Source organism: Lactuca virosa, chromosome 1 (assembly GCF_052849685.1).
Source record: "Lactuca virosa cultivar CGN04683 chromosome 1, Lactuca_virosa_CGN04683_v6, whole genome shotgun sequence".
NCBI classification, from domain to species: domain Eukaryota; kingdom Viridiplantae; phylum Streptophyta; class Magnoliopsida; order Asterales; family Asteraceae; genus Lactuca; species Lactuca virosa.
The window spans coordinates 15,766,853-15,838,941 of record NC_136426.1 but is presented as its reverse complement, the minus strand read 5'-3'; the positions used below and the strand labels follow the sequence as shown (position 1 = coordinate 15,838,941).

The 72,089-nt window shown below is 37.0% G+C and overlaps 2 protein-coding genes across 2 annotated transcripts; one reads left to right on the top strand and one right to left on the bottom strand.

Annotated features, from left to right (window-relative positions):
- Window positions 1-44,211: 44,211 nt before the first annotated feature.
- On the bottom strand, window positions 44,212-45,135 carry LOC145111621 (uncharacterized). Its single transcript, XM_079047888.1, has 3 exons — window positions 44,838-45,135; window positions 44,567-44,705; window positions 44,212-44,479 (listed from the first exon to the last, which is right to left on the bottom strand). The coding sequence occupies exons 1-3, from the start codon at window positions 45,133-45,135 to the stop codon at window positions 44,212-44,214; spliced, it is 705 nt and encodes a 234-aa protein (XP_078904014.1).
- Window positions 45,136-53,907: 8,772 nt separating this feature from the next.
- LOC145133356 (glycolipid transfer protein 3-like) lies at window positions 53,908-60,232 on the top strand. The gene is made up of 6 exons (XM_079068304.1): window positions 53,908-54,144; window positions 54,291-54,346; window positions 55,703-55,833; window positions 55,930-56,065; window positions 59,673-59,816; window positions 59,907-60,232. The coding sequence occupies exons 1-6, from the start codon at window positions 53,934-53,936 to the stop codon at window positions 59,940-59,942; spliced, it is 714 nt and encodes a 237-aa protein (XP_078924430.1). The 5' UTR covers window positions 53,908-53,933; the 3' UTR covers window positions 59,943-60,232.
- Window positions 60,233-72,089: the final 11,857 nt, after the last annotated feature.

Here is a 72,089-nt window from a genome sequence, read left to right as displayed (position 1 = left end):
TAAGTCCATATGATTGTTCCTGGATGGCCTATCAATAGCCCAATCACCAAAGCCTAATAGAAAGACCCAACTCAAAGCCCAAGTAAAATTAGGGTTTTCACATAAAATGACGATTAGGGTTACGTGTTTCTTACTTAACCCATTAAGGACTTAATCTCTTAAGTCCATCAATCTATTGGGTCAATCATGTAGTGTGGTCAGCTTATATCATAATCCCAATCTGGTCATCCAAAATGCGGGTCCTGACAATCCATAACCCATATATCCAAAATTAAGGTTTTCTAAACCCTAATTAGGGTTTCCAACCCAGTTACTACCCAATAGGCCCAAAAGCTAAGTCTTTAGATCTATTAGGGTTTCATTAGGCCCACTAGGGTTTCATAAGTTGGGCACCACCCACTACCACCTCGGGTAGTGGTGGTCAACGGCGGTTCACGACGGCGGCCACCACCTCACGGTGGTGGTTATGGTTCTAGTCTATTTTTGTCCAAGCATCCCAAATGAAATCTAATACACACAAAGTACACCGTCACCCAACACGGCGGATGGTGGCGGTAGCCACCACTTCACGGTGGTGGTTATGAGTTTTATTTTTATTATTCCGACATCGATTACAACTTACAATGCAAAATCCCTAATAACACACACACACACTAAGATAAACACACACACACAGCCACCCTTGTGGTGGCCGGCAGTGGTACATGTCGGTAGCTACCACCTCACGGTGGTGGTGGTGGTTGTTCTCGGTTTTCCGTCCAAAAAAACCACACACACAACACACACTACAGCAGAAAACACACCCACACACTTGCTTTGCCCGGAACAGGAACACATCCACCCTCTTGGTCGCGTTTGGCGACGACGGCAGCAACACTATCGGCAATGGCGGCAGTATCGGCGGTTTTTGCGATTATAGCGACCACCTCACGGTGGTGGCGCCGGTTTCTCTTGATTCCCAATCGAGCAAACACACGTACACACTCGTAAACACGATCTGAAGACTGAAACATTTCCAACTCAGCCACTACGGGTGGCAGTCGACGACCGGAAACCCAGAAACGGCGACCAAAGGCCACCGATGATCCCAGTCGACGTACACGACGTCAAACCACAGAAGAACGAAGAAGAAGATGTAGGTGGTGGCGATGGTCCTACCGAGAGCTCCCTTTTCGCTCACGACCCGCACAGTGACGAACGCAGCTGGCTTCCTCGGTCTCGACGGTTCTCCGGTGCACACGACATCTCCGGCAGTAAAACTGTTGTGGCGGTGTTTCATCGGCGAGGTAGCCTCTTAGCAGTCTGGTGTGATCGAAACAATGAACGAAAGATGGTGGCGGAGGAAGGATGGGGGTATAAGGCGGCGACAACCGGAGGTGAAGGTGGCGGCTGGTGAGTCCGGGTGTGGTGACGGCTGAACATGCTCCTTAGGGTTAGGGTTCCCAGAAGGGTTATATACCCGACGCCTTTCCAAACTTATTTCCATAATGACAACTATGGTCCCTCCATCCAGAAATAATTTCGAAACAACTCCCATATTTACGCATTACACCCCTGCTCCTATAATTCCTTTCATTTTAAGTCCAATAGTTACCTAACAGCCCCTCCTTTACAAATTATTTTCAATGAAGTCCATATGTTACCATTCAACCCCTTATCCTCCGAAATCTCTTCAAATTAAGTCCTAATAATTTGCCAAGTAGTCCCCGCCTTTATAATTGTTTACGAAACCAATTCGAAACTTACACTTTTAACCCCCCACTTCTAACGAGGCCAACACCTTGCTATATAATTATTGGTTTTAGGGCTGCTATTCATTTATTTATTTATTTATTTAATAAACGGGGTGTTACAACTCTCCCCCACTTAAATTAGATTTTGTCCTCGAAATCATTCCTTACAATTCTTTACATGCCCTACAACTTGATCGACATGGCCACAATCCCGAGCATAACTCGAGACTTCCCAAGGCAATCTAAATCATCCCTCGCAGGGTTCTAAAACCCAAGAATGAACGAATTCCTTGCAACAAGATCACACTACTCAATCTAAAATTCAAAGTCTCGATATGGTCTGACTCCCTGACAGACCGCCCATATAGAATCATTATAGCTGGATCCCGCTGTGGGTGACTTAGCATTACTCACTACTCAACAATCTGTTACTCTAACCATACATGAAATCCTAAAATACCACTTCTGCTTGAGACCCGAAACTGTCTGAAGCATTGATCTGCCTGAAACACTGAACTGTCCGAAACAGTACGCAGCCACATGGCTGCTTCCCAAAATCCACCAGAACCTCTTTGGTTCCAGCTTATCTGAAATGCTGAAGCCCTGCCTGGTTTCTGAGCCAAGAGCAATCACACAGTTGCCCCACGCGACTTTCGAACGAAATCCTTGTCTATCAATAGTTGCCACTAGTTATCTTGCTGCGGCTCTAACGATTTTCTGATCTAACTGATCGGGTCCATACGTCGGATCCTGACATCACCCAAACCTAATGCTAAAAGTGAATGCTACATGACCAAGGGTAGCCTTAAATCACACACGACCTTAAACGGTCCTTCACTTTCTTGATCCCATGACTGCAGTGATGTTCCCACGGTCTCATCACTGGCTCAAACAAGTCTAATTCATCTGGGGAAATCCGTAAACCAATATGTGGATTTGTCACGCCCTCACTGCTGCATCCGAACTGATGGGTACTATAGTTCCCTCCGTGATCCAACACAATCCCATGCTATCTACTAACCTAGTGAATGCTATGGCTACACCCGCAGACTTACAACACTCTAGCACTATCTTCCAACCTTGTGAATGCTACGGCTACACCCGCAGACTTACAACACTTCTAGCACTATCTGCTAACATTGTGAATGCTACGGCTACACCCACACACTTACAACACTTCTAGCATTATGTGCTAACCTTGTGAATGCTAGGGCTACACCCGCAGACTTACAAGACTTCCAACACTACTTGCTAACCTTGTGAATGCTAAAACTACACCCGCAGACTTACAACACTTCCAACACTACCTGCTAACCTTGTGAATGCTACGGCTACACCCGCATACTTACAACACTTCCCACACTATCTGGCTGCTAGTGAATGATACGGCTATCCCGCAGTCTTACAACACTTTCCACGCTGTTTCAATCGCAGATTACTAATCCGAGCACATCCAACGTCGAGCATACACATGACCTAATATCCCAAACCGCACTCATGTCCTGACTGGAATCTCCAACCAGATTCCATAAGGCCTGCAATAAAACATTACGAGAACACGATCTCATTATTGGAAAGATTTTCGAACTTCCAACTCACACTATCCTCAATCCATTCAGCCGCTTGGGCTGTCTTCCTTCCTGACAAGGATGCGAAACTTATCCCAGTTTCAAACTGCTCCTGCTTCTGAATCCCTGGACGATTCTCCCCCACTTTGATTCAACTAACATCTTACAACACACAATACTGGAAGGATTCTAAATCTTTCTTACCATCCCATGATCAATCTGCTAGAAACCACGCTTACCATTGCTAGTGTTTCAATACTAGCCCATCCAAAAGGTCACACAACTTCTAAGAACCCGATGAATACTTCCCGAATTCACAATTAGGGAAATGACCTTCCGCTACCCACTAATAATTCTCGGTATGCAATTGGCATATGATATCTCTTGAAAATATAATTCAAACACAAACAAAGGATAACCCAGAGTTACACTTACTCAAACCCTTGGAACGAAAGGCTCCACCGTGCAGTTTCCCGCAAGTGCTACACCGAATCTGGCCCTGCTGGCCTCTCTAAAGTTGATCCTAAATCTTGGGTCTCCTCCCGAGACTCTTCAATATAAGCAACTGATCTGATTCCCTCTTACCAATGTGCTCCAAGTCCGTATCCCGTTCTCGGGCTCTAGAAGTCATATCTGTTGGGTTTTGAGCATTCTAACACGCCTATGGTGTACATGCAACCCTATAAACCTTGGATCTATGTTTTCTCTATTCTACATGCAAATATTAAATATTCCAAGGTTTCATCCTAACTAGCATATTATGAAGCACCTATACTACAAAGTTCTAGTTAGATGACATACCTTTTGATGTAGCTTGATGTCTTCAAGCTTTAAGAGCTTAGCCCCAATAGTGTGGAAGCCTCAAGTGGAATCACAAATCACCAAAACACCTTGGAAAGCCTTTAGAGAATATGGATACTTGGCTCACACTATGAAATCGGTTATTGCCCTCTTTAGTGTATCCACACTAGCCATTAGCATAATTTCATGAACCATAAGACCCTTTATATAGTGTGGAGGATTAGGGTTAAACCTTAATACCCATGACCTTTCATTTCCTAGGATCCATGGGTTAAAGCTCCATGGACTATCCATGAAGACTTAGCCCAACCTAAATGAACTTGGCCCACTACACATATATATATATATCTAAGAGTCCATATTTAATTAGTTCCTTTTGATCACTTAATTAATTATAAATTAATTCTTGATCAATACTAATTAAATAATATGATTATATATTAATATATTAGAACTTATAATATATTAATATAAATCATAAATATACTATTCTCAAAAGACTATCCATATAAATTGTGTCGGTGAAGTGCAACCCAAATGGACCATGCCGGGTCGGGTCAAGTACATACCAAATATAGTTATGGACTTAGACATTAATCCAACAGTCTCCCACTTGGATAAGTCTAAAACTATTATTGAGTATGACTTCAAAAACCAACTGGCAATTGTAGCTCTTAAAGCCGCTGTCGAACTCTGATCTTGTCAATGAACTCTGACCTTTGTCAATGACTTGTCCATTAGATAAGGGATCATATATTCCTCCATTCTAGATATCATATGGACTGAGACATGGATTATAATCATTCTCTCTGTCCATTTGTTGTTTCCCGATTTTTGATTTATGATGACTGACTGATTGAACAAATCAAATCAGTCCTGGCTTGGCCAAGCACTCATATGTGTCGTCGCTAAATCATCAAGGGGCCCACAGATATCGCTTTTATCCCGAAGGTAAAAGGAATGGATAAACTTCGACTCATATGGCTTGTTCTACTACTTGTTGAATCATACACAAAGGCACGTTTTATAACATGGAGTTACCAATGCGTTTTCGTGCAATCAATGTATAACCAACTCATAGTAACAACTCATATCTCTAGGTTTGAAGAATATAAGATATTATCGTCTCATGATCACTCGTGATAAAATCCATGAAGTGATTCAAATGAGCGCGGGTTGAATCCAATACTCAGAACTTATGAGCACTCATGAGTGTTGTAGCACCACTTTGTCCACCAACTTGGACCTCTACAAACCAACCCATGACAGTCTTGATTCATATCTACTTCCAACATATGACCGACTGTGGATGGTTTGAATAACTTAATCATTCAGGAAGAGTGACTTAGTTATTCTGGAAGTCAAAACATGCAAAGTGAAACACAAGAATAAATGAAACAAATATGGTATCAAACCCTATGAATATAAATAAACACTTTTATTTATCACCATACTGATTACTCATTATTCATTGTTTCGGTTTTATCAACTTTATACTTGAATTAAAAACACTAGTTGTCCCATGCTCCAAGCATGTACACTATGTTTTTCTTAAACAATAGCTTTGCCATACACCAAGTATGCACTCTATGTTTGTCTATGATCCTTACTTTGTGAAATAAACCAATTGAACATAATTTCAATGATTCTAATTTCACACTCCCAAATCCTTATCGAAAAATGTGAGAATTTCAAATTCCTATCATTTATCGAAATCTGTTTAGATTTTAAACTTATATGCACTGACCCTCCTGTAATGAATATGTACAAAGTCACAAAGACTTGTCAACAGTCATTATAAGGTATTCCAATGGAGATCAACTCCATGGAAACTAAGTCTCATATTCAAAGTACATTGCTTTGGACATCCTTCTTGCATTAAGTTTTCTAATCTTACACAGATAACTTCCACCTATGGAGACAACTCCATATTCTCATTTTGACTATCACTTCTGAATAAGAGATGCCTCTTTTTCAGAATATGTCAATATGGTCCTTCTAAAATTAGCACTATACTTCCAACTGTCCCTGAGCAACCAATCTTTGGTAAACCTCAGATTGTCCTCGACAGTTGCTTAATCATTTTAGTCATATCCAATTCTAGACCTTTTCCCTTCTTAATGCCTCTGGGCATTTGGAAAAATTTAGAAATGACCAATATTATAGCACATGCAATCGATCCTGTACCCAAAGAAAATGGTACACGATTCATGATGTCTCACATAAAGACATGATTCTAGACCAGTCTTTTGCTACAATATTTTTATTTGCCATGTTTTCAAAATTTGACTATGAAGAGGGATGCCGTAATCATAATCGAATTTTGAGAACGCAATATATAGAATTTCCTTAAGTTGAACCAATCCAACATGAAATTCATATATATATTCTTGACTAATGATGATTAAGGTCTCAATCTAAGCCTTTAGAACTGAAATGAAGTATATCCTCTCCCTTAATTATAGCAAAACAACTTTTTCAATCCCTGCAGCCTCACGAATTGAAACTTTTGTTTTCTATAATTAACATTGCTAACTTGCAACACTAACAATAATTATCATGCTCCCACTAACATGATGATTATTAGCATAACACTTATGCTCCCACTAGCTTTGACATGTACTCAGAAATCAGCTGGACTTCTAGAAATCAATACTTTATTGACTTTCTTACCAAAGTTCAGATTTCTGATACGAGATGCTTTGATAAAACTTTATCAAAATCATACACCTTTCCTTAGATAGCATGCATGTGTGTCTAAACAATTTCAGAACTATGAAAAGGGATGCCGTAATCATAGTCTCAATTGTTTAGACCTTTTGCCATCTGCTTCAAATCTACTTGGTGGAAGTGTTTCCTCACCATCATTTTCATGAATCGGAGAGAAACCTTATGACCCTTAGATTTTATGGTGTATGTGTTCTTATCCATGTGAATCGTCAAAACCATAGTCACAAGACAAGGATAATGACAAATCCAAACTCATATGGACTGAACTTATGCAATCTTAACTTCTTGCCACCTGGCAGTACAGGGTCTGCCATTGCTTCCAAGTTGTTATGCAACCAATTGAGAACTTTCAGAACTCCTATGCAAAGCCAACTTTAACTGGAATGGGCACAGAATATGTCAACACGATAGGTTATAAACCTCAAGTCGTGTGCTAGTGAAGAACCTCAGGTTTTATTCTTGATTAGTTTTTGAAATTCTTTTTAGGATCTTTAAGACTCCCACTATCCTCTTGACATATAAGACTATCTTGCCAAATATTCAAGAGATAGTGCAGATTCTTTATCAAGACAAACACTTCACACAATTGGCCTTAGTTGGTCTTTGTTTTATCCAAAACATCACAACTTACCAATTTCAAATGTACAAGAGTAGGACACTTTTACTCTTACATTTGACAAGTGTTTTAAACCTTTCTTTAAGATATGTCACTCAAGTTACAATCTTGGAGTATGACTCTAAGAATTGTTTTGAAACGAAGTATGACTCATCTTCCTGATCTAACCATTTCAACAATTCATGACTCCTCTTTTTAGTCATAATAATGCACTAAGATGACCTTTACAGGACTAATTGTGATATGATTTCTAAATCATTAAGATGATCACAAACATGATACTAAAGTACTCTCCCATCTTTTCAGATTTGAGAAACTTTTATCTTTCTGCCTAATTTGATTCTTCCCATTCGTTCTGCCATACATTGAGACTTTTCCAATGTTTCAGAATTATACTTAAACTTGTAAGTATAACTATATTTACTAGACTTTAGTAAATCAAATAGTCTTAACGAGCTTTGTGGTGGACATGACCAGTGCACAAGAATGTGTACTCGATCCCTTTAGTCCTTCACTTGACTCACACATCCATGTGAACAAGTAATTAGTCTTGATTTTCCAATGCTTGAAAGTTCTCATTCATCATACTATTCAACTTGCATGATTCCAAGTTTCGGTCCAATTGAAACTTGGGTGATGAGGAATTTTCCTGATTTGGTAAATTTAGACACTACCACAAATGAAAGAATCAAATCCATTTTCCAATATTGCTGTCAGTGGAATCATATAAGCAACAATTTTCCACAAATACCATTGTAAGGATACTTCAAATAAATAAAATTAAAAATTTTTTTTTTATTTTAAAACTTTGCGGAAAAACTTATCCTTACAATCCACATGGAAAATTGTTGTTATCTATTCCTTAGCAATATATCATAACTTGTTAAGCAACTACTCAAAATTCTGATGCGATCGAAATCCACCTTCGCGATCAGAATCAGCATATACTTCCTTTAAGATTTCTCTCTATTCTTTGATTCTTAAAACATCAACATGTGACCCAGTCACATCATGTAATGAGGATCTCAGAATAGAACTTAACAGAGTTAGATAATGGGCTCTACCTGATGTAGAGTCAAACTTATTGACTTTAACATCCTTAGGTAAATTTGGCAGCTTTGCAATCAACGCCCCTTCCTTTGGCAAAATAAACATATGGACCCTTTGGTAATGGGACTATCTCAGACTTAGCCTTTCTCTTTACCATTTGGTCAACCGGGTTGACTATGGTCAATCCCTTTCCATTGGGAAGAGAATGCTTTTTCTGGATTTCCAGTGTCACCATTGTCACTGTCCATAAAGTTTTTGGGAAGTTGATCTTCTAATCAAATTTGCTTTACTATCGTTCCAAATCATTGCTGATTCAGCAGCACCAAGCAAATAGATATGATCATTAAGGTTCATGTCATAGTCTGTTTCATAGTAGTCCCAAAGGAACTCACTATGTGACTTAGAAAGTGATTGAACATCCAACTTTCTCAAGACTTTGACACCCAACTCTCCCGGCTTGTCAATATGTGACTTCATCTCTAAGATATGATCACACATAGACCTTGCTTGCCATTAGGGCTTGAGTGACCTTGAACTTGTGGGTTAGGGAGAATAATTGGAGGAGGTGGAGGAAGAGAAGTATGACTTCCATGAGCCAAACTCGGGAAGTCATATTCATTAGGAAAGCTTGGTTTGGGAAGATCATTGTTGTCTAAACCAGACATCAACAATGGGAGAAATTCACGTAAAGTTGATTTAAGTCCTTAATATAACACCCAATATGATATATTAAGGCTAGGACCCAACAAACTATTTTATAACTTGGAAGAGGGATGCCGTAATCCAAGCTATAAAATATTTGAAGGTAGGTGAATGACGATTCACCAATTTCCACCAAGATAAACGAAATGTATTATTAGGTTTTAATTGGTTTTAAAACTCCTAGATTCTTTTGAGATTCATTAAACTTTTCAATGGCATGTTTCAATCTCGAGTGTGCCCTTCAGGTTTTGTGACTGGGATGCCGAGGATCACAAAACAAGGTGTGAAGTAACCATGCAAATATACTTGGTACCCTTAATATTTACCCCTCAATCGATGTGTCGGTTAACCACACACGCTCCAACGATACTATGATAAACATTAAGTTACCCTTTGCCTACCTTGTTAAGTCCAGGTTAGTGTGCCGGTTAACCACACACGCTCCACTAACAGCTTAAACAAAGTGAAAAGTGTAATTTCATGGATTAGCACCTTATTCACATTTTCCTAAGTAACTAAGATTGGGAATTTATAAAAGGTTTAGTTACTTAGTATTTATCATTAATACTTTTAATGAAGGGAGAATTATAGTCCTTGTCCTACCTGTTTGGCTAACGACCCTCCACCAGTCAAGGAAGCGGTGGGTGAGAGTGGACACCCATTAAACTGCCATTTTATAGGCAGTAACCTTATACCCCCTTATAGACCGGCTTCGTGAATGAGGCCTACTAATGGTAAGACGACTTGCTCTTATTCATATAATATATTAAACTTTTAATATTATAATAGTATAAGGGTGTATTTTAGACATTTAAAATACTTGGTGGTTTAATCTATTAATTAAACTATACTCTTAATTTAATTAAATTTAAACCATGTCATTATGGAATTATTAATTCTCTTTTAATTAAACACTTTAATTATCTATTAATAAAGTCCATAAGAGTTAATTGAATTATTCAATAAAAACATCATAATTCCAATTATTAAATTCAAAATTAAAACCATTTAATTAATTGTTTAAGTTATGAACCCAAGAGTTTTAGAATTCAATTCTTTTTTTTATCATAAAAAAACTTTTTCCAAATTCCAAAACTTGAGGGCAAGTTTTGTAACTCTTGAAAACTTTTGGATTCCATAACTTATGGAGTTAAATACTTGTTTTATGATGAAACTTTTCATGTTCCATAACTTAAGAACAAGTTATGGAATTCTTTAAAACATTAAGACTAAGTTTTGTAACTCCATAAAAAACTTTGAATCAATTTTTTTTAAAACCTTTTCATATCCATAACTTATGGAGGTTTCAAAAAACTTTTTAGATCAAACTTTTAAAACTAATAAAATAATCATATCATTTTATCTTTTACTAAATTTGACCTAATTCAACTCATATAGCAATTGATTCAAATTTTACAAATAATTAGTTTTTCACAAAACAAGTAATTATCTTAAAATTTGACAAACGTCATGTTTTTTTCCTTTTTTTTCCAACTTTGAAAATAAAACATTTGCATCAATATAACAGAAAACAAGCCATGGCTCTGATACCACTGTTGGGTTTTGAGCATTCTAACACTCCTATGGTGTACATGCAACCCTATAAACCTTGGATCTATGTTTTCTCTATTATACATGCAAATATTAAATATTCCAAGGTTTCATCCTAACTAGCATATTATGAAGCACCTATACTACAAAGTTCTAGTTAGATGACATACCTTTTGATGTAGCTTGATGTCTTCAAGCTTTAAGAGCTTAGCCCCAATAGTGTGGAAGCCTCAAGTGGACTCACAAATCACCAAAACACCTTGGAAAGCCTTTAGAGAATATGGATACTTGGCTCACACTATGAAATCGGTTATTGCCCTCTTTAGTGTATCCACACTAGCCACTAGCATAATTTCATGAACCATAAGACCCTTTATATAGTGTGGAGGATTAGGGTTAAACCCTAATACCCATGACCTTTCATTTCCTAGGATCCATGGGTTAAAGCTCCATGGACTATCCATAAAGACTTAGCCCAACCTAAATGAACTTGGCCCACTACACATATATATATCTAAGAGTCCATATTTAATTAGTTCCTTTTGATCACTTAATTAATTATAAATTAATTCTTGATCAATACTAATTAAATAATATGATTATATATTAATATATTAGAACTTATAATATATTAATATAAATCATAAATATACTATTCTCAAAAGACTATCCATATAAATTGAGTCGGTGAAGTGCAACCCAAATGGACCATGCCGGGTCGGGTCAAGTACATACCAAATATAGTTATGGACTTAGACATTAATCCAACAATATCATTCAGGGTCTTGCACCCCGAGATACTAACGATCTTCCTGCTATCATTCTGCAGTATGTCATGGTACCTTACCTTATTCGTTTCCTCATCTACTGCATACTGCGGTACCAAATAAGCTCTCTCCCGGGACTTGGCAGTGATCTCTGCCACAGTCTCAGTAGTCTGGTGGAGATCTAATAACTCTTGCGCCGAATGCTTCGCCTCAATCGTCTGGGTAAACTCTGCCCAAAATCTGGTCGAAAAGTCATCCCATGACATAGGATCGACCGCATCATCACCCAACTCACTACCAACCTCTTCCCATCAATCACGTGCCCTGTCCTTCAGGAGACAGGAACCAAGTCGGTGCTTGTCCCCTTTCGAGACTACGGTTGGTACGAAAATATTGATGACATATGCCAATCACCTGCTGCTAGCAAGGGGGTCCCTAGCCTCATGATAATCTGGAGCTTCACAAGCTCTAAAATCCCGAATCATCAACGTACGCGTCCCTATCATGGCTGTTATCTCAGTGCAGAATGCACTCAGCCTCTCATCACAAATCTCTAAAATGCCTTCCTTGATCATACTGAAGATCACAGGAGTCTGGTCAATGATACTTCGCGTAATCTCAGATGGAATGAACTCCCTTCTCTGATCATCGAGCTGCCTGGATCCAGAGTCCGAGCATGGTCCCTCGCCGGCACCTGAACTGACATATGGTCTACCACGTAGCGTCGCCATACTAAGGTATACTATAACAATATCAGAATGCTCATCATAAATCGAGGGAGCATATACACTGCAAGTTCCCTGGTTTTATCTCAACCTTCGTTGATTCGAGTACGGATCCTCTGCTTTCAGTAGTAGATACTACCTTCCACATCTATCCGTACTTTCCTCAAGAACTGCCTCGACTCCACCAAGTCCCTTCTACTACTACTGATCTTATGATAAAGTCATCCTAAGCTTGCCCTAGGGAAATCACCAATCCACTCTCCGCTGTCAGCTACATAAGAAGTCCCTGCTATCTCCCACTAACTAGCTCGTGAATACTATTACATATCACTAAGACTAGATAATTCTTCAAATGAGAGATCCTACCCTACAACGGTTGGACTCAAACAAGAGTTGCGCAATAGAGCTAGACCTAAACTTATGAAATTATTTAGTCCTCACAATCTGTAATTTAACATATTCATTTACTAGTTAGTACAAGATTGCTAGAACTCCTAAAAGCACAAAGAAAGCAGCATTCGAGCATCAAGTAAACATAATCAAACATATCTCATTCAGGATATCACTGACTAATCTGCACTAGCATGCGGTTCATAAAGCCGAGATACATATAACAGGCACATAAGGCGTCCTTCCTAGATCCTTAGTCCTAACTAGCATGCAATTCTTATAAAGCTGATACACATATACTAGGCACATAAGGCATCCTTCCTAGATCCTTAGCCCTAATCTAGCATGCAGTTCTCATAAACATATCATAACATAAACTTGTATGGGTAATTTGGGAGTACTTACTTGAGCTCGGCTGATTTCATGCACCACACCCTTTTTTCTTTTCAAAGTTCTTTTCCCTTTTAAAAATGCTTTCCAAAATTATTTTTATAGAAATTATTTTATTTTGAAAATTTTTCATACTAAGTCCTCAGTCTGAGTCCAGACACACCAGAGAGTGTGCCCGAATCCCTCAAACCAAGGCTTTGATACCAACTTGAAACATCCCAAAAATACAGTTCAAAAATTTCGTTTTAAAATCATTTAAGAAAACCATAATTCATAAAAATCACCATAAAGATCATAAGTCATGTATCTCAAATCATCATAACAAAATACGGTATCAAAATCATGTGTCAAAATATCAGAGTGAAAACATCCCAAGCTAAAAAAAATGGCGTGTGCACTGCAATCATCCTGAGCTCCTCTTTTGAAAACCGAAGTACCTGAAACCAAAACTGAAAACTATAAGCACGAAGCTTAGTGAGTCTCCCCAAACTACCACATACCATACACATAATCACATAACTTGGGCCTTGCTTACTACATCCGGCTCCGCCCGGCATCGGGCCGGAATCCGGTATACATATAAACATATCAACAATGCACATAACATAAACATAACTTGGGCCTAGCCAACTACATCGTGCCCCGCCCAGCATCGGGCCCCGCCCAGAATCAGACCGCATCCGGCATCGGGCCCCACCCGACATCAGACCGAAGTCCGGTATACATATATCATATGAACAAACATAAAACATAAACACATATCATAAACACATAAACATTCCTTGGGCTTTCCCCGACATCGGACCGAAGTCCGAAACACATAACACATAACATATAAGCTAAACATTCCTCGCGCCTGCCCTGGCATCATACCATAGTCCGGAACACATAACAACACATGCAAGAATCACAAAGACATCAATCATACAAACATTCCTCAGGCTTGCCCCGACATCGGACCAAAGCCCGAAATCATATAATCTACATCGGGCTAACCCCGACATACACTATCATACATAAACGGGTCGGCCTTGGTGCCTTAGACCCGTTCCTACTGGAAGAGGACTCACCTCACACTGCTGAAATCCCGCGGACAAAACTCTAGCTGTTGGATGACTGATTCCTGAACTGTCAACATCAAAATAACACCCAATTAATAATTGGGTTGCACTACTTAACCATAAGTCCATGCTTGGGATAAAAGACCACTTTACCCCCATCTTAGCTTGATTGAAGCTCAAGGCCCAATCCAAAGGCCCAAATGTCAAACTATGAACCAAAGCCTAATATATGGCCCAATTTTCCAAATTGGCCCCAAACCCCTACTTAGTCTTACCCTAAGGCCCAACTATTTAGTCCAGTCCAACCATTTGGCATTCCAATGGTTCAAACTCTCATAATCCTCAAGGCCCAGTTATGGCCCAATTTTACAAATTGGGCCCAAACCCTCACATGGGCCTTACCCTAAAGCCCATCCATGTATTCTTAGTCCATATGATTGTTCTTGGATGGCCTATCAATAGCCCAATCACCAAAGCCCAATAGAAAGGCCCAACTCAACCCCCAAGTATTCACATAAAATGACGATTAGGGTTAAGTGTTTCTTAGTTAACCCATTAAGAACTTAATCCATTAAGTCCATCAATCTATTGGGTCAATCATGTAGTGTGGTCGACTTAACTCATAATCCCAATCCGGTCATCCAAAATGCGGGTTCCGACAATCCATAACCCATATATATATCCAAAATTAGGGTTTTCTAAACCCTAATTAGGGTTTCCAACCCAATCACGACCTAATAGGCCCAAAAGCTAAGTCTTTAGATCAATTAGGGTTTCATTAGGCCCACTAGGGTTTCATAAGTCGGGCACCACCCACTACCACCTCGGGTAGTGGTGGTCAATGGCGGCTCACGACGGCGGCCACCACCTCACGGTGGTGGTTATGCTTCCAGTCCATTTTTGTCCAAGCATCCCAACCGTAATCTAACGCACACAAAGCACACCGCCACCCAACACGGCGGCTGGAGGCGGCAGCCACCACCTCACAGTGGTGGTTATGAGTTTTCTTTTTATTATTCCGAAATCGATTACAACTTACAATGCAAAATCCCAAATAACACACACACACACACACTAAGATAAACACACACACACACAACCACCCTTGTGGTGGCCGACGGTGGTACATGGCGGCAGCCACCACCTCACGGTGGTGGTGGTGGCTGTTCTCGGTTTTCCGGCTAAACAAACTATACACACAACTCACACTACAGCAGAAAACACACCCACACACTTGCTTTGCCCGGAGCAGGAACACATCCACCTTCTTGGTGACGTTTGGCGACGGCGGAATCAACACTATCGGCAATGGCGGCAATATAAGCGGTTTTTGCGATGACAGCCACCACCTCACGGTGGTGGCGGCGGTTTCTCTTGATTCCGAGTCAAGCAAACAAACGTACACACTCGTAAACACGATCTGAAGAACGAAACATTTCCAACACAGCGACTACGTGTGGCAGGCGACGACCGGAAACCCAGAAACGGCGACCAAAGGCCACCGTAAATCCCAGTCGACGTACACGACGTCAAACCACAAAAGAACAAAGAAGAAGATGTAGGTGGGTGGCGATGGTCCTACCAAGAGCTCCCTTTTCGCTCACGACTCGTACAGTGACGAACGCAACTGGCTTCCTCGGTCTCGGCGGTTCTCCGGTGCACACGACGTCTCCGGCGGTAAAACTGTTGTGGCGGCGTTTCATCGGCGAGGTAGCCTCTTAGCAGTCTGGTCTGATCGAACAATGAACGAAAGATGGTGGCGGAGGAAGGATGGGGGTATAAGGTGGCGGCGACTGGAGGTGAAGGTGGCGGCTGGTGAGTCCGGGTGTGGTGACGGCTGAACATGCTCCTTAGGGTTAGGGTTCCCGGAAGGGTTATATACCCGAACCCTTTCCAAACTTATTTCCATAATGACAACTATGGTCCCTCCCTCCAAAAATAATTTCGAAACAGCTCCCATATTTACCCATTACACCCCTACTCCTATAATTCCTTTCATTTTAAGTCCAACAGTTACCTAACAGCCCTCCTCTACAAATTATTTTCAATGAAGTCCATATGTTACCATTCAGCCCCTTAGCCTCCGAAATCACTTCAAATCAAGTCCTAATAATTTTCCAAGTAGTCCCTGCCTTCATAATTATTTACGAAACCAATCCGAAACTTACACTTTTAACCCTCGACTTCTAAAATTGTGACAGTTAGCTCCTCGAGACCAACACCTTGCTATATAATTATTGGTTTTAGGGATACTATTCATTCATTAATTTATTAATTTATTTATTTAATAAACGAGGTGTTACAAGGGCCCACACACATCGGTGTGTATGAGATCCAACAATCCCTCACCTCTTTCAGAAGTGCCAGTGAAATGTGATTTAGTCATCTTTCGAAGCAAACAAGATTCGCACGTGTCATCCAACTTTAGGTCAAATGACTACAACACTCCATCCTTTTGGAGTTGGGCCATGCGCTTCTTGTTGACATGTCCAAGATGACAATGCCACAAGCATGCCTTGTCTAACCATTAGACGAATCAATATGCAACACATTATTTCCTAGGTTATCTACAACCATCACAGTTTCATATACACCATTACAAGGCAATGCTTCAAAATAAAATAAACCATTATAATAAGCATTAATAGAACCAATTTCATTATTAAATGAAAATCTAAAACCTTGTCTGTACAAACCATAGAAAAAAATAACATTCCTCGTCATTTCTGACGAGTAGCAACATTCATTCAAATCTAACCCTAACCCACTACTAAGCGCTAAAGAATAAACTCTGATCTTGGTGACAGGCGACGATTTCCTATTCCCCATTATCAGGTTCATCTTTTCATGCTCCACATCCCTACTTCTTCTTAGTCCCTGCAAATCAGAACAAATGTGAAAATCACATCCTGTATCAAGGACCCAAGAACTAGCATGTGATGAGTTTTTAGATAGAATAGTATAAATACCTACAAAGGTGGGCTTTATCTTCCCATCCTTGATGTCCTGCAAGTATTTTGCGCAGCTTCTCTTCCAATGCCCCTTGTCTTGGCAATAGAAGCACGTTGCTTCCTTCGGATCGGAAGAGGGAGGAGCAGAACCGGACTTTACTTTGGATCCACTAGTGGATCCTTCACGGGACTTTCCCTTCCAGCTCGAATTAGATGGAGTTTTCCTCTTCTTCCCCTTTCCTTGTCCATTGGACAGGATAGAAGTGGCAACAGTAGGAGTGGGAATGACATTTTTCCCTTTTATACCACTTTCAGCGGCTCTCAGCAGACCTTGAAATTTGCTCAAGGTGACTTCGTCCTTGATCAAATGATAAGTCATCTTGAACTGATCATAGCAGGGAGGCAAAGAGTGTAGGACTATGTCAATAGCCAACTCTTCATCAAAGTTCACGTTCAGCTTGAGCAGACGATCCACATACCTCTACATACATTGCAGGTGGGCCGTGATGGACTCTCCATCCTTCATCTTGGTCGTGATGAATTGAGTGACTATCTCGTACCTCTCTTGACGCGCTCTTTGATGGTACTTTTCCATCAATTCCTAGCACATCTCGTAAGGACAATAGTCTTCGTAGAACCGCTGCAGTTCGGGAGTCATAGTGGTAACCATGATGCACGATACCTTTATCGCATCTTTGACATGTGCCTTATGCTCAATGATTTCTTCGAGAGTTGACTTGGACTCATGAATCTCGTTCAGCTCATTATCGAGGACATACTCTTTGTCTTCGAATCGCAAGTCCATTCTAATGATGTGGATCCAATTATTGAAATTCGACCCATCGAATGACACCTTCGTGCATATGCTCAAGAGCGAGAATGAGTTAAAGGAGTTGTTGTTTAAGGAGCCGGAAACGTTGTTTGAAGAAGACATCTGCAAAATAAGAAGGACAAGTTTTATGAGATAGGAAATCCTCAATATAACACCCAAATGAAATATCAAGGCTAGGACCCAACACAATAATTCATAATTCGGAAGAGGGATGCCGTAATCCAATTGTAAATTATTTGAAGGTAGGTAAACGACGATTTACCAATTCCACCATGAAAAATGAAACTTAAATAAATTAGGTTTTATTAAATGGAATTCCTAGATCTTTTGAGATTCATTGAACTTTTCAACGGCATGTTTAATCTCGATTATGCCCTTCAAGTTTGTGACTGGGATACCGAGGATCACAAACAAGGTGTGAATAACTATGCAAATTAGCTTGGTACTCGTGTTGTCATTTACCACCTAATCAATGTGTTGGTTAACCACACACGCTCCATTGATCAAAGATAATTTACGAGCTACCCATTTCCACGCTTTGTTAGTCCAAGTTAGTGTGCCGGTTAACCACACACGCTCAACTAACGACTTGGCAAAGTGCAATGTGCAATTTCATGGATTAGCATCAAATTCACATTTTCCTAAAGTAACTAAGATTGAGAATTTATAAAAACATTTAATTACTTTATATTTATCATTATACTTATTAATGAGAGAATGAATGTCCTATCCTACCCGTTCAGCTAACGACCCTACACTAGTCAAGAGAGCGGTGGGTAAGAGTGGATACCCAATGGCGGTCATTTTATAGGCCGCTTCCTTAAACACCCATTGTACACTAGCTTCGTGAATGAGGCCTACTAACGGTAAGAATGACTCGTCTTATACATATATATAATTTAAACTTCTAATATTATAATAGTATAAAATACTAGGGTTTTAGAATTTAATATTTCAAAATTAACCTTTTAATTAAATTTTAAATTCCAAAACTTAGAGGGTGCAATTTGAAACTTTTCAAAATTACTCGATCAAATTTTAAATAATTAATTAATCATATAATCTTATAATTATCTTAAAATTTTAACCAAATCACTTATTTAGATGAGGATATCAATTACCTTTCCAGAAAATTTGATTTTAAACAGTTAAAACAATTTATGGTAATTATCCTAATCTAATTAAGGCCTGAAATCCAAAAAATCTGCTTACAAACGAGTCAACTCGTCGAGTCAGGGCATGGACGCGTCGAATTCCTCCTGGGACTCGTCGATTTCAGCAGGCAGATTGCAATTCTGCTTGATTTTTCGATTTGGACAGATCACAATTATATCAAATATAACAGAAAAACATCCTAGACTCTGATACCACTGATGGGTTTTGAGCATAACAACATTCCTATGTGTTCATGCAACCCTAATTGCTTTGGATCTAAGTTTTTCTCTAGTTATACATACACATAAATCTTCCAAAGCAATAACCCTAAACTAGCGTACAATTTTCGAAAATCAATATGAAACTAGGGTTTGATTGTCACCTTTCTTGTTATCTAGTAATAACAAGTAATCCACGGATGATCTTGACTCTTGAAAGCTTGAGTGCCCCAAAGTGTTGCACCTTTAATGGAGTCACAAACACCAATAGCAAAGGATGAGTGAGAGAGAGGGTGGAACACTATGATTTTCGGCAAGGGTTTCTCTTAGAATGTATAGAGCTGAAAATCACATGCCAAGGGGGTCTTTATATAGCTGAGGCTACTAGGGTTTTTAGGTGGAAACCCTAATTTCCTCCTTAGGCCCCAAGCAACCCATGAACCCCTTTCTAGAAGGTCTTGGACGATTTCTATAGGGCCTCCTATAGATTTCATCCAACCCTTTCAAAAGGAGTCCATCAGCCCAAAATTGCAACTATCATTGATTTACAATATCAGTCCCCGTACTTTTAATCAGTTCCTTTAATCCCAAAATTATTACCAAATTAATTTCTGATTAAATACTAATTAAATAATATGATTTCCAATTAATTTATTATTATTATTATAATATATTAATAAATCATTAAATAACCTCTTTCTCCTAAAGACATCATGTCAAGTTGCTATGGTGAAGGCAACCCAAAAGGACCACACTCCAATCAAATCAAGTACATACCAAATATATTTATGGGCTTAGACACCTAGTACAACAGTTATCTAATATTGTGATATGTTAGAACAGCATGCTAGAGATAGGCAATGGATCTTCAGGAATTGCATGATAGAATTTCATGATTATATGACGCCTGATAGCCTAGGACCTTTTCTTTTATGGAATTGACATCATTATTGTAGTTGCTTAGTGTATGCGTCATGGTTATATATAACTAAGATCTTATAGCCTGAGAATGTTTGGTTTGGCCTTATTTCTTGTTCTTGTTTGATGAAGGGCTTAGGGTAGGATCAAATATTCAAATGTCTATAGGGTTCAGTGTTATGTATGGCTAGCATACAGGAGTGCTGCAGGGTTTGTGGAAGTTTCATGGATGAGTTGTGTGGGGTCAGCCGGCCAGTTGTGAGATGTTTAGCCTTTCCTATAGGAAGTGAGGATTGAGTGTATGGCTATGCATATGAGTATTGTTAGGGCATTGTGATGATCCTTGAGACAAATACGGGTAGGTGTGGAAGGTAGTATGGGCCCGTACTACTGAAAGCACAAGACCCGTACGCCTAGCAAGGAAGTCACAACCTCTAGGGCTTCGTTGGTAGTTGGTTCCCCATTATGATATATGGATTATCTGATATCTTCCTGGTGTATTTTCAGTATGGTGACTACGAGACGAGTTGAGATAGGATCCAGGTCAGGATCAGGAGCTGGCAGTCAGGGTGGGTCAGCCTTGTCAGAGGACCACGTCATGGAGATCATCCGCGAGGAGGTGGTTGCTATTGGTTGGGGTTAGATTCGGAGATGTTCGGGTCTATCAAGACCGTGATAATGGAGTTCTTTGATGATCGCTATGCAGCCATTGCTGAGATGGTTGTTGTTGCAGCCTCCGCAGCCGTGGCGGCTGTGTGTGTTGGGTTAGGGCGGGTCTTTTAGTATTGGTACTTCGATAATATGAAGCCCCCGACTTTCAATGGAGTTCAGGACCCGATCATATCCATGAGGTGGCTACCTGATGTGGAGGGATGTTTCTTCACTTGCTTATGCCCTGCTGACCATAAGGTCAGGTGCGCTCTAAACCTTCTGAGCTCCAGAGCGAAGGATTGGTGGAGGCTCGCTACTAGTTCTTATTTTGTTGAGCAGAGAGCTGCTGTGTCATGGGAGCAGTTTTCTGATATGTTCCGCTCCCGATATGTTCTGCTGGTGGAGCGTGAGAGGTTAGCGCAGAAGTATCTGGATTTGAGACAGGGTTTTGAGACGATGACGAAGATCACCAAGATGTTCACAGAGAGAGCTATATTCTGCCCTGAGTTTGCTGCATCTGAGCCGGGCTCATATGACTCGTTACTTGAGCATGCTCAAGACGGAGATAAGGCAGTTTGTTTATACACAACGCTATGGTTTATTGTTAGAGATGCAGGAGGCCACCAGGCAGCATGAGATTGAGATTGATCTGCAGACGAGAGAGCATAGGCCAGCCCCAGCGCATTCGCAGCCTGCGCCAAAGCGGTTTAAGACCGCTGATGTCAGATCTGGGGACCGAAAGCGCCACACTTGCGGAAAGTGCGGCAAGGTGCACGAGGGTTCTTGTCGATCATCGTCCGGGTGCCACAATTGTGGCCGGAAGGGCCACATGGCGAGGGATTGCCACCAGCAGGCTCCAACACTCAGTTCTAGGATTGGTTTTCATTGCGACCAGGTTGGCCATGTGAAGGCTAACTGTCCATCGCTCGCTGCTAGGCCGACGCATGCTCGAATGCCGGCTACTTTGAGGATCACTGACGGGAGTCAGGGCAGGGCAGAGCCCCCGAGGGCTCGAGGTCACGCTTTCCAGCTTACTGTCGAGGAGGCTAGAGCAGTACCGAATGTTGTGACTGGTATGTTTCTATCCCTTATCTTATTGATTATGTTTGTTTTATGCTCATATATTTGTACCTTTGGTAGGTACATTTCTAGTGAACTCCTTGCCTGCTTTAGTGTTGTTTGACTTGGTGTCACAACTAGCATTTTAGCTAGGAAATTTTGTACTCTTGTAAACATTATCTACTTTAAACTCGTAAACCCTAATTCATGTTGTGCTTGAAATTTAACCCACTTTCATAAAACTTAACTTTTTGGGCCATCATGGGCCTAAAAATGGATTGGTTTACCTTAATGGGCCTTATTGGGCCATAACAAATCCAAATAACTTTAATAGACTCAAATCCATTCTTTTATGCACATTGGGCCGTGAACCACCTCTAAAAGCCCAATGGGCCGAAAACCTACTTAATGGGCTCATGGTTTCGAACAAAATCAAGCAATGGCCCAAGATAAACTACTTCCTTCCTCCTAAGTCCAAGAATTCGGCCCAACTACAAAAGAAAGGGGGAAGAGTTGACTTTTAAGGTTGCCACCTCACTATTACACCTCATACTTCCATGCATGGACCAACATGCATCTATAATGGTCACCTCAACTCTCTCTTCTTCTTCCTATTACTCTCGGCTGAGAATCAACACACACACAAAACATTTCAAACTCTCTTTAAATCTTCAAGAACATCTCCTTACCTTCCTCAAGAATCTCGAAAATTTAGAAGGGCTTCAAGAGAATCTTCACTTACATCACCAATTCTTGGTAAGTTGTTGTCATACATAAGTTTTTATTTCTATCTTTAAGCTAAGAACACTCCTTCATATGGCTTCATTTCGTGATCATGTCTTCTAGGACCATCAAAGCTTAAATACTTCCTCTAAGAAAGCATTCAAGCCAAAAACAACCTCATCTTCTCTATTTCTCTTCAAAACCGAACCCACAAACCTAAGGTGAGTTCATACCCCTCTATTTATGATTTTCATATGTTTTATGGGGGAGAATGCAAGTAAAATGTAAAGATCTATGTGTATTTGTATGATATGTGTGATTTCTTGTGTTTTGTGATATATATGTGCTAAAAATGAAAGATAAATCGAGATCTATAGTTCAAGAAGGAAAATATGTGGTCTAGTTCGTATTTCACTTAACATGTCAAGATAAACTAACATACAAGTTTTAAAATAACACACTACAACATAAAACTCATTATTGGTCTATTTTTGTCAAATAAACAAAAGTTTGGGAAAAAGTTGCTATTTACGGTTTTTACAAGGTTCAAAATGCCAAAAACAGTTAAAATGGAAATTTCTATGAACATTATGTTTTTCAAAGGACTAAAAATGAAATTTGTGGCTTATTGGGCTAAATTTTGGGATTTTCGGCCCATAGGCCCAAAGTTGCGAAAATTATGGATTTAAGGGGCTGAAATGGTAAATTTCTCAAAACAGTGGGTAGATAGGTAAATAAATCTATTTCTGGGATTTAAAATGATCATATTTGTTGAAAAGGATTGAAAATGCAAAGATTTTGGATTTTGGGTAAAAAGTGTAAAAATTGCGTAAAAGGTGGACTAAAATGCAAATCTTTTAACTAAAGGGTTGAAACTTTCTAAGAATTTAATTTTGGGCTTAAAACATTATTTAAATAAGTGTTTGGGTCAAAGATGTCAAGAAAAATGGTTAAAGGACCTAAAATGTCATTTTTTTATAAAAAGGGCAAAAGTTGCCAACTTCACAAAATAAGGGGCTGAATAGGTCAAACTAATGTTTTTGGTCAACTATGTTGATAATAATAATAATTTGGTCAAAATATGCAAAACTATATAACTTATGGGTTGTAAATAGAAAAATATAACTATTTTTACAAATCTATAAATCGTTATAAAACAAATTCGTGATTTATACGACACATCGATTAAACAACTCGTAACATTAATTCTATATAAAACAAGTAAACGTTCAAGTGGTTGGGCTTGAAAGATTCTAATCATGCTTAATGAGCCTTCGTGACTCATTAACATGGCTTTTGGGCCCAGCATAAATAATACATGTTATTGGGCCTCCCGTGACCCAATTACATGCTTAATGGACCCTCAATGGTTTATACATGCTATTGGGCCTCAGTGGCCCATTAGCATTACTAGTAAGGTCCAAATAAATTATATGCGAGATGGGCCAACGCGCTCTTCGTATACTCGACAGCCTTAAATAACACATGGAATTAGTAGGGCCTAGTAGTCCTCTTCTCCTCGTCTGTTAGGCTTACCTTCTATTCAAGTAAAATAAAATGAGATCATTAATCAAGGTTAATCTAATTCATGTGGATTGAGTGAGTAATAACGGCTGACACCTATAAGTGTCGGTCGTAGTCTGTAGTTGTAATCAAAGTCGCCTGGAGGGAGAGCGAGAGTTTGTGTATAGATCTATACGGGGGTGACTACCCCACACCTAAGATGTTCGCTACAGTTATACTCGGCCAGTCTAGGGTGACAAAGTCTTAAGATCAAATTTCGGTGTTCATTAGAATACCAAGACAGACGAACTAGTCATTATTATGCATGGTTATAACAACTCACGTAGAAATCCGACATCATTAATAAGGGGAAAGCATTAATCAAAGGAAATCATTAATCAAGGGAAATCATTAATCAAAGGAAAAATCATTAATCAAGGGAAATCATATTCATCCGATGTAACGATTCAATAAAGCAAAAACAATCATAACTTTTTTATTCGGAAGACATCGGGTTTTCCGGGAAATCAATCTTACTCACTTGTACTTTCAAACATTATAATGCAAAACTTCTCATTTACTCATGTTTTGAAATCATTCACGCATATACTTACAGGATCATCACAACATTTTCAAGAAAAGTTTTATTATAGAAAATATCGGATTTTCTGGGTTTTACCAATGACATAAACTAATTTTCATCAAACACACTTATGAACTCACCAACATTATATATGTTGACCGTTTTCAAAATAACTTGTATTCTCAGGTAATCGTTAGTCAAAGAAGCATCCGGTGTGTTGAAAGTTTCTTTTGTAGTTGCTAATCATCCAACACTTTATATTTTGAAATCATGTAATGTAAACCTTGTACTCGATGTAAACAATGCCAGTTGTACTATGTAATGGTTGGTGATGCATGTGTTATGTTTCATATATATTCATTGTGATGATATTTCAATTTAAGTCACGCGAGCCCTCAGACGTTTCCGCCGTCTGGTTCGGGGGTGTGACAGGTTGGTATCAGAGCTCTGTTTATAGTGAACTAGCATATCTAACTACACATTGATATGCAACTATAAACCCAAAGAGGGACTAAATAACTCTGAACAAAACAAATAAAATATACCAATAAACACTCTTATTTGTGTGACTTAGAAAAATGAACACAATAACAAATCGAATAAAACGATTGGGAGAACCTGACATCCCGGTTAAGCCAGGACTATTCACAGTTGTATTAGGGATGAATGTGGCCTGATCAACTACATTTCTTCGTAATACAACTATCACATGCCCTGGAACGATCGCGATGGTCAGTAAACCCAAGGCATACCCTATTGTTAAACAACAAGAATGCATTAACCCAATTTCATAACAACTAAAAATATTTTAGGATTAATAATAGCGTATATACTTCCTTACGTGTTCCCCCTCACAGTCACCATGGAAGAGGAGCATCAGGGCATCCGGTTTCATCAGGTCTTGGTGGCCCATGGGATGATTGAGGACGACATGGGGGAAGAGCACGGGAGAGCACACGACGTTGGACCCGACGAGTACACAGACACAAACTATGAGTTTGATGGGACCGATGACGATATGGAGGAAGAAGGAGGCACAGACGAAGCCTCCGTCACACCACCTACTGGCGAGACACCACACAACCACCCGCCCCACCAGGAAATCCCATAAGAGAGAATCGTTCTCCGGAGGCTGAGGCTGCCGCACTACGACAACAGTTATTCGCCATGGAAGCACGAGCGGTGCAGGCAGAACAGGAAAGAGATGAAGTCATTGGAGAAATGACTGAGATGGCCCACTTGTTGGTACAACACTTCGGCATATAATCTCACTACCACCCTTGGGCGCTTCCTAGTGTGTTAGGACCAGCTTTACCCTACTAGTGTTATGTTCTCTATGTTCACTATATTATGTACTATCGACTCCATGTTTAAGTGATTACACTACTCATAGAGTCGTTATGCTGCCGAACTTTGTACCTCTATGTATGCTCTTTCGAGCAAATTTTCATGTATCAAAGTACGTATATTATTAGTGAAAAATATTATGTGTTTTATGGTGATGTTGTGACCTGCTATGTGTTTTATACTATCATTGTTTGGTGTGAATTCATGGGAACAATTAGATACGAAAATCGATTCACGAAATTCTCAACTTAAAAACAATTCATACTCAACATCTTTCTGTTCTGTAACAGCAAGATGCCTCAGAGACCAAACCGCGAAAATAACCAACCACCGACACCACAGGAAGTCAACTCAGCCGCGTTTCAAGCCGCTGTATCTGCTGCAGCCATGACGCAAATCCACCAGGGGAACAATGGCGGAGGAAACGGACAGGGAGCTGGAAGTTCAAACAAATGAATAAATCAAGGACCTACCAGAACATGCTCTAACAAAGACTTCACCAACGCCAAGCCACGAACCTTTAATGGAACGGGAGGCGTCATAACCCTAAAGAGGTGGATTGAGAAAATCGAATCCGTCTTTGAAATTTGCGGGTGTCCAGATGGGTGCAAGGTCAAGTTCGCAGCATGTACCTTTGTTGATCAAGTTCTTTCATGGTGGAATGGTCACATTGAATCCATGACCCTTCCAGTGGCAAACGCGATGCCCTGGGAAGAACTGAAGGAAATGATGTTGGCAGAGTACTGCCCTAGAGGCGAGATCCAAAAGATGGAACAAGAATTGTGGAACTTGACAGTTCAGAGCTCCAACATCGAAGCATACATATACAGGTTTAGCGAGCTATCCCTTCTGTGTCCGGGTATGATCACCTCAGAAGGGAAAAAGATCGAGAGGTTCATCTGGGGATTGACTGCACCTATCCAAGGGAATGTCATTGCGGCAAACCCTGAGACGTTTGATAGCGCCAAAAGATTGGCCAAGAAACTGTATGATCATGGCAACAAGAAGAGTGTTAACATCGTGGAAGCGGATGTTAAGAAGGAAGAAGAGAAGAAGAAAGGAAAGAGTAACAAGAGAAGAGGTAAACAGAACTCAGAATCATCTAAGAAGCAACAGACAGTGACTGTTCACATAGCAACCCAAGCTACCCCAGCACCACATGCTCCAGCCTCATTCACGCCTAATACTCCGAAGCAGTACACAGGGAATCTTCCCAAGTGTAAGAAGTGTGACTACCATCACCTCGGGGAATGCAGAGAGATGATGTGCACAAGATGCAACCGGAAGGGCCATACAGCAAAATATTGTAAGGCCCAGTTTCCACAAAACCAGATGCACAACAACAACAACAACAACACCAAGGACGGAGCCAGTTATACCTGTTATGGGTGCGGTAAAACTGGAAATTTCAGACAAAATTGTCCTAATGCGAACACCCAGGCGACAGGAGCAGCAGGAAGAGTGCTGACTATGGGACAAGGAGAAGCGGTTCAGGATCCCGCTGTCGTCACCGATACATTTCTCCTTAACCACTCTTATGCATGCATCCTGTTTGATACCGGGGCAGAGCGAAGCTTTGTGAGTAACAAATTCAAACACTTGCTAAAACAACAACCCCAAAAGCTTAATGAAACCTTTACGGTGGAAATGGCTAATGGGAAAACATAATCAGCTGGGGAAATCTATGTAGGATGTACCCTAACTTTAAATCAGCATACCTTTCAAATAAACTTGATGCCTGTAACTATTAGGAGTTTTGATGTGATTATCGGCATGGACTGGTTGAGCCCCCATCATGCCGAAATTTTGTGTCGCAAGAAGGCCGTTCGCCTTCATCTCCCAAATCACGAAACCCTAATTATATACGGAGACAAACCCAGTACGAACCTTCGTCTTATCTCTTGCATTAAGGCACAAAAGTGTCTACAAAAGAAGGACTTGGCGTTTCTGGCACACATAGTGGATAAGTCCAAGGAAGAGGTCAATATTCGACACATCCCAGTGGCTTGCGACTTCCCGGACGTCTTTCCCGAAGATCTTCCGGGGATACCCCCAGAAAGACAAGTCGAGTTCCGAATTGACCTGGTACCGGGAGCTACGCCAATGGCCAAATCACCCTATAGGTTGGCTCCTGCGGAGATGCAAGAACTGTCAAGCCAACTCAGCGATCTCTTGAGTAAAGGATTCATCCGACCTAGCTTCTCACCCTGGGGAGCTCCGGTCCTTTTTGTTAAGAAGAAGGACGGATCCTTTAGGATGTGTATCGATTATAGAGAGCTGAATAAGCTCACTATCAAGAATCTCTACCCACTTCCACGAATCGACAACCTGTTCGACCAGCTCCAGGGAGCAAATTACTTCTCTAAGATAGATCTACATTCCGGCTACCACCAGCTCAAGGTCCGGGAAGAGGATATCCCCAAAACCGCTTTCCGAAGCCGCTATAGACATTATGAATTCGTTGTAATGCCCTTTGGTCTAACGAATGCCCATGCCGCATTCATGAACCTAATGAATCGAGTCTGCCGACCATTCCTCGACAACTTTGTCATCGTTTTCATCGATGATATTCTAGTCTATTCTCGAAGCGAAGAGGAGCATGGCCGACACCTCCGACAAATCTTGGAAACCCTACGAACTGAAAAGTTATACGCAAAACTCTCTAAATGCGAGTTCTGGCTCCGTAGCGTAAACTTTTTAGGTCATGTTGTCAGCCAAGAAGGGATACATGTGGACCCTTCTAAGATCAAAGCCATTGAAGGATGGGCAGTCCTAGTGACACCCACATAAATTCGTCAATTTTTAGGTCTCGCAGGCTATTACAGGAGATTCATTCAGAACTTCTCCAAAACAGCCAAGCCACTTACCATGCTTACACATAAGGGTGTACCATTTAAATGGATAGAAAAGCAGGAGGTTGCTTTCCGAACTCTGAAGCGAGCTCTCTGTAGTGCACCAGTATTATCACTACCAGAGGGAATAGAGGACTTCGTAGTTTACTGTGATGCTTCGAATCAGGGTTTAGGCTGTGTACTCATGCAGCGTGGTAAGGTGATAGCTTATGCATCCCGGCAACTAAAAACACATGAGGTGAATTATACCACCCATGATATCGAATGAGGAGCTGTGGTCTTCGCCTTGAAAATTTGGAGGCACTACCTTTATGGTACCAAGTGCACCATTTTCACCGACCACAAGAGTCTCCAGCACATTTTAAATCAAAAGGAGTTGAACATGAGGCAACGAAGATGGGTTGAGTTGCTAAACGATTATGAATGCGAAATCAAGTACCACCCAAGCAAGGCTAACGTGGTAGCTGATGCCTTGAGTCGAAAAGAATACTCCAATCGTCGTGTGAAGACTCTTTCAATAACCATCCAATCCCATCTGTCGTCACAAATCAAAGCAGCCCAGTTCGACGCCATGAAGACAGAAAACAGAACGAGCGAAGCGTTACGTGGGATGGAAAAGAACTTCGAAGTCAAGGAGGATGGAACATATTATTTCATGAACCGAATTTGGGTCCCTAAACTTGGAAGATTCAGAGGAGTAGTCATGAATGAAGCTCATAAGACACGATACTCCATCCATCTAGGGTCAGATAAAATGTACCTGGATGTCAAGAAATGTTATTGGTGGCCTAACATGAAGGCATAGATTGCCACTTACGTTAGCAAATGCCTCACTTGTGATAAAGTGAAGGTAGAGTATCAAAAGCCCTCGGGACTATTACAACAGCCGGTAATACCCGAGTGGAAATGGGAAAGGATTACTATGGACTTTGTGACCAAATTACCCAAGACAACATATGGACTGGATACCATATGGGTGATAGTCGACAGGTTGACAAAATCCGCTCATTTCCTGCCAATAAAGGAGACATACAAGATGGAGCGACTAACAAGGATCTACATCAAGGAAATTGTGAGACTCCACGGAGTACCAATATCTATCATCTCAGATCGAGATAGTAGATTCACTTCACGCTTTTGGCAATCGCTACAGAAGGCTATGGGGACACAACTCGACATGAGCACTGCTTACCACCCCCAGACGGATGGTCAAAGTGAGCGAACCATTCAAACGCTTGAGGATATGCTTCGAGCATGTGTGATAGACTTTGGAAGGTCGTGGGATACCCACTTACCTTTAATTGAGTTTTCATACAACAACAGTTATCACACAAGCATCAAAGTTGCTCCTTTCGAAGCATTATATGGTCGTAAATGTAGATCACCGTTGTGTTGGATAGAGGTAGGCGACACTCAGCTGGCAAGAGGGCAGACACCAAGCAATGCATTGACAGGACCAGAAATCATACGCGAAACGACAGAGAAGATAGTTCAAATCAAAGCTCGACTTCAAGCATCACACGACCGACAGAAGAGCTACGCCGATAAGCGGCGAAAGCCTTTGGAATTTCAAGTCAGGGATCGAGTGTTGTTAAAGGTCTCCCCCTGGAAAAGGGTGATCCGTTTTGGGAAACGGGGAAAACTAAACCCACGATACATTGGACCCTTCGAGATTCTTGCCCGAATCGGTCCGGTGGCCTATAGACTGCAACTACCTGCCGAACTCAGCAGTGTACACCCCGTGTTTCATGTTTCCAATTTGAAGAAGTGCTTATCCGACGAAACTCTCGTCATTCCGATAGTAGAAATCGAAATCAACGAGAATCACCTGTTCATCGAGGAACCAGTTGAAATCATGGACAGGGAGGTGAAGCGTACTAAGCAAAGTCGCATTCCAATAGTGAAGGTTCGGTGGAACGCAAAGCATGGACCGGAATTCACTTGGGAACGCAAAGACCAGATGAAGCAAAAGTACCCTCACTTATTCTCGCATTCTCAAATCTAGCTTCAAAAAGAATTTCGGGACGAAATTCCCTCTAACGGGGGGATGATGTCACAACTAGCATTTTAGCTAGGAAATTATGTACTCTTGTAAACATTATCTACTGTAAACTCGTAAACCCTAATTCATGTTGTGCTTCAAATTCAACCCACTTTCATAAAACTTAACTTTTTGGGCCATAATGGGCCTAAAAATGGATTGGTTTACCTTAATGGGCCTTATTGGGCCATAACAAATCCAAATAACTTTAATAGACTCAAATCCATTCTTTTATGCACATTGGGCCGTGAACCACCTCTAAAAGCCCAATGGGCCGAAAACCTACTTAATGGGCTCAAGGTTTCGAACAAAATCAAGCAATGGCCCAAGATAAACTACTTCCTTCCTCCTAAGTCCAAGAATTCGGCCCAAATACAAAAGAAATGGGGAAGAGTTGACTTTTAAGGTTGCCACCTCACTATTACACCTCATACTTCCATGCATGGACCAACATGCATCTATAATGGTCACCTCAACTCTCTCTCTTCTTCTTCCTATTACTCTCGGCCGAGAATCAACACACACACACACAAAACATTTCAAACTCTCTCTAAATCTTCAAGAACATCTCCTTACCTTCCTCAAGAATCTCGAAAATTTAGAAGGGCTTCAAGAGAATCTTCACTTACATCACCAATTCTTGGTAAGTTATTGTCATACATAGGTTTTTATTTCTATCTTTAAGCTAAGAACACTCCTTCATATGGCTTCATTTCGTGATCATGTCTTCTAGGACCATCAAAGCTTAAATACTTCCTCTAAGAAAGCATTCAAGCCAAAAACAACCTCATCTTCTCTATTTCTCTTCAAAACCGAACCCACAAACCTAAGGTGAGTTCATACCCCTCTATTTACGGTTTTCATATGTTTTATGGGGGGGAATGCATGTAAAATGTGAAGATCTATGTGTATTTGTATGATATGTGTGATTTCTTGTGTTTTGTGATATATATGTGCTAAAAATGAAAGATAATTCGAGATCTATAGTTCAAGAAGGAAAATATGTGGTCTAGTTTGTATTTCACTTAACATGTCAAGATAAACTAACATACAAGTTTTAAAATAACACACTACAACATCAAACTCATTATTGATCTACTTTTGTCAAATAAACAAAAGTTTGGGAAAAAGTTGCTATTTACGGTTTTTACAAGCTTCAAAATGCCAAAAACAGTTAAAATGGAAATTTCTATGAACATTATGTTTTTCAAAGGACTAAAACTGAAATTTGTGGCTTATTGGGCTAAATTTTGGGCTTTTCGGCCCATAGGCCCAAAGTTGCGAAAATTATGGATTTAAGGGGCTGAAATGGTAAATTTCTCAAAACAGTGGGTAGGTAGGTAAATAAATCTATTTCTGGGATTTAAAATGATCATATGTGTTGAAAAGGATTGAAAATGCAAAGATTTTGGATTTTGGGTAAAAAGTGTAAAAATTGCGAAAAATGTGGACTAAAATGCAAATCTTTTAACTAAAGGGTTGAAACTTTCTAAGAATTTATTTTTGGGCTTAAAACATTATTTAAATAAGTGTTTGGGTCAAAGATGTCAAGAAAAATGGTTAAAGGACCTAAAATGTCATTTTTTTTATAAAAAGGGCAAAAATTGCCAACTTTACAAAATAAGGGGCTGAATAGGTCAAACTAATGTTTTTGGTCAACTATGTTGATAATAATAATAATTTGGTCAAAATATGCAAAACTATATAACTTATGGGTTGTAAATAGAAAAATATAACTATTTTTACAAATTTATAAATCGTTATAAAACAAATTCGTGATTTATACGACACATCGATTAAACAACTCGTAACATTAATTCTATATAAAACAAGTAAACGTTCAAGTGGTTGGGCTTGAAAGATTCTAATCATGCTTAATGGGCCTTCGTGACTCAATAACATGGCTTTTGGGCCCAACATAAATAATACATGTTATTGGGCCTCCCGTGACCCAACCACATGCTTAATGGACCCTCAATGGTTTATACATGCTATTGGGCCTCAGTGGCCCATTAGCATTACTAGTAAGGTCCAAATAAATTATATGCGAGATGGGCCAACGCGCTCTTCGTATACTCGGCAGCCTTAAATAACATACGGAATTAGTAGGGCCTAGTAGTCCTCTTATCCTCGTCTGTTAGGCTTACCTTCTTTTCAAGTAAAATAAAATGAGATCATTAATCAAGGTTAATATAATTCATGTGGATTGAGTGAGTAATAACGGGTGACACCCATAAGTGTCGGTCGTAGTCTGTAGTTGTAATCAAAGTCTCCTGGAGGGAGAGCGAGAGTTTGTGTATAGATCTATACGGGGGTGACTCCCCCACACCTAAGATGTTCGCTACAGTTAGACTCGGCCAGTCTAGGGTTACAAAGTCTTAAGATCAAATTTCGGTGTTCATTAGAATACCAAGACAGACGAACTAGTCATTATTATGCATGGTTATAACGACTCACGTAGAAATCCGACATCATTAATCAGGGGAAATCATTAATCAAAGGAAATCATTAATCAAGGGAAATCATTAATCAAGGGAAATCATTAATCAAAGGAAAAATCATTAATCAAGGGAAATCATATTCATCCGATGTAACGATTCAATAAAGCAAAAACAATCATAACTTTTTTATTCGGAAGACATCAAGTTTTCCGGGGAAATCAATCTTACTCACTTGTACTTTCAAACATTATAATGCAAAACTTCTCATTTACTCATGTTTTGAAATCATTCACGCATATACTTACAGGATCATCACAACATTTTCAAGAAAAGTTTTATTACAGAAAATATCGGATTTTCTGGGTTTTACCAATGACATAAACTACTTTTCATCAAACACACTTATGAACTCACCAACATTATATATGTTGACCATTGTCAAAATAACTTGTATTCTCAGGTAATCGTTAGTCAAGGAAGCATCCGGTGTGTTGAAAGTTTCTTTTGTAGTTGCTAATCATCCAACACTTTATATTTTGAAATCATGTAATGTAAACCTTGTACTCGATGTAAACAATGCCAGTTGTAATATGTAATGGTTGGTGATACATGTGTTATGTTTCATATATATTCATTGTGATGATATTTTAATTTAAGTCACGCGAGCTATCGGACGTTTCCGCCGTCTGGTTTGGGGGTGTGACACTCGGGTGCGAGTCGGTCCTTTGTTTCTTGGTCTTTTAGTAGGGAGTTTGTTTTGCCCATAGGGGAGTTGGAGTGTCTGTTGTGAGTTTCTATCGCCAACGAACACGTGGTTTCTGCTTCTTCGTTTTATCAGGTTTGCCTTCTAGAGATCTCCGGGGTATCCTTTCCGATCGATTATATTCCTATTCCCATGGGGGATGTTTGCGTGATTGTGGGTTTGGATTCGCCATGATCGACTGCAAGGGTCAGCGTGTGGTAGTTCGAACCCGAAGTGGAGGAGAATTGGTTATTTATGGAGTGGGCACCAGGATGGGTTCAGGGTTTTTTTCGGCAGCCAGGGCTCGGATGTATATTCAGCATGGGTGTGCAGGTTATTTGGCTTATGTAGTGGATACGCGGGTTGGGGATCAGGTGTCGGTTGCTAATGTTCCAGTTGTCAGGGAGTTCGTTGATGTATTACCGGAGGAGTTACCCGGTGTGCCTCCTGAGAGGCAGGTCGAGTTCAGGATCGACCTTGTGCCAGGTGTGGCCCCTATTGCCAAGGCGTCGTACCAATTGGCACCGCCTGAGATGTAGGAGCTGTCGTCTCAGCTGCAGGAGCTTCTAGGCAAGCAGTTCATTCGTCCGAGCAGTTCTCCGTGGGGAGCACCGATTCTATTTGTCAAGAAGAAGGATGGTTCACACCGGATGTGCATCGATTATCGGGAGTTGAAGAAGTTAACGATGAAGAACCATTATCCCCTTCCGCGGATTGATGACCTCTTTGATCAGTTGCAGGGAGCATCTTGGTTCTCCATGATTGACCTGAGGTCTGGGTACCATCAGGTCGGGGTGAGGGAGAAGTACGTGGAGAAGACCGCGTTCCGAACTCGTTATGGGCATTATGAGTTCATGGTGATGCTATACGGGCTCACCAATGCTTCTGCGGTATTCATGGATTTGATGAATCGGGTATGCAGGATGATGCTCGATCGTTTGGTCATCATGTTTATTGATGATATCTTGGTGTATTCCAAGACCAGAGAGCAGCATCTGGAGCATCTTCATGAGATTCTAGAGGTTCTGAGGCGAGAACGACTTTATGCTAAGTTCTCGATATGTGAGTTTTGGTTGCGAGAGGTTCAGTTCCTTGGACATCTCGTTAACCAGGATGGGATTTTGGTCGATCCGGCCAAAATCAAGGCGGTGATGCAGTGGGAGGTTCCAAAATCTCCCTCGGATATCAGGAGTTTCTTGGGTTTGGCAGGGTACTACCAGAGATTTATCCTGGATTTCTCCAAGATTGCGATACCCCTCACTCGTCTAACGAGGAAGGGGGTGGATTTCCAGTGGGGCCCTATGCAGCAGTCAGCATTTGAGACCCTTCGGCAGAGACTTTGCGAGGCCCCAGTTTTGGCCCTCCCTGAGGGAGTCGAGGATTTTGTGGCTTTCTATGTTGCGTCCATCACCAAGTTGGGGTCAGTTCTCATGCAGAGAGGACGAGTGATAGCTTATGCTTCACGATAGCTGAAGCCGCATGAGACGAGATATCCCACACATGATCTTGAGTTAGGGGCGATGGTTTTTGCCCTCAAGATTTAGAGGCATTACCTTTATGGGGTCCGTTATACTATCTACACGGATCACAAGAATTTGAGGCATATTATGGATCATCCGAACCTAAACATGAGGCAGCCCAGGTGGCTGGACGTAGTCAAGGATTATGACTGCGAGATCCTTTACCATCCGGGTAAAGCGAATGTGGTGGCGGATGCCCTGAGCCCCAAGTCGGTTGGATCTTCTGTTGAGGCGTCATGTATGAGGATATCTATGGATTCTCCGCTTGTAGGGTTGATTAGGGAGGCTCGGGCCGAGGGGGTACGGGAAGAAAATTGGAAGATTGAGAGGATCAGGGGTGAGATCACCAGATTTGTTCCGGACAATCGTGGTTTGTTGACCCGTTGCGGTCGGGTATGGGTTCTTATGTCTGGTGGGGTCAGACAGATTGTGTTGGAGGAGGCTCATAAATCTCATTTTTCTATCCATCCGGGGGCCACCAAGATGTATCGGGATATGCAGTTGAGCTATTGGTGGCCTTTCGTGAAGAGAGAGATCGCTTGGTACGTTGAGAGGTGCTTGACCTGCAGGATGGTCAAGGCCAAGCATTAGAGGCCGCATGGCAAGTTGCAGCCTCTAGAGGTTCCCATATGGAAATGGGAGCAGATATCGATGGATTTCATCACCAATTTGCCGAAGACGGCAAAGGTTTTTCATGCTATTTGGGTCATCGTGGATCGATTGACCAAGAGTACCCATTTCCTGGCAATTCGAGAGAGTTCTTCGGCCGAGAAGTTGGCCGATGTGTATATTTGCAAGATCATTGCTCGCCATGGGGTTCTGGTCTTCATTGTTTCAGACCGTGATGTTCGGTTTACCTCCCGTTTTTGGAATAAGTTCCATGAGGAACTGGGTACGATGCTGCATTTCAGCACAACTTATTATCCGCAGACCGACGGCCAGAGTGAGCGGACCATTCAGACTCTCGAGGATATGTTGCGAGCATGCATTATTGATTTTGGTGGGATCTGGGACTCCTACCTACCTCTTGCATAGTTCTCCTACAACAACAATTTCCACTCCAGATTGGTGCTCCGCCATTTGAGCTTTTGTATGGGCGGAGATGTCGTACCCCAGTCTGTTGGGGCGATGTTGGTCATAGAGTAATGGGTCGTACCGAGGTGGTTCTTCAGCCTAAAGAGATGATTCAGCAGATTAGGAAGAGGTTGCAGACTGCTCAGATTCGGCAGAAACGTTATGCCGACCGGCGCCGATCTGAGTTGGAGTTTCTGGTCGGTGACATGGTGTTGCTGAAAGTCTCACCTTGGAAAGGTGTGATTCGCTTCCAAAAGAGGGGGAAATTGGGTCCCAGATATATTGGACCATTCCGGATTATTGCCATGGTTGGCAAGGTTGCATATAGATTAGACCTTCCCGAGAAGCTCAGTCAGATCCATATCACTTTCCATGTTTCGCAGCTGCGGAAGTACGTATTGGATGAGGATGCGGTTGTGTCACTAGATGACATTCAGGTTGATGAGTGCTTGAACTATGTTGAGAGGCCCGTAGCTATTTTGGAGAGAAAAATGAAGGTCTTGAGGAGCAAGGAAGTACCTCTGGTGAAGGTACATTGGCAGCATCGGAGGGGCTCCGAGTGGACCTGGGAGCCAGAGGCTGAGATGCAGGAGCATTACCCAGATTGGTTTACTGCAGAAGACTTCGAGGACGAAGTCTAGATCAATTGGGGGAGATTTGTAACATCCTGGGTTTTCAGGTATTTTCAAATCCTTCCTTTGATAATTATATATGTCATTTTGGTCCTTGAAATTGGTTGGAATTAGCCCTAAGAAGCCCTAGTGGCAAATTGGTAATTCTTGGGAGCTTGAGTTGTACGCTGGGCGTGCATGTGGGTACGCTATTCGTACTAGGGCGCTCCCTAGTACGCTGGGCGTACACATATGTACACAGGGCGTACGCGTGTCCGGGTGAAACCCTAATTTTTAGGGTTTATAGAGTATTTAAGCACCATTATGGGTCATTTTGACTCACTCTTTCAGCCTCCAAGTCCTTTAGCCGTTTTGAGAGAACCCTAACCCCCATAAGTAAGCATCTTGAGCTTATAGTGTGATTTTGTGTGCCAAAAGTAGAAGATAGTGCATCAAAGGAGTCAAGGAAGGAAGCAAGCTTGTAGATCTGGGATTATCATCTTCTTGGGAAGCTCCAGAAGGTATAAAGCTTCTACCTTTATGATTGGATTGTTTAGATCTTATTTTGGTTGATTTTTGGTATTCTTCTTGTCCCAAGATTCCCAATATTGTGCATGCTTTGTCTTGGACATGTTGGGCTGTCCTTTCAGACCCTAGAATGGGTCCTAAGGCATAAAATGAGGTCCCTTTAGCTAGTTTGGTCCCTTGTTCTTTGTAGGAGGTCTTAATGGATTAAGACCATGTATTAAGCCCTTTTTGGACGACCAAAGTCTTAAATTTTGAGACTTTATGGTTCTAGAGTACTTTTGAGTCATGGATCTGAAGTTTGAGTTTAGGTGCTTAATCCATTAAGCACTTATAAGGATTTTCAGACCTCGGAGGGTACGCCCTGCGTAAGTTGATGTATACCCCATGTAAGTTAATTTATGCCCCGCGTACTGAGTCAACCACCCCGATGGTGGTCAATGCGAGGCGGAGTACGCCCAACGTACAGAAAGGGTAACGCCCCGCGTACGCCTTCAGTTTGGACTTCGGACTTTGGGCTTCGAGTGTTGGGCGATATTTTGGGCCTGAATGCTTGGGCCCTCTTTGGACATCTGGGTATGAGTGTTTTGGGATGATTTGAGAATTGGACCTTAGGATAAGGCCCAATAAGGAGTTGGGCCTAATTTGGAAAATTGGGCCAAGTTTGGGCCTTGAAGTTATCTGGGCTTTTTGGATCAAGATTTGGACTTGGGCCTTGGCCCAATTAGGGAAAGGGTAAAATGGACAATTACCCTATGTTTGGGCCCTTAGTCATGAAGGGTATTCCAATTGTTAATTGGATGTTTGTTTCTGTGATAGTTCGGGATTTTCCGTGGGCTAGCAGTCGGAGGTTTTAGCACAGTTTAGCTTTGTGAGGTGAGTCTTCCTCACTGTACTTTCGGGTTGAAGGCACCAAGGCCGACCCATTGGTTTGATAACATGACATTGCTGATATGCATGCTAGCCTTGATATGCTAGTCATGTAGATCTGTAGGACTACATGTGAAATCACATGTTTATTTGTATATGATATTATATGTTATATGTCGACATATTGTGTGGGTGGGTTGAGGTAGTACTGCTTTGTGTTGTAGCCAATAAACCTTGGAGTATGCCATATATGAGCTAAGGGCCAGGGAGGGCATGCCAGACTCATAGTGAGGACTCATGAGCATTCTAGATACGAGCTGAGGGTCGGGCAGGGCATGTCAGAATCGTACTGAGGGCTTAGCGGTATTCAGTCTGTTGACTGATCAGGCCGGGGAGCAAGCCAGACATAAGCTGTGGGCCCGTGGGGCAAGCCAGACATATGATGTGGGCTCAGGGGTCATCCAGTCTGTAAAGATGTAGACCCATTACATGCTGTTATTATATTTGTGTTATTTGTTATGTATTGGTATTTTGGGGAAACTCACTAAGCTTTGGGCTTACAGTTTGTATCATGTTTCAGGTACCTCAGAGGATCGGGGGAAGGTGAAGGCGTGATCGTGCACCTCCTCATGTTTTTTTTTACGATTTTTGGGGTTTCTCTGATGTGAAACTTATTTTAAAAACAAATTGTAATCAATGATGGTTTTGTTGTTGTTTAAAAAGTTTAAAATTTTCAAGAATTTTATGAATGTTACAAAGGTGGCAAAGAAGCAATTGATGATATGCCAGGACTCATGAGACTTATCAGAAGGGGGAAAGGAGAAACCATTAGTGATGTATCTACTTATAGTAATAGCTACAAAGGTCCTTTGGCCATAATGTTCTCTCTATATGTCATGAAGGCATGGGATTAATAAAAAAAGGGGCAAAAAACTCTTATCTTATTAATTATAAATAAGGGGCATTTATATTTCCTTTTTCCCTTATCATGCAACTAACCTACATATCACAGTCTTCATGGATTAATATGTGGAGCTAGGTCGTGATTCTGATACAAGCAGTCATGTACTTTTTAACAATTCCAGTCTACCCTTTTATTCACTTATAGTTGATTTTAAGTAATTTTTTCATTTTAATTATGTTTTCAAGGTGAAGTATGTTATGGAACTTGCAAGGGAATTTTTGGCTTTTATGTTGATGATTAAATTTGTGTGGGTATGTATAAATATATGTGTATGTATAGTATAGATATGTGTGTATGTATATGATACACTAAGTTCATATAGATGAAATAACTGAGAAGTAAATGCTCATTGTACCTCTTAAATCAAGGTATTGTGATAATTACAGTAGTAATCTGTGACTAACCTAAAGGTATGTACTTATTAAAATTAATTATCAACTGTTTGCTTTTTTGGTGTATGGTTCTTTCTATGTTCTTTTTATTTATTTATGAAATTATATAAGAATGATTATTCAATAGGTTCATTCATGTACATTTTCTTGGATGACATGGGATATTACACTGACTTACAAAGAACACGATGTTGATTGGATGATTTGTTACACGTTTTGGTCTGTCTATCAATATTTTATCATTATTTCACTCTGCGAGGTACAAGTTGAAATCGTTATCATTATTTCACTATGATTAGTGATTACATAATTTACATGCCAACAATAACTTTTATGTTTTATACCAAGTGTGGAGATTCACAAAACAAATTTCTTCAAGCTTTTGTCTGGTTTTTTTAATGGTTACTTAAATTGAATCTTTGTGTGCAGTGTCCGAAAGGACACATGATATGTGTCATTTGCAAAACTAGAGTTCATAATAGTTGCCTGATATGTCAGACAAGAGCTTGGAAACATAAGTTGTTTGGTATTGGAGAAAGTTACAACGTTCATTGAGTTGCCTTGCACGTACCATGTTTATGGTTGTCAATATATTTAAGCGTTGGATGAAACATAAGGAGGATTTCAAGCATCAAGGGTATATTAATTGTCCATACACGGGTGTAGACAATTATGTTTCGCTTTAACTTTATTGTTTTATCACTTTACTTGGAAATTGCATTTGGTGACATTTCTTTCTATTTTTGTAGTGTAATATTGGTTTTCTTCAAGAGATCCTTAGAAATATAACATCAGCGATTCTTGCAGCCACCTGAAAGTTATTAGTCAGTCAATATGACAATCAACGTAGCTGACTCATCGGAGCTGTCAAAAGTCAGATTGTCACTATAGAGACCTTATAGTTCCACCTTTGATGTCGAATACTTTAGTCATAACTTATAACTTTAAAGTATAATTGACTTACAAATTTTTAAAAATGATTGAATAAATAGTTGAGGTTTTATTCAAGATATTATATTAACAGATAGTAAGAATGTATAAAGTTAATAGTCAGTTAGTATAAATATCATTCCATAGCTCGGTATTTGAAAACTATTAGTTATGAGATGAAAGTTGCAGACATTGATCCTTTTATTTGTCTATATATGAAGAGTCTTTTTATTATTTTGTGTATAGATGTTATTTTGATAGAGTAATGTGACTAGCTGCTCTATAAGGTTCCGTCGTAGGGTTAAATTTTATATATTTTTTGTCTTATTGTTGTTGTCTGCAGACTTTTAGTATAACAATAAATTAGTATTTGTAAATGAAATTACATAGGCTTTATATTTTTAAGAAAGACAATGATAGTGAAATGTTATAATAGCACCTTGCATTCATTTCTTACTAATACACCATTATGCTTTGAAAAATCAACCTAACTATTGCAATTTCATTTTAATATAAAGCATTTTTCACAAAAAAATATTATTTAAACTCTCGCCGCAACGCACAGGCAAAAAAACCTTGTTTTAAACAAAATACAATATTAGAAATAGTTATTTGTTTTTGAACAAAACACATTATTACTATATCTAATTTGAAATTGGAAATGAATAGTGGGGTTTTGACGTTTGCGTTTCAAATATTTGCTACGGTTTTGGATATTGAAAAATTTAGTCACTAAGTACTTTTACTAAAGGGATAATGACTTAAAAGGGTAACATATTCTTTGATTTGTACACATTAAGTCACCAAGTTTTTTTTTGTCCACATTTTCCCATTGAACTTGTTGAACTGTTCAAAAAACATCTTTATGACCTACTATTGGAGGTTTAGCCGGTTTCCGGCGTATTTGAGAGCTCATGTCATCTTCTCCGGCGTTCCTGATTTTTCTGGTGAACTCAAAAACTTCGACATTCATGATTTTCCATCAGATCACTGTTCATCATCTTCAACCTCCGGCCATAGTGTTCTTAAGCAACCTGAAACAATTTCTTGAGCCTAGGATCGTGTTCTGATCTAACCCACATATACACACACACAAATCTGAATAAATCATTTATAGAAAATCTATCGAAAAAACGAAATCATACATACATCCAGATCTGGGTTCGTGTTCTGAACAAACACACACACTCAAATATGAAGAAGCTCTCAAGAACACGAACAACCATGATGAACTAGATAAAGATCTGAAACATACAATGAACAAATCCATCCGAAAAACTCCATATTTCGAGTTTATTTTAGAAGAATCCATCTTCAATTCGAATTCTTTCCACATTATGCTCACAAACTCAGACTTGGGGTAAGTTTTTTTTTCTTCCAGAAATTGAACATAGATGAAGATGAATACACACACTTGATGAACACACATGCACACACCTTCGATTTGTTTGAAACTTACAAACTCGAGGATTGATATGGTATTCCAGAAACACATAAAGACGAAAAATCAAACTCAAGAACAACCCTTAGTCGAGTTAGGGTTTTCAAACCCATAAATCGATTTCCAAGAACAAAGAAGAAATCGAGTTTGTGTGTTTTAGGTTCCTTGAAGATGAACACACTCACATGTGGAGGTTTTCTCAAAATCGAGCTTGAAGATCTGACGAGTTCTTGAAGGTATGACGAGCTTTGAAGATGAACTCGAGTTAGGGTTTTCAAACCCAAAACTCGAGCTTAAATATGAACTTGAATATGGAATATATATGATTTGTGTTAATACCCCAAAAACAATTTCATGTTCGATTTTTAAAGATCTTGGTTCGTGTTCTGATCTAACATACACACACCTCAAAAATCGTTTTTAGAGTGAGAAATTATGATGTGTGTTATTGAGTTTGAACAGAAGAAGATGAAGATGAAGAATTGATTTACGGGTTTGAGTTGAGTTTCAAAATCGAACACCCACATGGGTTTATGTTCAAAATTTGTTTAGATCTAACAAAGAGACATAAGAAGAGAACAAACCCGAGTTCTTGAGTTCGCCGGAAAAATCATGTTCGCCGGAGAATATGATCGGAGCTTTGCCGGAGCAATCAAGTATGCCGGAAACCGGCTAAACCTGCTATTGCAAGTTATAAGGATGTTTTTTGAACGGTTCAACAAGTTCAATGGTAAAATATGGACAAAACAAAAGTTAGTGACTAAATATGTACAAACCGAATAATAGATTACCCTTTTAAGTCATTATCCATTTACTAAATACTTTTGCATTTTAGAATTTTGCCACAAAGATTTTGAATATTGGTAGATTTAGTTTCTATAATTTTGTACTTAACAGAAAAGGCCCTTGTGATTTTTTTACGTTTTAAGATTTTTGTATGTTAGCATGTTTGACACATATGTATAAAATAAATTACATAAATTGTTCCTGTATTTTATAAAAAAATGTATATGTTTTACAAAAATGGTCCATATGTTTAAAAAATTACAAAATAGTCATTACCTAATAGAAAATTTATAGATTACATCTCCCGCAATGTATTGCTATGTTTTGTCCCTACATTTTTTTGGTTTCATACTTTGGCCACATGACTTTTGTATATTTACAAGTTTGCTCCTTACACTTTCTTAGTTACGTAAGTTCGGTCTCCCACCACAACGGGTAGTAACTTACTAGTTTTAATCTAAAAATATTTCACTTTATTTGCTTTGATGGCATCCCTTTCAAAACTTCAATTTCCCGATCATCCACGGTCTATTTGTGGAATTGCGGTCTTTTCTTCTAAAGGTTGAAATAGACAATTAGCTATTGAATTTAAAAGGAACACATTGAAAACAGATTCGAAATTCATGATTACTATTTTACATGGTAGATATTTAGGCTAGGGGAGTAGTCACCACCAACCCACGAAAAAAGTGATGTCATCTCTGCGCCGCATCAGCTTTACAACCAACCCACCACCAACACAGTAAACATTGAAAATGATTACCACTCTACAATATTCAGTTTTATTTATTTTTTTTAACATTGTATTAAATAAAAACATAATTTATAACATAAATAAATTTTTTGAAAACATAAAAAAAATAAAACCACATTTCATCAATTAAAAACATAGAAATTTAAAACCTAAATTACTAAAATAAACATAAAACATACCAAATAAAAAATTACACTACTTAAAAAACATAAAATTTTAAAACATAAAAAACCATAGAGAAATACTACTCGTCGTCGTTGTCGTCACTGACCCCGTCCGCTTCGTCATCACCGCCCTCATCCTCTTCGTCTTCATTGTCATTTTGCCCTAGGAATTGTCTTTCCCATATGTGATCGGTCAAATCGTGACGTAGATTGTGATGTGTTTCACGGTTTTGTATTTCCAAAACCCTAGAAAAGTATGTCGGACTACCAACTTGTATTACTACAGGTGGATTAAGTATATCGTTCCCGGTATATGAACAAATAGCCTTACCCTCTTCTTCTATTGTCCTGTTATGTAAAATAACACAAGTAGTCAACACTGTCGTCAGTTTTTCCCTATCCCATGTTTGTGTCGGATGTTTGATTATGTGTCACTTTTGTTTTAGGACTTCAAACGCTCGTTCCACATCCTTCCTTGCAGATTCCTGTTCTAACTTGAACAATTTTCGTTTTTCATCGGTCGGAAATGAATATGACTTGACAATTGTAGCATACTCTGGATATATCCCATCACCTAGGTAATACCCATACTTATATTCATTTCCATTCACAATGTATGACATGTTTGGTGCTTTACCCTACAAAATATTGTTAAATAACGGAGACGCTTGGAGCACATTCAAGTCATTGTTTGACCCCTTCATACCGATGAATGGATGCCAAAACCATATGTCTTGTGAAACAACCGCCTCTAATATAAGAGTCGGGACCCCATGATCACCTTGCATGAATTGACCACGCCATGCATTGGGACAATTTTCCCACTTCCAATGTGTACAATCAATACTACCAAGCATCCCTGGAAAACCATGTTTAGCTTGATGCGCGGCATACAACTGTTCAACATCACTTTTAGTCGGATGTCGCAAGTATATGTCACGATAAAGCTCTATAACATACTTACATAAAAGATATGTACAGTCTCGACCCGTCCTCTCAGACATTTTCAAATACTCATATGATGCGTCTGCGGCTATGCCATATCCCAATTGTCTAAGAGCGGCCGTACATTTTTGTATTGTAGTAAAACCACGTTTAGCTCTAGCATCTCATCTTAATTGGAAAAACTCATAATTACGTTTCAAATCTCTAGCTATACGTAAGAATAAATTTCTACTGATACGAAAACGTTCTTCAAATTTCGATAGATCATATAAACTATCAGGGGCAAAATAATCACGTACAAAAAGTTCATTCGTCGTCTCTCGATCCCGGTTGATCAATTTTCTACGCTTCTTCTCGCCGTGTGAACTTTCGTCTCTCTCACGAACCATGTCTTGTCGCAGACAATAGTGTATGCAATACCAACTCGTCATCAAAATCATCATCAGATGAAGAAGAAATTGAACCGGAAAAATTATCCATTGTTTTAAAGTGTGTGAATGTTTTGAAAGAGTGTGTGTCTGTTTTGTTGTGAAAAAAGTATGTAAAGTATATGTATATATATAGAGAAAGTTAATTAAATAAATGAATGATTTTTTTTAACGGTCAAAATGCCCCCAAAGGATTGTTATTAAATTAAAGTGTCGGTAGGATAATTATTATATGTCTATTGTATTATTGTGATGTAACATAAAGTGTGTAAGTCCCTCAATAGTCTAGGGGGCTATAATGTAAATAGGTTTGTCATATTGCAATCAAACGATTGCAACTCAATTATTGTACTCGGCTCCTTTGAGCCTATAAATAGGGCATTTGCCCATATGAAATAAACAAGCTAAGTTTGAGTGTTTAAGATTTGAGTTGATCTCAATCTTCTTCTGTTGAAATAGCTCGTCTATTTCTGAATAGCAGAACCCTATCCAAACATATCCATATATTCATATAAACATATCTAACCCAGACAATCAATCCATCGTCAATACATTCCGACGCATCATTCAGGTATATTCTATCCTAATCATATTAATTCCGCCATGTTTTTCAATTTGGTATCAGAGCTAAGTAACGTTCTTATTATTCTTATTATTAGTTTGCATATTCAATCTATCGTTAATAAGAATATATGCATATGCAGCATCATAAACATGATAAGCATCATAAACATGATAAACATCATAAACATGATAATGAATAACCATTGTTTTTAAATATTCATATTTAAAAAAGTTATCAACAATTAAAATATTTATCGTAAGAAGATTTAATACCATAAATATGTCTCAAGATATTTTCAATTGTTAAATTACTTTTATTTCTCCATGATATTATCATTCCGAGTTGTTTTAACTATTAATTCTACAAAATTTGAAATTTTTATTAAAATAATACTCGTTATTAATAATCAAATTAATCAAATTCATGCTTAAAATATATATTTATGTCTAACAAAATTTTGATGAATTGTATTCCTAATAGAAATATTATTTTAAGAATACAACAAATCCAAGAATCTATAAATAATTCTAAGAAAAATCTCAAGGATTCTTACAAACCTCAACTAATTGTCAACTAATTCTCAAGAAATTATAAAATACGCTTCTGCTGTGCAAACTATCATCAGAAATTATAAAATACGCTTTGCAAAACAAGAAAGAGGATTATTCATCAAAATGCATTCTAGCTACCCAATTTTTGATGAAGATTCTCAACTAATTGTCCCAAGTATTACTTTTGCAAACATGGGAATAAGCAACGACTCAAAACCAACAAAAGTAATACTTGGGACAATTAGTTGAGAATCTTCATCAAAATTTTTCTTGAGAATTAGTTGACAATTAGTTGAGGTTTGTAAGAATCCTTGAGATTTTTCTTAGAATTATTTATAGATTCTTGGATTTGTTGTATTCTTAAAATAATATTTCTATTAGGAATACAATTCATCAAAATTTTGTTAGACATAAATATATATTTTAAGCATGAATTTGATTAATTTGATTATTAATAACGAGTATTATTTTAATAAAAATTTCAAATTTTGTAGAATTAATAGTTAAAACAACTCGGAATGATAATATCATGGAGAAATAAAAGTAATTTAACAATTGAAAATATCTTGAGACATATTTATGGTATTAAATCTTCTTACGATAAATATTTTAATTGTTGATAACTTTTTTAAATATGAATATTTAAAAACAATGGTTATTCATTATCATGTTTATGATGTTTATCATGTTTATGATGCTTATCATGTTTATGATGCTTATCATGTTTATGATGCTGCATATGCATATATTCTTATTAACGATAGATTGAATATGCAAACTAATAATAAGAATAATAAGAACGTTACTTAGCTCTGATACCAAATCGAAAAACATGGCGGAATTAATATGATTAGGATAGAATATACCTGAATGATGCGTCGGAATGGATTGAAGATGGATTGATTGTCTGGGTTAGATATGTTTATATGAATATATGGATATGTTTGGATAGGGTTCTGCTATTCAGAAATAGACGAGCTATTTCAACAGAAGAAGATTGAGATCAACTCAAATCTTAAACACTCAAACTTAGCTTGTTTATTTCATATGGGCAAAGGCCCTATTTATAGGCTCAAAGGAGCCGAGTACAATAATTGAGTTGCAATCGTTTGATTGCAATATGACAAACCTATTTACATTATAGCCCCCTAGACTATTGAGGGACTTACACACTTTATGTTACATCACAATAATACAATAGACATATAATAATTATCCTACCGACACTTTAATTTAATAACAATCCTTTCCATATTGAAAGGACACGTGTTTTCAATAATGTCTTCTTTAATAATGGCTTCTTATGTCATTGCTTACGTCATTCCTTGGTATCAGAGCCAGGTTGGAATGGATTGACGATGGATTGATTGTCTGGGTTTGATATGTTTATATGAATATATGGATATGTTTGGATAGGGTTCTGCTATTCAGAAATAGACGAGCTATTTCAACAGAAGAAGATTGAGAACAACTCAAAAAAGAATTATTAAAGAAGACACATTGTTGAAAATAACGATGCATTGTAGATGGCAATAATTCTATTCAACATCTAATGGATATATGGATATGTTTGGATAGAGTTCTGAATCATGGCGGAATTAATAAATTCCGGAATGACGTAAGGCATGACACAAGAAAGAATTATTAAAGAAGACACATTGTTGAAAATAACGATGCATTATAGACGGCAATAATTCTATTTTGTCTTTTATAATTATGTAAAGTGTCGATAAGTGTGTAACATTATTATAATGTGACATAAAGTCTTATGTAAAGTAGTTTGTCTTCTTGCAATCATACAATTGCAATAATGTAAAGATACCGTGTGTAAACGGCTCTTTGGAGCCTATATAAAGGGCTTTGCCCTTAGTAAATAAAGCAGAGTGATTTGAGATTATAAGATTTGAGTTGTTCTCAATCTTCTTCTGTTGAAATAGCTCGTCTATTTCTGAATAGCAGAACCCTATCCAAACATATCCATATATTCATATAAACATATTAAACCCAGATAATCAATCCATCGTCAATCCATTCCGACGCATCATTCAGGTATATTCTATCCTAATCTTATTAATTCCGCCATGTTTTTCGATTTGGTATCAGAGCTAAGTAACGTTCTTATTATTCTTATTATTAGTTTGCATATTCAATCTATCGTTAATAAGAATATATGCATATGCAGCATCATAAACATGATAAGCATCATAAACATGATAAACATCATAAACATGATAAACATCATAAACATGATAATGAATAACCATTGTTTTTAAATATTCATATTTAAAAAAGTTATCAACAATTAAAATATTTATCGAAAGAAGTTTTAATACTATAAATATGTCTCAAGAAATAGAAAACTCACCAATAGTTATTAATAACGAAGAAAATGAATCTGGATACACTTTTGATGCTTTAATTAATAAAAATAACATCAATAAAGACGCTATAAGAAAATCAAATTTCACACTATCCGAAAGACACAATTTTAGACATAACACATTTAAAAATTTCTTTTCTAGAAAAAATATTATATATTATGGAAAAATTATAGGAGAACAAGCAATACCTATAGAATTAACTCAAGGAAATATTACTATACCCATAATAAATAAACAACAAATTAGAAATAGATTATCTCATATTAAAGAAACAGATAGAATAAAAATTGCTTATATTCATATATCAACTATTTTAAATAATCTTAAAAAGTACTGTAAGTAATTTAAATACACCAATAGAATTAGAAATCAGAGATGATCGTATAATTAATAACCAAGAAAGTATTATTGCAAAAGGAGAAGGTAATTTAATTGAAGGAAAAATAAAATTTGATATTAATATTCAATTAGGATTAAGTCTTAAAGATAAAAATTTAAGTAATAGTATTACTGTACGATATAAATTATTAAGACAAAATTTTATGATAAAAGGTAATCATCCATTTACTATTACATATCAAATAAATTATGCATTAACAAATTCTCATCATAGTATTACATTTAAAACAGAAGATAGAATTTATATAGATAAATTATTTACCCCTTTATTATCCCTTGAATCACCAAATATGACTAATAATAGAATATTCAATGAAACTAATTTTCAACCAATAATAACTACTCCGTTAATAAAAAGAAGTCCAATTATAGAACCTCCATTTTCAACTATAATAGGTAGATCTTCTATTTCAGAATGTCAGCCTTCAACATCTAATGAAAATAACGATGAAAAGCTAGAAGATATTAAAGAAATGATTAGATCATTAAGTTTAAGAATATGACATAATCATCTAGTAATTCTCTAAAATATTTTAAAACACTTGAAGGATCATATCAAAATACAAAACCATGTATACCAGATAAAGAAATGATTATAGAAATACCACAAAATTTACCACAAGGAACAATATATAACATCGGTCTTAATCCTGAAGAAGATAAATCAGTAGGAGAAAAACTAAATATAATTAGTCAAAAATTAAACAATATTATAGAAGTAGAAAGTTTAATTGTATTAAAACAAATCCCTGAATTATTACAGAATTTAACTCAACAGAAAAATCTACTTGAAAAATATTTAAAAATAATAAAAACAATTAAAGAAGAACCACTCAATGAAAAACCACTACTTAAAGAAAAACCACTTACCATTAAACGACCTTTCACATGGTAAAATAAAAATGAATAATAAAACCCAAATATACTATAATTACAATAATAAATAAAAAATTATGGAGTTATAAAAACAAAAAATCACAAAATCGAAATCTAAAAACAATACGCAATGTTTCAACCACTCTAACAAACACAACTTGTTAATATAAAAGCTTTACAAGAAAAAAACATCAATTAAAAGAAATTTATAAACTAATCCTAAAATGAGTAAAAGAAAAACAAATATTAACCCAAATAGTACCTTTATTACAACCAAAATACAAGATAAAGAATTAGTTTCATATATAGATACAGGAACTACTTTATGTTTTGGAAGAAAAAAGATATTAAAAAATTGGGAAAAATTAGAAAAACCATTAAAGATTACAATTGCTGATAAATAAATTCACAAAATTTGGTTCATAGGAAGAGATATAGATATAGTAATTGAAAAGGCACCATTTAAAACTCCAACTATATATCAACATGATTCAGGAATAGATTTAGTAATAGGAAATAATTTCCTTAAATTATATCAACCATTTATACAAACAAATGACGATATAAGTCTCAATCATCCAACAAAATGTATTATAAAAACTGCAATTATCAAACATTATGATCTTATTAAAATAATCAAACAAGAGGTTGGCTTTCAATTACGCATATTACTAACATTTGCTAAAGAAATTGCTGAAAAACAACTCGAAGAAGTATGTAGCGAAAACCCGCTAGATCATTTAAAAAATAAAAATAATCAAGAAATAATAATATTATTAAAAACCCTAATGATGAAGTTAATGTTCCAAATAAAATTCCATACAGCATAAAAGATGTTTCTGAATTCAAACAGGAATGCATTGAACTATTAGAAAAAGGAATCATTCGATCTAGCAAGAGTCCTCATTCAGCACCTGCATTCTATGTAGAAAATAATAATGAAATAAAACGAGGCAAACGAAGAATGGTAATCAATTATAAAAAAATGAATGATGCTACTATAGGAGACTCATATAAATTACCACGAAAAGAATATATTTTAGAAAAAATAAAAGGAAATACACATTTTAGTACATTTGATGCAAAATCCGGATATTGGCAATTACGCTTACATGAAAATACGAAACCACTAACCGCTTTTTCATGTCCTCCTCAGAAGCATTATGAATGGAATGTTATTCCATTCGGTTTAAAACAGGCACCAGCAATATATCAGCGATTCATGGATGAAACCTTAAATGGTTTAGATCATATTTGTCTTGCATATATTGATGATATAATTGTTTTTACAAAAGGAAACGAACAAACACACATTGATGCAGTTATCAAGGTTTTACAAAGAATTAAAGAAAAGGGTTTAGTTTTATAAAAAAAGAAATCAAAACTTTTTCAAACTACAGTTGAATATCTCGGTTTAAAAATTGGAGAAAATGGTCAATTATCGTTAACAGACAATATACGAGAAAAATTAAATATGTTTCCTAATAAACTTGAAAATAGAAAACAAATACAACGATTTCTTGGTTGTTTAAATTATATTGCACAACAAGGATTTTTGAAAAATTTAGCGAAAGAAAGAAAAGTTTTACAAAAGAAAATATCAGAAAAAATACCTTGGTCTTGGACCAATACAGATACTATTTTGGTACAAAATATAAAACAAAACATTCAAGTTCTCCCTACTTTATATAATGCAAAAATAGATGATTTCTTAATCGTAGAAACAGATGCATCACAAGACACTTGGGCAGGATGCCTAAAAGCAATTATACAGGGAAAAATATTATTGAGATTAGATAGTGAGGGAAACCTCATATCTAACTCATCAAAAGTATACAATGATAAATCACACATTGGTATGAAAATACTATCTGAAGTAAACAATGATAAAGTATACAGTGATATGAAAATATCACCAAAAGCATACATTGATACAGATGTATCATCTGAAGTATTAAAAACAGATAAATACGAGCAAAAACTATGCAAGTATATATCGGGAACATTTTCCCAAACGGAGCAAAATTACAGCACACATGAACGAGAAACACTAGCATGTCTCAGAACATTGAAAAAATGGAAAGTTGAGCTACTCCAAACCAGATTCGAATTACGCACAGATTCCAAGTATTTACTTGGTTTTTGGCGATATAAGTTACAAGAAGATTATTGTCGATGACGATTAATCCGATGGCAATTACAACTACATCAATTTCATCCATACCTCAAGTATATTAAAAGCACCAACAATCATATAGCGGATACATTAACAAGAGAATGGAAGCCACATCAGCCATGACGGAAGCAAACATTATTCAAAAACAGGTCTTTTTGGAGGCGGGAGGAATGACGTAAGGCATGACACAAGAAAGAATTATTAAAGAAGACACATTGTTGAAAATAACGATGCATTATAGACGACAATAATTCTATTTTGTCTTTTATAATTATGTAAAGTGTCGATAAGTGTGTAGCATTATTATAATGTGACATAAAGTCTTATGTAAAGTAGTTTGTCTTCTTGCAATCATACGATTGCAATAATGTAAAGATACCGTGTGTAAACGGCTCTTTGGAGCCTATATAAAGGGTTTTGCCCTTAGTAAATAAAGCAGAGTGATTTGAGATTATAAGATTTGAGTTGTTCTCAATCTTCTTCTGTTGAAATAGCTCGTCTATTTCTGAATAGCAGAACCCTATCCAAACATATCCATATATTCATATAAACATATTAAACCCAGATAATCAATCCATCGTCAATCCATTCCGACGCATCATTCAGGTATATTCTATCTTAATCTTATTAATTCCGCCATGTTCCCCCCCCCCCCCCCCCCAAAACTGTCAAAATCGAGTTAAACCAATCAATGCGCCCGTCTTCATCCATCTCACCACTCACGCCACAGCCAAAGCAGCGGCCCTTGGGGCGGTGTTCACACGTCTTGAGAGCTCCACCTCAGCACTCACGCGTGGTTTTCCTTCCCACTCCGGTTAGCCTTATTTGGTTATATTTATTAGAATTAAAACTTTAAGAATGGAAATAATATATGATCGATCATTTTAGCGGCATAATTCTAAAGATATTTTCTATAAATATGAGTTAAAAAGGAGTAAAGTATCTATCAATGATGATTTAAGTTTTCATAAAAAAAAAACTAAATAATTAATAACAAAGAGTTCATTTTTTTTAACGGCACATAGAGTTCATACTTCATATGGTTGACAAATTCCCCCAACGAAAGATTCTTTATTTAAATACAACAGCATGACTTCTAGCATCCTCCGTTCTTATCCTTTTCACCACAAATTACTAAAAAATAACAATTTATTTTTATTTTAGATTAGATAAAAAAATTATATTTAAAAACTAAAACTATTAGATAAAATTGAATTGTTGTTTTATGCACTTTATTCTTATTGAAATCATAAATCTGGTAAGATGTTAAATTTATATGAAATATATTCTCTTCATATAATGAGGTTCATTTAGGCTTTCAATTAGAAGATGTGACTTTAAGAAAGGTGAATAACACTACTAAAATTTTAAACTGGTATATATATATATATATATATATATATATATATATATATATATATATATATATATATTCATCAAGCTACAACTCTTTAGGTAGAGAGAGAGAGAGAGAGAGAGATATGAAAAGAAGAAGAGAAATGGAGAAACAATGTTCATCGGAGTTAAGATCCACCATCGATGAGCTTTCTTTGTTAGCTGTCATGAAGCTTAAACATCATCGTCATCTTCATCATCATAATGATCCTGTTATTACAGATGACCTGCCAAATGATACTCATATCCCTACCAGACCCTTCCTTTCTGTCTGCAATTTCCTTCTTCATCTTCTTGGTCCGTCTCTCTCTCTCTCTCTCTCTCTCTCTCTCTCTCTCATAAACTTATCGTTTTTCAAGATGTAGAACAGTTGAAAAATGTTTGATGGATATATCTGGGAATATGATAGAAGTTGATCAAATTTGTCTTTTTGTTGATTGCAGATAAGATAGGGCCAACCATGGCAGTTCTGAGACAAGACATCCATCGGAATATACTGGTAAGCTTTGGAAGTTATGATTCATTCGTCTTTGCTCAATCCTTATTATTAATTTGTTTATTTTATTCTAAGGTAAATTGTTCAAAACTTATAAAATAATCATGGCATTGATATATTAATGATAAATATAGTTGTTTCGGTATTTACATGATAGAAATAAGCTACAAGGGCAAAAAGACAAGTGATAACACATATTTTAAAGTAGATAGACAATTATTTTAATAAATTAAACTTAAAATAATTGAAGATAACCCTAAGTAGACAGACTTTTTTTTTTTCTTTTGATCTATTAAATTATTTGATACTTACCTCTTCTGTAATCACTTCCTCCTCTTCAATTCATCCTATGCGTCGTCTTTTTCATCATCATCTTTCTGCTGTACCTCTGCAACCTCTTTGTGTTTTACCGATATGGTAATTTGATATGGAAAAGAAAAACCCGGCTATCTCGTTAATGTTGGGATGTCAAGTATGGGCTCAATAATTTGGTTTTAAAAAATAGTTTATGGGGAGATGCCAAGGGCTGGGAGACGTGACGCTGACATGGTAAACACGTCGAAGTCAAAATATTAGACCCAAACCAATTTATTCTCTGTTAACTTCATGTTGGGTTGAGTGTTCGTGTTAGTATTTTTCAGATCTAGTTGCAACTCACATTGTAATTACAATACTTTCAAACAAGTGTGTTCCTTAAAATTTTAAAATCCTACACTTATTAAAAATGCTGCTATTTTCAATAAAACATGCAAACACTTAAAGAAATGAGTGTTGCACTATGTATGTTACTGCAACGTACACGTTCTATAAGTGTGGTATTATAATGAAAAAACAGCTCTTTTTTAAAGTGTTGCTTTAGATTCATATTGTAGTAGTGTTATAAGAAACTAAAATTTTGTGTTTCATACCAAAGGGCTTCTACCCCAACCGTATTAGGTGTTGTCTTTTCTTTTTGAGATTGAGGTTTAAGTCTTGTTGTGAACATAGGTGAAATTTAAGGATTAATTTAAGAGTATATTTGCTTTGACCATGTCGAAAGTCATGTGAACGGACATAAGCCATATCCGAAGAAATGACGAGTGTCTAGAATTAATGGTTAAGTTCAATAACAATTTCTAATCAAATTATGTGTGTATTTGAAAATTTAAATAACAATAATTTGGAAGTTTTTGGTTATTTAAAGGTTATCCCATTTTTGTATTCGTGTATAGTGTTATCTTGGAGTTGAAAAGACAATCGAGAAATATGATTTAGGTTTCCAAAACTACCCATATGTTTATTTCCATTATTGTTATATATGTAAGGGCAACTCAGTACTTTGGTACCAAAGAAGGTTTATTTTATATATTTGATCCTTAGAGACTGGAGATAATGCAAGAATTAGACCCCGTGCTTTATTCAAATGTTGTGGAGATACTAAAGAAAGAGGCAAGTGAAGGCACATCAAGAAAGATGAGTAGTTGTAGCAAAGCCTTTGTTTGGCTTACTAGGTAATCATTCATTCTATTTTAACATTAGCTTTAAAATATTTGAATTGACAATATTACCCTTGAAGAAAAGCTTTTGCGCATGTTTCACTTTTGTAGATCTTTGGACTTCACAACGACTTTATTGGACTTAATCGGGAAAGATCTTGGAGTGAACATCGGACAAGCTGTTCAAGAAGCATACGAAGCCACTCTAAAACCATGGCATGGCTGGATCTCTTCTACGGCTTACAGGGTACCATTTAACAATATATTGCATTTATCTCTATATATAATTAAGTTGCTTTTTTTTTTTTTTTTTTTTTTTTTTTTTTTATATTTAATGCAAGGGTTATGCTAAGATATAATTAAGAATTAATGTATCACATTTCAGGAAATTAACTAATCTAACTACAATTTTATATTTATTTGACGAAAATAACCCAAAAAATATGTTTTTAGCAAAAATAACCATTTGGTTCCGAATGAACATTTTTGGCAAACAAAAAACACTTTTTTCTAACAAAAGAAAATTGACTGACATTCCGGATTTCAGACTAAAATTTTGGATTTCAAAAAATAAAACTTTGGAATTTTAAGAATAAGTCCGAAATCCGATGAATAATTCCGGAATTTCAAGTAAAAAAATCGGTTTTTACTTAAATCTAACAAAAAATTAAACAAACATAGTAATGTATATATATATATATATATATATATATATATATATATATATATATATATATATATATATAGGGTAAAATTAAATAAAGAACCATAATTAACACGAAATCAAGGAACCAATCGTGAGCGTCGGTAATCATAATGATCAACGGCCAAGGAAATATATGTACACTTGTACATTGAACGCACACACACCAGATTATACCAAAAAATTCACCTCCTTACCAAAAAACTCACCTCTTTTTTTCGTTTAAAATGATTTTTAGGCCACATTTTTTATCGAAAAAAAAACCGAATATATCGTTGTTCTCAATTTTTCGTCCTCTTTCCATAGAGATCCATGTTGATATATAAAAACGAATTTTTTTTTTCGAAAAAAATCCACTTCATTTTGTTAGTTTTTCAATATTTAAATTTATTTTTATAAAAAAAAACTAATTATACCAAAAAAATTAATTTTTTTACTCTATTAATAAACATCAACACCGACTAAAAAAAACACTCGATCAGTGTAGATTCACATTGTGAATCTAAACTGTAAATATTTTAATTTTTAACATTCACAATGTGGAAAAGCTCGATCAGTTCAGATTCACAATGTGAATCTGATTTACTATTATACACACTGTGAATCTGAGAAGGTTCACAATGTGAATCTGAACAGGTTCACAATATGAATTTGAACAGGTTCACAATGTGAATCTGAACAGAAATATCGTTTTTTTTTATTAACATGAATATGAATCAATGTTTAAAAAGTACCAAAAAAATATGAATTTTGATATATTTATTTAATTTTTTCTATAAAAAATAGACCTTAACTTTTCAACAAAGAAAATGAAGTGGGTTTTTTCGAAAAAAAAGTTCTTTTTTTTATATATCATCATGGATCTCTATGGAAAGAGGACGAAAAATCGTGAACAACGATATATTCGGTTTTTTTCCTATAAAAAACATGGCCTAAAAAAATTGTTAAACGAAAAAAACGAAGTGAGTTTTATTATAATCCGATGCATGTGCGTCAATTGTAAAAGTGTACAACATTTCCTTTTGCTGTTGATCGCTTTAAATTTCGACGTTTTGAATTGGTTCATTGGTTTCTTGATTAATAATGGTTCTCTATTGAACTTTTCCCTATATATATATATATATATATATATATATATATATATACACACACACACACACACACATTCGATGTTAGTGCATAAAATCATATATTTTATTGAAAAACGATAATTGGTACCATGTCAATGGGTTGGGCAGGCCAGCGATGGCCCAGAGCCTCCAAATTTCTAGGGCCCCATGTTTATATATATATATATATATATATATATATATATATATATATATATATATATATATATATATATAATTGTTGAGTGAAAAAAATAAAAGAAAATGAGGCCAAAATAAAATCAACATTAAAGATTTAGGGACGTGCAGTTCTTACGGAATAATTATCACCCTCTATTGAGGAACTCTATAAATCAATTAAGGGATTCTATGAATCAAATATTATTTTTCTCAACGGCAACAGAAAAAAATCGATTCATAATAAATCGATTCTGGTTTTTTTAAGCAGTCTTTTGATTTTTTATTTTGATTTTTGTTTTCTGATTTTTTATTCAATCTTTCTTAATACATCGATTTTGATAATCAGATTTCACGCATCCTTAAAAAAATTGATCTTCAATTCATATTAATCTGATTTTATGCAACCTTACCGATTTGAATTCTAATTTATGATTCGTTTTAATCATATGTTAACTTGTTATCAATTAATTATAATTATCAAAGTTAATCTAAATTTTATGTTATAAATTAAATTGATATTAATTAGTCATAAATATAAAAGTTAATTTTAATATTTTAAATTAATGTAACTTTTTTAATTAACAAATGACATTTAATACAACATCTATTTCGAATTTAGCAATATACAAATAATTAATTTGGTTATAACTTTGTAATAAATAAAATTTTCAAACTTTTTATAAAAAAAGAAAGAGAAAGACTCATGTGAATTGTGACAGTAAGTTGGGAAGGAAAGACTCATTCCACCTTTAGACCATCTCAAACCAAACATCATTTTTTATACCATATTTTACACCAAAATAATAATCCATACAATATTCTTTTTTTGAATTTATATAGATTTTTCACACCCTCACTAATAATTAGTTCTTAACATATATATATATATATATATATATATATATATATATATATATATATATATATATATATATGTTAAGAACTAATTAGTAAGGAACTAATTAGTGAGGGTGTGAAAAATCTATATAAATTCAAAAAAAGAATATTGTATGGAGTATTATTTTGGTGTAAAATATGGTATAAAAAAATGATGTTTGGTTTGAGATGGTCTAAAGGTGGAAGGAGTCTTTCGTTCCCAACTTACTGTCACAATTCACATGAGTCTTTCTCTTTCTTTTCTCTTCTATCTTTCCTAACCTAAAACACATAGGCACTCATCTTTCCCAACTTACTTAATTTTTAATTTTAAAATAAACATAAACTAATAAAAAAAACATACAAAATTAATTCACAAAATATTAAAAACATAGAAAACTAATGCAAAAGTTAACTAAAAACATACAAATTTGTTTGGTACAAATATAGAAGCATAATGTACAAGTGTCCATTCCATTATTGAAAATGGTGGATGCGAGTTACGGAAGCCGCATATCAATCCACCACTCCCAACCCATTGAGGAGGAAATGGTGTCTTGGATGTACCAGCGGTAACTCCCCATTTTTGACATGACTACGTCCTCCCTAAGCGCCTCATAGTTTTTTATTTTTCCTGGGGCCTCAATTCGACTTGCACGACACTGACAGTGACATTAAACACTTCGAAATGGACATTTATGACACAAGTGAAGATATTTTTTTTCAAAAGAAAAAATAGAAAAAAAAACTAAAAAATAATCCCGAAATTTGAAGATCAAACTTGAAATGGAGCATTCTTTGAAAAAAAAATTCTAGAATATGAACAACAGTTCGGAACGAAGCATTCGGAAGAAAGTGGTTATTTTTCAAAACCTGCAAATAATGGTTATCTTTTTTAAAAGCTCATTTATATAGTTAATATTACTTAATTTTCGTAGTTTTATTAGTAACATTTGCTCCTTGGTACTACCTGGTACTACCTTCAGGTAGCATTGAAACTAGTTCCCGATAACAAAACCTTGATCGGGATTCTCATGTCAGAAACCGTAGACCAAGAAACTCTCAAAGAGGAATTAAAATCGTTCACATCATTGCTTGCATCATTTCTAAATGAATTACACACAATTTTGGTGAGCTTTTTTTGTTTTTTAAATGATTTCATTGGGAGAATCTCTTAAATTTCAATCTTTAATTGATCATATTCTTACATCACCTTGCAGGAAACCTATAAGTTGCACAAGGTAAAAGCAGCATAAATAGTGATCATGAGTGCAAAGAGAAGGCTTAAAAACAAAAACAAAATTACTTTTATGTATATGTATATGATAGTTTCGAGATTTTGACATGACGTTGTTTGAAAAGGTTGTCTATGGCAACAAATTTTTACATGTTAGTGATATATGTTGTCATAGATACCCTTTGCTCTGCGGGTGAAATACCATGTTAGATAGTGCATATGTATGTGTGTTTGTGTAGTGTGTATGTATATATATGTGTGTGTATGTACATATATTTTCTTATAATTTGAAATTCCATTAAAGTCCAACTTAGAGAATATAAGCCTTATGACATGTAAAACAAAAACAAAAATACAAAAATGCTTTTATGTATATGTATATGACAGTTTCGAGATTTTGATATGACGTTGTTTGAAAAGGTTGTCTATGGCAACAAATTTTAACATGTTAGTGATATATGTTGTCATAGATACCCTTTGATCTACGGATGAAATACCATGTTAGATAGTGCATATGTATGTGTGTTTGTGTAGTGTGTATGTATATATATATGTGTGTGTATGTACATATATTTTCTTATAATTTGAAATTCCATTAAAATCCAACTTAGAGAATATAAGCCTTATGACATGTAAAACACAAATAATTATTCTAGCAATTTTCTGATATAGATTCGTATTTATAATAATTCGAAAAATCATGTCTAAAAACTTATACTTCAAATTTATGCCAGTTGAGTCACCATTGGGTAAAACACACTACTTCCTTTGCTGTACTTGAAGAAAAAAAAGTATGATATTATCTATATACAAGTAAGATGTCATTGTACTCTTCAGAACTTAACACCAAACTACCTTTGAAATTAAAGATTATTCCAAGTGGCCCTACGAAAGGTGTTACAGTGCTCTGTGACATCTCAATACAACAACTTCAACATCTTAACGTAGCAGATAAAGATATCTAGACAGAGAAATTAAAATATCATAACACAATAGTTGTTGTATCTTGACACAGAAATTGTAGTATCTTGATAGAGCATACTACAATGTAAGACTATATGTTAAGGTATTGTGTTGTACGGTTGCAATGGAAATGATGTGGTGTTCGATCAATGGGCTAGATAAGTCGTTGGTGGTTTTTAGACTCAATCAATGTAACATCCCAAAAATCATAGTAAAAATTTTTATTTTTAAAACCCTTTAATATTCAAAAACATTGTTTTCAAGAACATAGTCAAAATCAGAGTATCCCAAAATCATCAATCAACAAAATATCCAAGGATGATGTGCACAATCACGCTTCGCCTTGCCCCGATCATCTGATGTACCTGAAACTATGAAACCAAACTATAAGCCAAAGTTTAATGAGTTCCCCCAAAGTACCCCATACAACATATATATATATATATATATATATATATATATATATATATATATATATAATGCACACTAGGCCTAAAGCATAAAGCTAGACCACCACCGAGCCTTCAGCTACAAGCTGGACCGCTACCTTGGGCCTATAGTATCAACTGGACCACCCCAGTATCTTGGCCTTCAACACAAAGCATGACCGCCTCAACCCAACAAAACAATAACATGTCGACATATGCAATAACAATTAGTAACCAACAAGTACATGTGATCATACATATCTACCAGTCTAGCATATAACCAGTGAATACATGTAATCATACAGATCTACCAGTCTAACATATAACCAGCATAACATTATCCTATATACTAGGATACATAACCTAGTGGTCCGGCATTGGTGCCTTCGACCCACAAGTACAGTGAGTAAAACTCACCTCAAATTCAAAAAGAAAGTTGAACTGATCACTGCTCCAAATATCGTCTCTACAAGTCACCTATACAACAAACAGGGACCAAGCATCAATCCACAACTTAAAATACCCCAAATGATCTAAAGTCAAACTTGGTCAAAGTCAACGGTCAAAAGTCAAAGTCAACATCTAGCTCGAGTACACCCAGCGTACCAGCTCTACGCCCAGAGTAGAGCCCAAGATGGCAATTACGAGTGGAAATGAGGCTACGCAGCAAGTTACGCCTCGCGTAATTGTTGGATTATGTGTCTAAGCCCATAACTATAATTGGTATGTACTTGAATTGATAGCAGCACAGTCCTTTTGGGTTGCCCTCAACCTAGCAACTGGACAAGGAAATTATGAAAGGAGAGATATTAATTTATAAGATTAATAAATTAATATATATATAATTGATTTATTAATATGTTAATGGATTAATATATTAATTAGAAATCATTATGTTTAATTAATTGTTAGCCAGAAATTAATCAGAATTGATTTTGGGGTTAAAAGAATTAATTATAAAGTGCAGGGACTAGTTTTCAATTAACTGATAGTTGAATGGAAGGATCCAAAACTCCCTTGGAAGGGGGTGGACGAAAACCCTAGGGGAAACCCTAGAGAATTCGTCCAAGGGGTCCAAGATAAGGCCTTGGGTCTTGCTTAGGCCCTAAGCAAAGGATAACTAGGGTTTTCCCTAAACCCTAGTTCCCTCAACTATTTAAGGAGCCTCCTGGCTCACATTTTAGGGTACTCATTCTTTGGAAGAATACCTTGGCCGAAATTGCATACTCCCTCCCCTCTCTCTTCTTCTACTTTCCTTCTTGCTAGTCATTGGGTGTGATTCCATTAGAGGCATTACACTTGTGGTGCTAAAGCTTCCAAGAAGATCAAGATCAAGATCAAGGGAATATCAATTGTTTGCTATAACAATTGAAAGGTATGTAAACCCTAAACCCTAGTTTGTTAATTTCGAAATTAGCCTCTCTCCTCTAGGGTTCTTGTTTTGCAATTCAAAGTTATATGTTCAATAGTTAAAACATAGATCCAAAGTAGGTTGCATGTGAACTTAGGAATTGTTTTCTAGTTTATTTGTTCTACCTAAAACCCATCAGTGGTATCAGAGCCATTGTTGTTTTAAATTGAATTGCTACAATTGTTGAATTGCAAATTAGGGTTTATAGCTATTAAACCCTAATGGCCAAATTTTCGATTTCTAGGGTTTTGGATCAAAGGGTTTTTTCGAAAACCCTAGCCTCCAAAGAACCCTAATCGAAATTAGGGTTAGGGTTTTGAAAACCCTAGCCTCCTCCCTTGTAAATTTCGAAATTTGCTTAGAAGTTTTAGGGTTTCTTGTTTTGGATAATTGTTACTTAATTAGATTAATTGGATAATTGTCCTTACCCAATTTTTCGAAATTTAGAGGGATAAGGATTAGGATTAAATTAATGGATTAATTTAATTAGATAATCCTTACAAGATTTAATAATTTGATTAATAGTTAATTAAAAGATAAATATTAAATCTAGTTAATTGGTTTATTTAAATTTAAATTTAATAGCTTAAATTTCGAAATTTATAAACCCTTGAAGTTTTAAAATGTTTTAAAACACACCTTATATATGTATTATGGTTAAAAGTTTAATATTATATATGTATAAGAATATGGTCAGTCAAATCGCTAGTATGCCTCATTCACGAAGCTAATCTATAAGGGGGGTATAAGGAAACTGCCTATAAAATGGTAGTTGAATGGGTGTCCACTCTCACCCACCGCTTCCTTGATTAGTGGAGGGTCGTTATCAGAACGGATTTGATAGGACAACTACTTCTCATTAAAAGTATAATGATATTAAAGAAAGTACTAGAACATTATTTTCAAAATCCCAACTCTAGTTACTTTAGGAAAAATGTGAAAAGTATGTTAATCCATGAAATTGCACATTGTGCTTTATTGGTCGTTAGTGGAGCGTGTGTGGTTAACCAGCACACTAAAAGGCACCAATAAAGAGTAGTAATGGGTATCTCATAATTGTCATTTTGATGGAACGTGTGTGGTTTACCAGCACATCAATAGTTAATGATAAAGACAATGAGGTTACCAAGCACATTTGCATGGTTATTCACATCTTGTTTGTGATCCTCGACATCCCAGTCACAAATAGAAGAGCATAATCTGAGATTAAAACATGCCATTGAATAGTTTCAATGTATCTCAAAAGAATTAGGAATTTCACTTCGTTTGTTTCGTCTAATGGTGGAATTGGTGAATCGTCATTCACCTACCTTTATGAAATTTACACTTGGATCTCGGCATCCCATTTCTAAGTTGTGAATCTTCATAGTTGGATCCTAACCTTGATATTTTATCTTTGGGTTATTATATCGAGGTATCTTGAAATCTAACTAAAACTTTCTTTCTTTTCAGATGTCTACTCCTGGAAACACTTCTGCTTCATCCTCCTCCAACCAGAACTTCTCTTTGCTCAATATCTGCTCCAAAGTCGTTATGGATGGCTCAAACTATAACGATTGGATGCGCAACATCAAGATGGCTCTTCGTTTTGAGAACAAAGAATATGTTCTTGAAAAGGAGCTCAAAGAGCTTGATGAGAATGAAGCTACTCCTGAAGATCTTGCTGCCTACAAGAAACATTACGATGATGCTACCAAAGTGGCATGCATCATGGTGGCAACTATGTCCCCAGAACTGCAGAGGTACTATGAGGACTACTGGCCTTTCGAGATGAACAAGGACCTTATGGAAAAGTACCATAAGCGAGCTCGTCAAGAAAAGTTCGAAGTAGTCAAGTCACTCATGGCTTGCAAGATGAAAGATGGGGAGTCGGTTGTGTCACATGTGCAAAGAATGCAACGCTACATAGAGCGTTTGGTCAAGCGCAATATTCACTTTGATGAGGAATTGGCCATTGACATGGTCTTGAACTTACTTCCTGAATGTTATGGTCAGTTTATTCTAACTTACCATTTGAACAATACTGAGCAGACCTTGGCCCAATTGCACAACTTGTTGCAGATAGCTGAGGCAGGGATGAAGGGTAAAAGTATACCCTCCACACCTACGAGTGCCCCTGTTTTGGCTATTGGACATGGAAAGGGGAAAAAGAGGAAAGGTCCTCCCAAGCAAAACTGGAAGAGCAAGGCTCAAGCCGGGTCATCTAGTAATGGCCCAAAGGCTAAGCCCAATGGTTCCACTCCCCATGTTTCTGATCCAAAAGAGGCAGTTTGCTTTTACTGCAACCAAAAGGGGCATTGGAAGAGATCTTGCCCACAATATCTGCAAGATATCAAGGATGGCAAAGTGAAGCCATCTTCGGCAGGTATTTACACTATTTCTGCTAATAACTCATTATCTTCTCGTTCATGGGTCCTTGATACAGGATGTGGTTTTCATATCTGTTCTGATTTGCAGGGTCTAAAGGAAAGTGAGGAGATAGAGCGAGGAAGGATAAACCTGATCATGGGAAACAGAAAGTCTTCACCAGTAACCAAGATCGGAGTTTATCAGCTTCTGCTTAGTAATGATGTTAGATTAGATTTAATAAATTGTTGCTATTCGTCTGAGATGACGAGAAACATTATTTCATTTCATGCATTGTTCAGACAAGGTTTTACATATTCTTTTAATGATTTGAATGGTTCAATTTCTGTTTATAAGAATGGTGTTTTTATGTTTGAAGCTTTGCCTTGTAATGGTGTGTATGAAACAGTGACTTGTGTTGATAGCCTAGGAAATAGTGTACTTAATATTGACTTGTCTAATAGTGTAGACAAGGCATGCTTTTGGCATTGTCGTCTTGGACACATTAACAAGAAACGCATAGCCCAACTCCAAAAGGATGGAGTGTTGGAATCATTTGACCTAAAGTCAGATGATATGTGTGAATCTTGTCTTTTGGGAAAGATGACAAAATCACCATTCACAGGGTCTTGTGAAAGAGGTGAAGGTCTGTTGGATCTCATACACACAGATGTGTGTGGGCCCTTCAGATCAACTACAAGAGATGCTAATCGATTCTATGTGACTTTCACTGACGATTATAGCAGATATGGATATATCTACTTGATCAAGCATAAGTCAGAAACTTTTGAAAAGTTCAAAGAGTTTAAGCATAAAGTCGAAAATCAATTGGGCAGAAAGATAAAGATATTTAGATCCGATAGAGGCGGGGAGTATCTTAGTATCGAGTTTAACGACTATCTGAAAGAATGTGGGATAGTCTCACAATTGACTCCTCCTAGGACACCACAGTTAAATGGTGTAGCTGAGAGGCGTAATCGAACCTTGTTAGACATGGTTCGTTCTATGATGAGTCGGGCTTCGCTTCCTATTCGCTTCTGGGGATATGCCTTAGAGACAGCCGCCCACATCCTCAATCTTGTCCCTACAAAGAAGGTTGCTAAAACACCTCACGAAATGTGGACAGGGAAAGTTCCCTCGTTAGCACATATTAAAGTCTGGGGTTGTGAAGCTTTCGTAAGACGAGAGACTCACGACAAGCTAGCAGCTAGAAGTGAGAAATGTGTTTTCATTGGTTACCCAAAGCAGTCTTTTGGATATTTGTTCTACAGGCCTAGTGAAAACGTGGTATTTGTAGCACGAAGAGGAGTCTTTCTTGAAAGAGAGCTCATATTCAAAGAGGACAGTGGGAGCACAATTGACCTTGAAGAAATTCAAGAGTCAGCCAATGAAGGAACCTTAGATGACACTAGCACTCAACCAGAGGAAACGGTTCCTGTTGAACCAATTGTTAACTCATTACCTCTTAGAAGATCCACTAGGGTGAGTGTGCCACCTGAGTTGTATGGTTTTCATATTACTTCAGATGGTGACACATTCATAAGTGACAGAACACTGGTAAACTTAGATGAACCAGTCACTTATAAGGAAGCAATGGCAAACCCAGAGGCTTCCAAGTGGAAAGAGGCAATGGACAGCGAGATTAAGTCCATGTATGACAACCAAGTTTGGAATTTGGTTGATAGTGCACCAGGTCGCAAGACAGTTGGGTGCAAATGGATCTTCAAGAAGAAGACAGACATGGATGGAAATGTGCACACATTCAAAGCTCGACTGGTTGCAAAAGGTTTCACTCAAACCCCAGGGGTTGACTATGATGAAACCTTCTCACCAGTAGCTAAGATTAAATCTATTAGGATATTGCTCGCCATAGCTGCCTTTCATGATTATGAAATCTGGTAGATGGATGTCAAAACTGCTTTCCTTAATGGGAAGTTGGCTGAAGATGTTTACATGAGTCAGCCAGAGGGTTTTGTTGATGAAAAGTTCCCCAATAGAGTGTGCAAGCTTGAGAAATCCATTTATGGATTGAAACAAGCATCTCGCAGTTGGAATCTTTGCTTCCATGAGAAAGTCAAAGAGCTTGGTTTCTCTAGAAGTGAAGATGAGTTCTGTGTGTATATCAAGGCTAGTGGGAGTATAGTAACTTTTCTGGTGTTATATGTCGATGACATATTACTCATTGGTAACGACGTTCCAACCTTGAAAGAAGTTAAGTCTTGGCTTGGAAAGTGTTTTGCCATGAAAGACCTTGGAGAAGCTGCCTATATTCTTGGGATTAGAATATTGAGAGATAGAAAGAAGAGACTAATTGGACTTAGTCAGAGCACATACTTGGATAAGGTACTAAAGAGGTTTAGTATGGAAAATTCCAAGAAGGGAGAGCTACCTATCCAGAGCAATACCAAATTGAGTAAGACTCAATGCCCGAGTACAGATGTTGAAATAGATGACATGAGTCGTGTACCTTATGCTTCCGCTGTCGGATCGATCATGTACGCTATGACATGTACTCGCCCTGATGTGGCATTTGCTTTGAGCATGGTCAGTCGCTATCAGGGAAACCCAGGTAGAGCTCATTGGATAGCAGTTAAGAATATACTCAAGTATTTGCAAAGGACAAAGGACTGGGTTCTTGTGTTTGGTGGCAGTGATACTTTGAGAGTAGATGGTTACAGTGATGCCAGCTTTCAGACGGATAGAGATAACTTCCGTTCTCAGTCGGGCTGGGTATTTTTACTGAATGGAGGAGCAGTTACTTGGAAGAGTTCCAAGCAAAATACGGTGGCTGATTCTACTTGTGAATCAGAGTACATAGCAGCAAGTGAAGCGTCGAAAGAAGCAGCTTGGTTGAGGAACTTCATCGGGGATCTCGGAGTTGTTCCAACCATCCAGGAGCCTATGGAACTGTTCTGCGATAATGAAGGAGCGGTTTCCTTGACAAAGGAACCGAGAGATCATGGTAAGACCAGACATATCGACAGAAAGTACCATTTCATTAGACATAGAGTTGAAGAAGGCCATCTTATAGTAAAGAGGGTGTCATCTGAAGATAACCCAGCAGATCCCCTCACAAAGGGTCTGAGTAGGGCTAAGCATATTCAGCATGCTCGGAGCATAGGACTGAAAGATGATATTAGTTTTAGTAGTTAGATTAGTTTTTGAAACTTGTAACAAAGTAAATGTAATTGACTTTTGGTGATTAAATAATAAAGTATTATTTATAAGTTTGGCTACTACCTTTTGTCAATTGTTTATTATTGTGTTTCATATTTTGCATGTTTTACTTCCTGAATAATGAGATTATTCAAACTCCACAGTCGCTCGTACTCTTGGAAGTAAGTAGTGAATTAAGACTGTCATGAATTGGATTGCGGATTGTCTAAGGATAGACATGGCAATAGAATTGCTGCAACGTTCATGAGTACTCAGAAATTGAGATTTGAGTATTGGATATACCCTCGCTCAGAGTATTACTTCATGGAATTCATCACGAGTAATACTGAGACGATAATATCTTGTAATCTTGAAACGAAGATATATGAGTTGTGATTTACAAGTCGGTCATGCATTGGTGATACGAAAACACATCAGTAACTTGGTGTTATAAAACGTATTGTCATGCATAATTTGATGAGTAAAAGATAGAAGCATATGAGTCAACGTTTATTCGTTCCTTTTGCCCTAACCGGAAAAGCGATATCTGTGGGCCCCTCGATGATTTGGTGTTGACTTATGTGCTGGGCCCAGCCAGGACTAAATTGATGTGTTCGATTAGAAGTCCTACATCATCACAAATCAGGAATCGGGAAACATAGATTCTGGACAAACAGATTGATTACATTCCATGTCTTTTGTCTGGGGATATCAAGCAGAACGAAGGGTTATATGATCACTTATCTTAGGACACGTAACTGACTGGGTCAGAGTTCGACAGCAGCTTTTTGGAAGCTACAATTTGCTGGTCAAATTTAGAAGGCATACTAGCAATTATAGTTACAGACTTATCCAAGTGGGAGACTGTTGGATTAGGTGTCTAAGCCCATAACTATAATTGGTATGTACTTGAATTGATAGCAGCACAGTCCTTTTGGGTTGCCCTCAACCTAGCAACTGGACAAGGAAATTATGAAAGGAGAGATATTAATTTATAAGATTAATAAATTAATATATATAATTGATTTATTAATATGTTAATGGATTAATATATTAATTAGAAATCATTATGTTTAATTAATTGTTAGCCAGAAATTAGTCAGAATTGATTTTGGGGTTAAAAGAATTAATTATAAAGTGCAGGGACTAGTTTTCAATTAACTGATAGTTGAATGGAAGGATCCAGAACTCCCTTGGAAGGGGGTGGACGAAAACCCTAGGGGAAACACTAGAGAATTCGTCCAAGGGGTCCAAGATAAGGCCTTGGGTCTTGCTTAGGCCCTAAGCAAAGGATAACTAGGGTTTTCCCTAAACCCTAGTTCCCTCAACTATTTAAGGAGCCTCCTGGCTCACATTTTAGGGTACTCATTCTTTGGAAGAATACCTTGGCCGAAATTGCATACTCCCTCCCCTCTCTCTTCTTCTACTTTCCTTCTTGCTAGTCATTGGATGTGATTCCATTAGAGGCATTACACTTGTGGTGCTAAAGCTTCCAAGAAGATCAAGATCAAGATCAAGGGAATATTAATTGTTTGCTATAACAATTAAAAGGTATGTAAACCCTAAACCCTAGTTTGTTAATTTCGAAATTAGCCTCTCTCCTCTAGGGTTCTTGTTTTTACAATTCAAAGTTATATGTTCAATAGTTAAAACATAGATCCAAAGTAGGTTGCATGTGAACTTAGGAATTGTTTTCTAGTTTATTTGTTCTACCTAAAACCCATCAGTAATAAGCTATTGTCCAACTATTCCCATTAAGTGCTTAAATACAGAAAGTTAACCATCCAATTCTCATATCTGGTTCCTAATAGCTCTATAATATATAAAGTTTCCAAATTTATCCATTAGGATGTTCCAAACAACAAAGATCTAGTCTTTAAGTCTCAAAGGGACCAAAAATGCATCTTTCTCAGCTTAATCCATTAAGTCCATGTCTCCAACCTTCATATTTGAATCAATATGATGTTTAGATAGATAAAGTTTCCAACTTTATCCATAAAAAGGTTACAAACTTTCAATATATGAACTTTATGCACTAAAATGACTAAAAATGCTAACACAACTTTCATGGCTTAATAAACAAGCACCAAAACACAACTTTCCAAGCCCAATAATTCCCAAGAGTGTTCCATATAGCTCAAAAGGTGCTGGAGTTGCCTCAACTCCCAAACACAAGCTCAAAGGACCAAAAAGTGGAAATTATGACAAATAACTAGATCTATGAAACCAATGAAGAAGTTAGAAGCTTTTTACTCACAATGGTCCAGGAATGATATAACCTTGATGAATCTATACTTGAACCCTTCTTCTATACACTTTTCCACCACCTTGATCTTCAATATTCAACCTCCCAATAGAGAAATAAGCTCATAAATGATTTCAAGGCTCAAAAATAAGTAAGAGAAGGGAAGGGTTTATCAAGGAATGATCTTATGTGATGGAGGTTGGTCATGAAAGGGTTTCCCATAAGTTAGAGACCTTAAGTAGGGGTCAAAACCAAAGATTTAGAGTTTTGATCTGCCCAGATTATGCCTTCTGTAACATAAATTACACCATATGTAATTCATTAAACTCGCATCCAAAATTAGCAAGTTACGCCCTACGTAACTTTAAGTTATGCCATGCATAATTCAAAAGTCCCTAATTTCCACTTCAACTTCAATCAACCATCACTTCTTTGTTTCAAGTATGTTTTTGGCGTTCTTTATATGCATGGAAAGGTATTGAAGAGCCCACAATCCTATCTAATTGTTTTTTACTTAAAACATACTGAACTAAAATTCTTAATTCATGAAAGAAGTCTGAAACATCACTTTTCCTATTTTACCCCTTTGACTCCAAAACACAAACCAAGAGCTTGGATCACATAACCAATATTATTCACATCGAATAGGATCTAAACCCTATTCCCTTGAAGCCCAATGCCTTTACTTGATCCATTTTCGGACCGCTGTCCTGATAAAAGAAACATCCACAACTAGGTGTTAGAATCCACAAGTCGATTTTATGTCAATTAATCTCTAAAAAAAGAACTCATTTTTGTACGAGTGTAACCCTAAATCATAAAGAAGAAAGTTTGTGTGATACGTTTATTATTAATAAAATATATCTCTAGGTTTTCTGTAGATGTTACTCGATTTTTCTAATTAAGTGAACCATGTTAAAATTATTTATTTATTTATTTATTTGTATCTTTAATTGTCATGTGATTGTGTTTGTTTTATCAAAGTCCTTAATCCTAACATGTATGACTACGAAGACCGGATACCCCTTATGTAAAGTTTTTATGTCCTAACTTACAATATATATGTTATAAATTAGACATAAAGTATGATTTCCAATAGTCACCTTCGTACAACCTTTGTATTTTGTATAACATGTCATACCACCCTTTGAAAAGGGTATGCATTCCTATTACTATATCATACCATGTCATAATGAACCCTTGTGTACGCGCTTCATGATCTTATTGTTCTGTGCATTCTGTATACTTAACTTGTCTAACTATTGGTTCAAGCTTATTATAATGAAGATGATTATGATGATACACTATATGCTTTTGGAAGCAAGAGATAGACTAATTGTTTTAGAGGAGAGATATTTGGAATCATCCACCATCTAATAGGATTTCATTATGGATTGAACTGTTTGGAGCTTTAGGTCATTGTCCTTTCTATTGTTGCATGTATTATGGATATTCTCTCTAATGATCCATAATGTTTAGAAGGTTGTAAAGTCTCAAATTTCAAACCAAAATTCCATTTTTAAAATAACATTAAACATCTAAAACTTATTTTTTGAATACATAACAAAACCCCCATTTGTTTCAAATCATAAATTATAATGGTAAACTAGAGTTAAA

Bases quoted from the DNA above. Each gene is read 5' to 3' on its own strand.
- LOC145111621 (XM_079047888.1), bottom strand. From the start codon at position 45,135: ATGTCTGAGAGGACGGGTCGAGACTGTACATATCTTTTATGTAAGTAT. The intron at 44,706-44,837 runs GTATGAAGGGGT...GGTATTACCTAG, and splicing joins GTTTTGGCATCCATTCATCG to GTGATGGGATATATCCAGAG. The intron at 44,480-44,566 runs GTGACACATAAT...TTTACATAACAG, and splicing joins TTTGAAGTCCTAAAACAAAA to GACAATAGAAGAAGAGGGTA.
- LOC145133356 (XM_079068304.1), top strand. From the start codon at position 53,934: ATGAAAAGAAGAAGAGAAATGGAGAAACAATGTTCATCGGAGTTAAGA. The intron at 54,347-55,702 runs GTAAGCTTTGGA...TTTGATCCTTAG, and splicing joins ACATCCATCGGAATATACTG to AGACTGGAGATAATGCAAGA. The intron at 55,834-55,929 runs GTAATCATTCAT...TCACTTTTGTAG, and splicing joins GCCTTTGTTTGGCTTACTAG to ATCTTTGGACTTCACAACGA.